This window comes from Macrotis lagotis, chromosome 3, assembly GCF_037893015.1.
Source record: "Macrotis lagotis isolate mMagLag1 chromosome 3, bilby.v1.9.chrom.fasta, whole genome shotgun sequence".
Lineage (NCBI taxonomy): Eukaryota > Metazoa > Chordata > Mammalia > Peramelemorphia > Peramelidae > Macrotis > Macrotis lagotis.
In genome coordinates this window covers 26604230-26676318 of record NC_133660.1, presented here as the reverse complement: position 1 = coordinate 26676318, position 72089 = coordinate 26604230, and positions in this window count along the sequence as shown.

Below are 72089 nucleotides of genomic sequence, written 5' to 3'. Positions count from 1 at the left end.
TCTGGAATTTTCCCAGAAGTACTCTTTATCCCAGGGCAGGGAACAGCCAGTCCACCATTTATATAAAACTTATTTGGTCTGGTGCTCCATTGTAACTGGATTCAAAATTCAATACATCTATGAAATTTGTAGGGGTAAATTCATTAAATGTTTGACCAAATATAGCAGGCTATAATGACCCTTGACTGATGTTAAAAATATCCAAATGGTTCTTAGCAGGAAAAAAGGTTCCTCTCCCCCTGCTTTATCTCATAGCACGGGGATTCCATAAAACTTGGTAGGTCTGATGTTCTGTCTTCACACAAACAACTTCCTGAACTTGGGTGCTTCCATTTTCATACAAGGTGGAAACAAAGTTATCTTTTTATTCTACTTTTACAGCATTTGAAAGATTAGAATAAAAGAGAAACAGTCACCTTAGTTGCTCCTTCAGATAACTCTAGATTTCTGAAGCTTGGTGTCACTGGGAACTGAAGAACACCTGAGTTCCAATCTTGGCCATGACACAACCTGGTCATGATCTGTTAAATGTTTAATCATTAGTTCTCCAAGGGAAAAAGTTACATGGGACAGATTTTTAAGTTAAATTTAAATTAATGACAATATTTTCTCCATCACTTTTTTGGCTTTAGAGAATCAACAGAACAACAAAACTAGCCATGCTTGGTATCTTTTGCTGATTTCCAAGGTATAGCTCAAAAGTTTAACCAACAGTTATCTTAAGCCAGAGCTCTCAATAGCTTTCCTTGAAGCCCTCTTCATCACACTCCTATGTGTGATCCTGGACAACTCACCCGACTTCTCACTACTCTTAGACAACTCTATAATTATGAATTTCACGAAATACTAAACTCCATTGGTAAAGAGTTTCCTCAAATTAAAACTCCCTTAACCAGAGATTTTCACAATTCCTTTCTCTGTTGTTGTCTTTCATAGCTAGTACCAAGTTGGTTATATATTTTCAGTATATTCTTAGTCCATTTCTGTGACAATCAAAAAGAGTCATATTTGCAAACATGGAAATGTATGTGAGCGAAGGAGAGGGAGAGGAGAGGGAGGGGAAGAGGGAGAGGGAGAAGAGAGGAAAAGAGGAGAGGGAGAGAAGGAAGGAGAGGGGGAGGGAGAAGGAGAGGGGGAGGGGGAGGAGAGGGGAGGGAGGGGACATCTGTTTGGAAAATTCTAACTCCAACTCAACAACTCTGAAATTAAAATATTAACTCTTTTAATCCCAGGTCATGTTCTCCTCATTTTTAAAGGATGTTAAAACCCAGAATTCTTACCTCAGTCTATGTCTCTGTAAATGGGCAAAAGTCAAAATAGTAAGATTCAAAGTACCAAAAAAATGAATGTATCAAAGAGAAATTACTAGAAAAGTGGAGAGCAGGAGATTTTGTGTTTCTTCTTATATAAGATAAGACTCCCACAGAAGCTTGATTTTTTTTGGTTAAAATAAAATGAACAGAGATGTGTGTGTGTGTGTGTGTGTGTGTGTGTGTGTGTGTGTGTGTGTGAAATCCCATCATTTTTTTTTTGTCCTTCATTTTCAAAGAAGACCACAACATCAGGGAGGTGATGCTATGACAAATGCATGAATTGGATTTGGGGGAGGAAGGGGCTGTCCTAAATCACCAGTCTCACTTTCTCCTACTAAGCATCTTGGTCCAGTGGCCAGATATGAATCAGGATGACTAGAAACCACCCTGTATGCAAGGCAATCCGGTTTGAGTAACTTGCCCAAGGTCACACAACTAGTAAGTGGCAAGTAGCTGAGGCCAGATTCCAACTCCCATCCTCCTGAATCCAAGGTCAGTGCTCTATCTACAGTACCACCTAGCCAGGAGAGGCAATGTGTTCCAATGAAAAGATTTCTGGGGGGAGAATCAGAGAACCAGGTTTCCAATCCCAGCTCTAGCATTTATTAAGCTTTCTGGGCTTCAGTTTACTCTTCTATTAAATGGAGGGTTGGATAAAATGATCTCTGGAGGACCTCTAGATCTATGAGCCAGTGATCCATATTTTTAAAATAATGAACTTGACTTTGTCAAAAAAAATTAGTTAAATTGCGATAAAAATACTATTGTGAATAATGTAGACAAAAGTGTAACTGATCCACTTAATGAGGTGAAAGAATGAAATCTTGGTTGAAAATATGGATAGTGCAATGTTGGTGGGGTTGTAAACTGATCCAACCATCCTGGAGAGCAATTTGGAACTACATTCAGAGGGCTATTAAATTGTGCATACATACTCTTTGATCCAATACTACCACTACTAGATCTGTATCCCAAAGAGAACATTAACAAAGGGACAGATCCATATTACAAAAATATTTATAGCAGTCATTTTTATGGTGGCAAAGAATTGGACATTGAGGGAATGTCCATCAATTGGGGAATGGCTGAAAAAAGTTTTAATATGTGATGAATAGTATTGTGCTATAAAAATTGATGAACGGGTGGATTTCAGAAAAACCTGAAAAGACTTATATGAACTGATAATGAATTCAGTGAGTGAAAACAGGAGAAGAGTGGATACAGTGCCAATAGTATTGTTTGATGATTAACTATGATAAACAATTCCTAACAAAACAGAGATCACAGACAATTCTAAAAGACTTGTAATGGCAAATGCCATCCTTTTTCAGCAAAAGAATGATAAAGTCTGAATGCAGATTAAAACATACTATTTTCATTTAATTTTATTGCTTCTTTTCTCAAAGTTTTCCCCTTTTATTCTGATTCTTTTTATAACATCACTAATATGGCAATATGTTTAGAATTATTGAATGATTACATATAATTGGAAAAAATAAAATACTATTAAGATAAAAAATGATATGGATTGTATTTCTCTTTGGCAACTATGTATGGACCCAATGAGAACAAACTAAGATAAATGAGAGCAGACATGTGCTTGATGGGTAATTCAGAGATGAATTGACTTCATCAGACTATCATAAAATCTGATCTGTACAGGTCTTTAAAATGGGAAATGTGTGTCAAGACTACTCTTGGTGAGACCAAGAAATAAGAACAGATACCTAAGGCAAGAATTTGGTTTCTGGGGGACAGAGGGAGAAGGAGGCTGGCTGAACCTCAGTTTGAATACTGCCTCTGCTACTTCCTTTGTGTGATCCATAGTGAGCTCCTGGGTCTCATTTTCCTCATCTGCAAAATGAAGGAAAGGTTTAACCTAGACAGCCCATGAGACCCTTTCTTCTCTAACAGAGATGACAACAACTGAGGCCCATCAGTTCCAGAGATGTCAGTGACAGAAGACTAAGGCAAATGACTGAAGTAATGTGCATATATGAAACACTTTCTAGATGCCAAATATTGGAGATAGAAATAGAAAAAGTGAGACAGTCCTTGCTTTCAAAGACCTCACACTCCAATTTGGGGGCAACTTGGTGATGCTGCTGTGGAGACTGCCTGGTCTAGAATCAGGAAAATTCATTTGCCTGAGTACAGATTTGTCTTCAGATAATTATTAGCTGTATGACGTCTTGGGAAAGTCATTTAACCCTGTCTGCCTCAATTTCCTCATCTGTAAAATAAGATGGAAGAGGAAATGAAAAAACTCACTCCACTGTCTCTACTAAGAAAACCTCAAATGGAGTCACATAGAGTTGAATGCTATTGAAGCAATGGAACAATCAGGATAGCATTTCATCAATCATCAAAATGCATCAATTCCTTAAGAACTGAGATTGTTCTAGATGGTCCTCTTTGTATCCCCAATGCCTCATGGGAAGTTTTGATCATAAGTGGTTGCTTATTAGTGCTCCTTCTATTACCACTACTACCACTACTACCACTACTACTATTACAACTACCACTATTACTACTTCTGCTGCTGAAACTACCACTGCTACTACTATTACTGGTTATCATTATTACTACTGCTGCTGCTACTAGTACTACTACTACTATTACTACTGCTGCTGATGATGATTCTGCTACTACTACTACTGCTACTATTATTTCTACTTACTTCTATGATTGCTACTAGTGCTATTGCTTCTATTGCTGTTACTGAGACTGCTGCTACTACCACTGCCACTACTCTTATTGTTTATTACTACTGCTGCTGCTATTGCAGCACTGCTACTGCTACTGTGGATATTGCTACTACTACTATACCTGGTGCTGCTTCTACTACTTCTGCTCCTACTATTATTACTGCTGCTATTATTATTACTATTATTATTATTATTATTATTACTGCTACTGCTACTACTACTGATATTGCTGCTTCTAATACTATTACTACTACTACTACAATTGCTGATACTGCTACTGTTGCTACTGCTATTACAATTAATACTTATTACTATTGTTTCTGTTACTGCTATTGCTACTGCTACTACTACTACTACTTCTACTACTTCTACTGTTTCTGCTGTTCCTACTACTACTGTTACTACTACTACTACAACACTTCCACTACTACTGCTGCTACTACTACTGCTACTATTACTACTACTACTACAATTGCTAATACTGCTACTGTTGCTACTGCTACTACAATTAATACTTATTAATATTGTTTCTGTTATTGCTATTGCTACTGCTACTACTACTACTTCTACTGTTTCTGCTGTTCCTACTACTACTGCTACTACTACTACTACTACTATTACTACTGCTGCTACTACTACTGCTACTATTACTACTACTACTACTACTACTATTACTACTGCTGCTACTACTGCTGCTACTGCTACTAATACTACTTATTACTATTGCTACTGCCACTACTGCTGCTGCTATTGTTGCTGCTGCTACTTCTACTGCTACTATTGCTACTGCTTGCTACTACTACTACTACTACTACCACTGCTACTGCTGCTACTACTGCTGCTGCTATTGCTGCTACTGCCACTGCTAGTAAGGATGTTGCTCCTACTGCTGCTGCTGCTGCTATTTTTGCTACTACTATTGCTACTACTGCTACTGCTTGCTACTACCTACTGCTTACTACTGCCACTTAATTACTATTGCTACTGCTACTACTACTCTTACTACTACTATTACTACTGTTTCCACGACTACTACTGCTTCTACTGCTGCTGCTGCTCCTGCTACAATCAATAATATGATAATACTACTTACATAAAACTTTACAAATATTATCTCATTTTATCAGTACAATCCATAAAAAAAGTCAGAGCTATCACCATTTTACAGGTGAAGAAAGTGTGTCATATAGAGGTTAGAAGACTTGCCCAGGGTCACAGAAATACTAAGTGTCTGAGACTGGATTTGAAGTAGAGTCTTTTAAAGTTCAGGTCAAGTTTTCGATATACTGGGTCACCTAGCTGCTAATAAATGTTAATTAAATTAAGTATTTGTGATTTTCCTTTTCTGCCCAATTAGTCAAACTGATAGGTGTGAGGTAGTATCTCCGAATTGTTCAAATTTGTTTCTCTGAACAGTGGTCATTTTGAGCATTGTTTTTGTGTTTGGGGGCTTTTTTCCAGGGCAATGGAGTTAAGTGACTTGCCCAAGGTCACACAGTTGTCTGAATCTGAATTTGAACTCAGGTCCTCCTGATTCCAGGTTTAATGTTCTAGTCACTGTGCCATCTAGCTGCTCCACAAGTATTTTTTTCATGTAACTTTTGATATTTTTGATTTTATCTTCTGAAAGCTTCCTCTGTATATCCTTTGATCATTTGTCAGCTGGAGAATGACTTATTTTCATAAATTTGGTTCAGTTCCTTACATATTTGAGAACTAGGCATTTATCAGAGAAATTTATTGCAATTTCTTCCTTTGTTTCCTGTTTTCCTTCTAATTTTGACTGCATTAGTTTTGTTTATACAAAATTTCTTATTAATTTCTTATTATCAAAATGATTTATTTTGTTTTCCATAATCTCCTCCACATCTTGTTTTTCATAAACTCTTCCCTAGTCCATAGATCTGACAGGTTCATTTTTCAATGCTCTCCTAATTTGCTTATATCACCCTTCTGTCTAAATCATTTATGAATTTTGATTTTTTTCTTGATATACAATGTGAGAAGTGTTGATCTATATGCTTAGTTTCTGCAAACTGCTTTCCAGTTTTTCTAGCAACTTTTCTTAAATGTGGAATTCTTAAATGTGGAATCCAAAAGGTTGAATCTTTGATTTTATCAAATGCTAAATTCCTGTGATCATTTAGTGACATATATTGTGTATTCTATTCTGCTGGGCCATCATGATATTTCTTAGCCAGTACCAAAATATTTTGATGTTTACTGATATGTAGAAAAGTGTGAAATCTGCAACTGCTGACTACTTTTGTTCACATTTTGTATTCATTAATTCCCTTGATATTCTTGATCTTTTGTGTTTTATTATTTTTCTGGCTCTATAAAATAATTTTTCAATAGCTTGAATAGTTATGGATAAGTTGGTTAATTAACTGAATAAGTAAAATAATTTAGATAAAATTGTCACTTTATTATATTGAGGATTTATTTTCATGCTGCAACTATGCTGAAGTTTCTAATCATTTCAAATAGGTTTTTAGTTGATTCTCAATGGTTCTCTCATCTGCAAAGAATAACAGTTTTGTTTCTTTGTTGGTTATTTTTATTTCTTCAGTTTCTATTTCTTCTCTTATGACTATAGCTAGGCTTTCGAGTATAATATTGGATAATAATGGTGATAATTGGTGTTCTTGGTTCATTCATGATCTTGTGGGAAAGACATCAAGTTTTTCCTCAGTGCATTTAATGCTTGATCTTGGTTTTAAATGGATAATATTTACTATTTTAAGAAAGGTCCCTCTGATTTATATGCTTTTTAATGGTTTTTAAAGGAATGGGTGTCATATTTTGCAAAAAGTTTCATATCTACTGAAATAATCATATGATTTTTGTCATTGTCTTTTTTTAAATTTGGTCAGTTCTGATGAACCAGCCCTGTTTTCTGGGTATTTATCCTACCTAGTTACAATGTAAGATCTTTGCAATAGCTTGTAGTAATTTTCTTGCAAGTATTTTATTTCATATTTTTATTTTACATCAATATTCAATAAGGAAATTAATCTACATATTTCTTTCCCTGTTTTTGCTCTTCCCTGGTTTTGTTATGGTTTTGATAGGTCTTAGAGCTTTTTCTTTACCTATTTTTGAAAAAAATGTTTAGCATTGTGATTAATTGCTCCTTAAATATTGGGCAAAATATATTTGTGAATCCATCTGGTGCTGGGGAATTTTTCCTTAGGGAGCTAACATAGCTTGCAATTTTTTTCTAAAGTAGGGTTATTTAAGGATTATTTTTCTTCTTGTGTTTATCTGAGCAAATTATTTTTTATAAATATCTGTGTATTTTACATAGATGGTTAGATTTAGTGACATTTAATTGGAAAAAATAGCTACTAATAATTGTTTTAATAAATCTTTATTGATGATGAATTCATCCTTTGATGTTGGTAATTTGATTTTCTTCTTTCTTTTTTAATTCAAATTAACCAATGATAAATCAATTTTATTGTTTTTCTAATGAAATTAGTTCCTAGTTTTATCTGCTAGTTCAATATTATTTTTTTACTTTTAATTTTATTAATCATTCCCTTGATTTTAAAGATTTCCTTTTCGGTGTATAATTGAGGATTTCTAATGTGTTCTTTTTCTAGCTTTTTTTTAGTTACATGCTAATCCATCAATCAATTCTTTCTCTTTTAAGATGTATGTATAGAGAAATATACATTATCTTGTAAGTGTTGCTTTAGTGGAATCTAACAAATTTTGGAATGTTCTCTCATTGTCATTATTCTCTTTAATGAAATTATTTATAGTTTCTATGACTTGTTTTTCAACCCACTCATTCGTTAAAATTAGATTGTTCAGTTGTTTCCAATTAACTTTTAATCTAGGCTTTCAGAATTTTTTAGTGTTATTTTTATTACATTATTGTCTGAAAAGTGCATTTAATATATCTGCTTTTCTGAATTTGAGGTAATTTTTATGTCCTAATGTATAGAAAAATTTCTGTCCCTATTCTATACCCATTCAATTTTCTCCAGAGGTCTATCATAGCTAACTTTTCTAAGTTTCCATTCATCAGGGCAGCTAAATGTGCAGTGTTCTATCCAACCCTGGAGTCAAGAATACCTGAGTTCAAATCTGGTCTCAGATACTTACTAATTATGTACCTGTGTGACCTTGGGCAAGTTGCTTAACCCCACTGCCTTAAATAAATAACATTTTTTTAAAAAATCTATTCATCTCCTTATTTATTTCCTTTTTTTTTAAGATTTTTGCAAGGCAAATGGGGCTAAGTGGCTTGCCCAAGACCACACAGCTAGGTAATTATTAAGTGTCTGAGACTGGATTTGAACCCAGGTACTCCTTACTCCAGGATCAGTGCTTTATCCGGTGTTTTATCCACTGCACCACCTAGCCACCCCTATTTTTTATTTATTTTATGCTTAGAATTATCTAGCTCTGAGACAAGAAAGATGTGAACCCCCACCAGTATAATTTTACTATTTCCTTCTATAATTCATTTAATTTCTTCTTTAAGAATTTGAATGTGGGGTGGCTAGGTGGTACAGTGGATTGAGCACCAAGCCTGGAGTCAGAAGTCCCTGAGTTCAAATCCAGCCCCAGACACTTAATAATTACCTAGCTGTGTGGCTTTGGGGAAACCACTTAACCTCATTGCCTTACAAAATAAAATAAAATAAAAGAATTGGATGCTATGCCATTTGGTATATATATATATATGTATATATATATATATATATATATATATATATGTATATATATGTATATATATGTATATATATATATATATTTGGTATATATATATATGTATATATATGTGTATATATATATATATGTTTAGTATTCATATTATTTTTTTGTCTATGGTACCTTTGCAAGATGTAGCTTTTCTGCTTATCCTTGTTGATTGTGTCTATTTTTGTTTTTACAATGTCTGAGATCATAACTGCTGTTACTGTTCAGTAATTCAATTCATGTCTAATTCTTTGTGATCTCATTTGGTGTTTTCTGGTAAAACTACTAGAGTGGTCTGCCTTTTCCTTCTCTACAATCTCCATGATTTCTATCCCTACCTTTTTTGCTTCCAGTTGAAGCATAATAGATTTTCCTTCAACCCTTTATTTTAATTCTGTGTGTGTGTGTGTGTGTAACTTTCTTTCAAGTATTTTTTTCTTGTAAATAACTTCTAATGTGTTCTGCTGTTTGTTTCTGTTTTATGGGTGAGTTCATTCCATCCATGTTCATACTTGAAATTTCTAATTGTGCATTCCTCTCCAGTTGATTTTCTTCGGTTTATTTTTCTTTCCTTCTTTTTTTATTCTGTCTCTCCACTATATTTCTATCCTTTTATCACTCCCCCTTTTCTCTTATCCCTTTCCCCTCCTATTTCCCTGTTAGAAAAGATAGATTTATATTGTCAATTGAGTATATAATTATATTTACCCCTTTGGACCAATTTAGATGTGGGTGAGGTTCAAATGCTTCCAGCTTCTCTCCCCCCACACCCATTACCCACTTAACCATAAAAGTTCTTTCATCTGTGTCTCTTGTATGTAATATAATTTTCTCCTTCTTCTCCCCTTCTCCTTCTCTTAGGGCATCTCACTTTGCTCCCTATCCACTATTTTTTACATCATTCCAACATAATTGATGCACTCCCATACCCTCTTTCTATGAATTCTTCTTTTGTTATTCAAGTCATTTTTCAATCATATCTGACTTTTCTTGACCTCAGTTGGGATTTTCTCGACAATCACACTGAAGTAGTTAACCATTTCCTTCTTCAATTTGTTTTACAGATAAAGACAATAACTGAGTCAAACAGGGATATGTGGTTACACAGCTAGTAAACATCTAAGGCCAGATTTCAACTCAGAAAAATGAGTCTACATGGTTCTAAACCCAGTGCTCTATCCACTGTGGCACCTTGCTGCCTTGGCGTTGGTAGAACCTGAGTTGAAATGTGACCTCAGACACTTATCAGTTGCATGACCCTGGGCAAGTCACAAAACCCTTTTGGTCTCAGTTTCCTCATTTGTAAAATAAGTTGGAGAGGGAAATGGCAAACCATCCTAGTATCTATACCAAATACACACACACACACACACACACACACACACACACAGCATCTCTAAGAGTCAAACTAATGCAATAATCAAGAAATTTAATTTATCTTGTATCCAGCTTGCTTTGTATATATTTCTTTGTGTCTGGTCTCCTTCATTAGATTATAAACTCCTTATAGTAAAGGACTATCTTTTGTTTCTTTTTGTATTGCCAGTGCTTAGCCTGCCTGGAACTTAGTAAGAGCATAAAAAGTGTTAATTAACTGATTATCTCTTATATAAATAGCATCTGTAGAATGAGATAATAATTAACAACTACAACAGCAATTATCATTCATGTAGACTTCAAGTCCTACAAAGTCTTTACATAAATTATCTCATAGGAATCAAACAGCAGATCTGGGAAGAAACTCTCAGAGACATTTAATGACTTACAGAATCAGAGACAGGAGGCAAACCCAGGTCCTCCTGATTCCAAATCCAAAGTACTCTTTGCACCGTGTTATTATGGTAGATTGTTCTAGAAACACTCCAATTTGACTTCTCTGTGTATTTGTTAAAATGTAGTAACCAGGATTAAACAACATTCACCAGATATAGCCTCTCCAAGATAGACAATGAAACCCCTTCCTTCCTTATTCTAATAGTTACCCAATGTCACCTTCCCTTTTCTGTAGTCACATCACAATTTCACTTATCGTTTTACAATCAATCTCATTTTACCTTGCCACTGCTCTCTTTCTGTCCCCATGATAAGAGTGATGGCATGGGAAGTTCAAGGCTTTATCATTTTAATATAATGCAGCAATAAAGATACTACCACATCTGGCATGTCTGTAAGGGGATGGTAGATGGTGAGTGGACTGAGTCTAGGGCGGTCACTCTTTCTTGGCTACCTTCTACCAAGTTAGCACAATCTAGGATGTTCCCCTTCCAATCTCCCCTCAACTAGAGATTTCTTTCTAGTTGATAACTGGATTCTACCTTTGGGAGGTCCGTCTCTGTTCAAACTCATTAAAGGAAGACATTGGGAAGTCAAAATGCTTGAAAGCCAAGGCATTTGGGCAGAAACTAAGTTTAGATTAGCATCATGAACTTTATCCCATAATAAACTCAAAATGGATAAATGATCTAAATATAAAAGATATCAGCATTTTTAATAAAAGAAAAAAAAAAGACAGGTACCAGGATATGACTGGAGAAAAGGGAGTTCTTATTTTTTCTCAATTGAAAATATCAAATTTATTTTCATAAGTGAGTGAAATCCTTGAAAGAATGAGGAAATAACTCATAAATCCTTCCCTTCTTAATTACATACTAATGCCTATGTTATGTTCTATTTATTTTAACTTGCAGTTGGACAGTTGGCTCCCTATTCTACCTTGGTCATTTGTTTTGTAAAGTTTACAAAGTTGAAATACCTATGTCATGGGCAATATAGAAAACAAAAGTCATTTAATTTGAATGAGAACTGTATCCTATTTATTTTGTTAGAAGAAGGAAGTTTTAAGCATTAATAAAGCAAAACTGTATTCATTAAATCATCTTTTCTCCTTCTGTATCTCTCTTCCTATCCCTTTCCTTATCTTTCTTTGATAGAATTAACTTGGATAAATTTTCCTGTATCTTAAGAATGTTTTAGCAATAATCCTTTTTTTATAGCTATCATTCAGAAGGCAGAGAAGTGAAGAGTTTTAACCAACACTATACTTAAGAGCTTAGAAAAGATCATATAATTTTAAGTATATGAAATTGAAAACATTTTACAAGAATAAAAGCAGGAGAACGAGTGCCTACAATAAGAAGAGAAACTATCAATGGTAGGGAGGGGAATTTTTAAACTAAACATGTCTAAGGACCTGATATCCAAGATATGCAGGAATGTAACACAAAAAAAGAGAGTGTAAGAGGCATAACTCAACAGATAATTGTCAAAGAATGAATAAACTGTCCTAAAAAGAATATCAAACTATTAACAAGCAATTACAAGAATAATTGTTCCAAATTTCTAATAATAAGAGAAATGCACATTGAAAGAACTTTGTGGCTTTGCCTCATTCTCAGCAAACTATCAGCAATGTCAAAAAGTGGAAATTTGCATTGTTAGAGTGACTGCTGGAGGACAAGATTACTTATTAGAGGAGTTTTAAATTGGGCCAACCATTCTAGAAAGCAATTTGGAATTAAACATACTAAAATGTCCATACTCCTTTGAAACAGGGATTTCTTTGGTAAGCATATTCCCCAAAGAAGTTAATGACACAAAGAAATGTCTCATGGTTACCAAACTATTCATAGCAGGATTTTTTTGTAGCAAAAACTTGGAAACATTAGGCGGCAAAAGATTGGTGAATAGCTAAAGAAAATATGACACAAAAATGTATTTATATTATTATTTTGCTATAAATGATGAATAAGAAAAAAATCTAAAAAAATCATGGGAAACTATGGATAATGAATGAACCAGAGCCAGGAAAATAACAGACATAATGACTACAATATTGTAATTATAAAGAACAATAGAATAGAATTAAACACTGCTTAAAATATGATGACCAAGCCTGGTTCCAACTGGGAGTAGAGCAAATGTACTTCTCTCCCACTTTAAGGAGGAGAACTATGGCTCTAAAATATTGTAAATACCACTAAAGTTGATTTATTGTTTGTTTTTTACTGAATGACTTTTCATTCTCTTTTTAAATGTTTCTTATACAAGATAATTGTAACTGGAAATCGAGGGAATGACTGACTGAAAAAGTTGTGATATAAGTTGATTCTATAAGAAATGACAAGCAGAGGTGCCTAGGTGGTACAGTGAATAGAGCACCAGCCCTGGAGTCAGGAGGAACTGAGTTCGAATTCGGCCTCAGACACTTAATAATTACCTACCTGTGTGGCCTTGGGCAAAACCTAAAAAAAAAAAAAAAAGAAATGACAAGCAGGATGATTTCAGAAAAATCTGGACTTACATGAACCAATGCAAAGTGAAATGAGCAGAACTAGCAGAATTTTGTACACAATAACAACAATAATATTTGATGATCAATGATGAATGACAGCTTTTCTCAGCAGTACAAAGATTCAAGACAATTCCAGTGAGCCCATGTGAAAAATGTTTTCCACTTCCAGAGAAAAACTGATGATGGAGTCTGAATTCAGATCAAAGCATAGTATTTTTCTTTTTTTCATAATGTTTGGGTTGTTGGATTTTAGGGGGGTTTTTTGGTTCAATTACAATAGGACTGGAAATTGGTTTTGCATAATTGTGTGTGTATAACCTATATCAAATTACCTGCCATCTGGGGGGGGGGGGAAGGGAGGAAGGGAGGAAATTTGAAACTCAAATTTTAAAAAATAAATTTTAAAATTGCTTTTACATGGATCTAGGAAAAAATAAAATATTATTTAAAATAAGAGATAGTTTTCTGGGAGAAAAGAGGAATATATTTGCAAGTGAAGGTCATGTAACAATAACCACTGAGATTTTTCAATCAAGACAAAGAAAACATAAATAAAAAGAAATCTAATTATCTTATTATACTTACTAATTTTCCTTGCTATTAATATCCACATAGTCCCTTTTAATTCCTAAATATTACTTTCTCTATCTCCATTGGGAGAAGGGAGGGGAAAATAAGGTCTTACTTGATTTGACATAAAGAAAAGACAAAAAAGGATAGATAATATCCACTCATTAAATTTAACCAAATTCAAACAATTTCCAGATAATTCCCCCTTCTTTCATACAAACTTGAATAGATGTTTTGGATGCTGGTGCAACATTATTTTTGTAAAATGAGGCACCAAGATCCCCCAAAATGAAACAACTTGACCAAAGTTACATAGGTGACAAAAAAAAGTTTCAAAATTCAAGTTTGAATTTCTCCTCTTACTCCAAACCATACCTTAATTCTCCTGTTCTAGGCTGCCATCTACTATCAAAAAATATAATCTCTAAATAAACATTTGATTCATTATGCACTACATTTTCCCAAACAAAAGCATTCAAACAAGCAAAATGTACTTTGTTACTAGATACAACTAATTTCTCCACAATAAAGTCCACAGACAATCCTCAGGTCAAGGAAACTCATGTCCTAGCAGTGCTTTCTTGGAAAATATTTTAGTGTCTTTCCAAAGAATTACATAACAGATCAAACACTACCCCCTAAGCACATACTCTCATGTCCTCCACCCCATCCCACCCCCCAAAAAAAGAAAAAAAAACAAGAAACAAATGGATTTCTTTAAAGGATATTTTTTATACTAGAGATTGAGTTCCTAATCACATCCCAGACATAAGGCTTTTAAAAATATATTGATGTTCCCTTTTTCTGTCTGTCCCTGTCTCATTGTCTATCTTCATTTCTCTGTCTCTCTTTCCCCTCAGTCTATGTGTGCATGTCTATCTCCCTATCTTCTTCTATATGTGTGTGTGTCTGTCTGTGTCTCCACCTGTCCCTATCTCTCTCTTTCTCATTCTCTGTCTTCTCTATCTGTCTCTGTCTCTGTCTCTCTCTGTCTGTTTCTCTGTCTCTCTGTTTCTCTGTTTCTTTCTCTGTCTGTCTGTCTCAGTTTCTCTCTGCCTCTCTGTCTCTGTCTCTCTGTTTTTCTCTCATACACAAATATACACACTGTGCCCTTTGCTTATTATTTATCAACAAATTCATATCTCCCATTTACTCCATCATTTTACACACATAATAATATAGTTATGGATCCAGTCAAAGAAAATCAACTTCAAGCATCATTTTCAAAGGCCAGTACAAAAGGTTGAGGTTTGGACAGTTTCTAGATACTGTCTTACATTCCTTTACAAATTGCTATACTAAATTGCTATACAAAAACCCCAAAATATACTTTTTTTCATGTGCACATGGGGCAAGAAGGATAAATCTCTACTTTTTTCACACAATTTTGGTATAAAGTAGAGGAAATTATTTTTTAAATGCAGGATCTACTAGGGACATTGGCAGTGGAATTGTGGGAATTGTAGACTTAGCTTTGCCCAGAATTGGTGTTGTTAATGATGATGATGTCTGGTCTTCATTTTTGAAGAACATCACAATATAAGGGAGATGATGCCATGGCAAGTACATGAATTAGATTGGGGGGGGGGGGGGAGCTGTGCTAAGTCACCAGCCTCAGTTTCTCTTCCATAGCCATCTGGATCCAGTGACCAGATATGAACCAGGAAGTCTGGAGATGGCCCTGAATGCCATGTAGTCAGAGTTAAGTGACTTGCTCAAGGTCATACAGGTAGTAAATATTCAGTGTATCTGAGACCAGATTCAAATTCCTGCCCTCCTGTAGTCATCCTGACTCCAAGACCAGTGATCTAACCACTTAGTTACCCTATTAGTATTATAAACATGGGAAAATCAAACTCTCTGAGTCTGAGTTTATCCCCTATAAAATGAGAGGATTATATTAGATTCAGTCAATTTCATAATAGAAACAAAGAAATTCAAATCTAAAACAAATTCTGGTCCCTTCCCTCAAAGAATTTAAATTTTATTTGAAGAAAATAATAAGCACACAAGAAAGTAGTACAAGATATATGCAAAATAAATACAAACTAATTTGGGGGGTTGAACAGAAGGTACTAACAATCAGGAAGAATAAGTTAGGTTTCCTGTAGGATGTGACCCTTTGAGTTGAGCTTTGAAAGAAATTAAGATTGAATCAATCAACAAATCTTAATTAAGCCTTTATATTTACCAGCCAAGAATTGTTGACGAAAATATTGATGAACTATTATATAGTTCCTATTTTCAAGGATCTTGTATTCTAGTGAGGCAGATCAAAGGAGTTCATTCCAGAAATGAGGACTAGAGTCTGGAAAAGCACGGTGTTAGGAGATGGACGATCAAAGATAGGGAATGGCCAAGAACCTAGTTTGTCTGAAATATATTGGACCTGGAGTAGAAGACAATGCAATAAACCTGGAAGGTTAGTCAAGAGGTGGATAGTGAAAGTCTTCATTTTATTTAAGAGGAAATAGAAACTAAGCTTTTTGAACAAGGGAATGGGTCACTTAGGCTACAGCCTGGAAGATGAACTGGAGATAAGAGAGGCTAGAAATAAGAAAAACAATTAGGAATACCTCTTGACAATAATCCTGACAATAATCTTTTCAAGAAGGAATGAGGGCCCTAAATTAGTTATGGAGAAAGAAATGAGACAACTTGCCATCTGACTAAATATAAGTAAGAGCAAAAATTCAAGTGTGATTTCAAATATGTGAACCTGATGCACTCGATTGGTGGTCCCCTTGACAGAAATGGAGAAGCGAAGTTAGTTTGGAAGAATGGGGAGGAAGTTAATAAACCAAGTTATAGATACACTGAGCTTAAGATGCCTATAGATATACAACTGGAGATTCCAGTGGGGAATCAATGGTGTAAACCTGGATTTCAGGAGAGAGAGAGAGAGAGAGAGAGAGAGAGAGAGAGAATAGGGCAAGACATGGAGGATGTCCCAAATCTTAGTCTAATTTTATATTTAGAACCTTCCAGAGTTTTCCAGTGGTTTTAGTGCAGTTTTAGGCTCGAATAGTTCTGATATTAGTCCTAATCTCTTCTACCTTAAAAATGCACTAATATTTTTGGATACACTAAACAGTTACGGCAGCTATTTGAGTAGAAATGATAGTTAAACTCATTGGATGGCCTAGAACTAATTATTTCCAAAAAATTTCTCAGAGTTCTAATAATATATGGCTTTGATATTAAGGGTACAAATATAACATTCTTAGATGTTGAATTTAGATAATAATACAAAGACTATTCAGAAATTACTTTTCTCTAAAAAAGCAATAAATTTGCCCACAGGATCTGATTTGACCCATGTACTCCTTGATACAACTTGTTGGTCACATAAGACATTAAAAAAAGTCTCACTCATATGGCACTATGACCTCCCTGACTTGACAAATGTATGTACAGCACACAAAATATTATAATCTGTCCTACTTAGACAAGTTTCCATAAGGAGATGAGGAGGGTAGTTTATATAAATGCTAAGGAACTCTATATTCTTCTTTTATATACTTGTTATGCTAAGGTTAAATAAACTTCTTTTGGTCAAAAACTATTCAGTGGCTTAGGAGTTCCTCCTTTATCCTCAAATCAAAGCTTAATTAATAGGGAGCAGCCAGCATCAGTTCCTCCCCAAGCCCTTGAGCTCTTCACACCTGATATGCACAGATAGGTATCAATTAATTAATCAGTCAATAAATATTTATTGAGTTGCTAGGAGCTGGACACTGTCCTAGGTGCTAGGGATATGAATGAAATAAGAATGAAATAATCCTACTTAAAAAGCACTCGTATTCTAATGACAAAGACAGAATATACATATAAAGCATATAAAACATAAACAGAATGGTAATAAATGCTAATCTATACAAATTAGTTAAATACAAGCTATTTGGAAGAAGGGAACTAGCAACTGGGAGATAAAGAAACATTGTTAATATTTTGGAATCTAGAGATAACTCACTGGTTTTCTTTTAGATCAATGAGCCCAAAACCATAATAACGATATGATGACCAAAGCTTTAGAGAGGATCAATAGCACCATCCAGGATGCACTTCTTCCCTCACCAATGGTCATACCTTTGGCTCTCTACTTTATGCTCTAGCACTGACCACTCTTACTAAGATAGAAATTTTGTGGGGCTCTGACCATGCTTCCTGCCCTATGGTGATCACTCCATTGTTGAGCCTAATTACTGTGTCTCACTCCAACTTTCTCTTGAAGCAAAAATTCCCGAGTATAATTCTCAATCAGAAATCCCATTTTTATATTGTAAAATAATATTTCTCATCCCCATCTATGACACTGTTATCTTTATTTCAGATATTCTAAAACAATTTGAAACTCATTCCCACTTCTGCCAACAATCTGCTCAGAATGTTATCCATTCATGCCTCATGGTCTGCTATGGGAGAACTGACAGTTTTCTCTAGTTTTTTGCTTCACACAAATCAGTTCATGTGTTTCACATTTGAAAGAGTTGGACTCAATCATTCATCTAATCTCTCTGAAGTTCTACTATGTTCTAGGTCAAATGCCAATAATGACCATAAAACAGGTTGATTTCAAGCTAAATTGCCTTGGAAAATGACATTTTCATTGGCACTTTCAAGTGAAAATATTCCTTCACAGTTTCTGAATATTTCACACTGACATGCCGAGAAGTATTCTTTTCATAATTATTATAATAAAAAGTTGTTTAAGGTTTCAGGCTCATTGCTTTACTCTGTCATCTTTGGGGATTTTTTTTCCCTTTAACATTTCAAACAAATAGTGGAAACTGCTGATTGTCGCCTGTCCAGTTCTTTCCTCACTACTTCTAATAGTTTTTATCGATGCTGTAGAGACGACCCATAATCAAAACCATCCACACCACTGCCATCTGTCTCTTCTGCTCCTGCATGAAAATTGGCAGAAAATTCTCATTTAGAACTGCAGCAAAAACCCACAGAAATCAGGCATAAATCCTTCATGCTGGATTTACCCAAAACAGGATATTTTCCTGCTTCTGAGAACTCAATACCATTTTGCTTCCAAAAGTGGAGAAAAGCAGGTGGTGTGTAGAAACCCAAATTAAAATTCAATCGAAGAAACATTCCCAAAGCACCTACTATGGGCAAAGATCTGGGTTAGTACAAGGGAATAGACATTCCCTATATCTAGGAAGCTTACATTCCACTGGGACATGAGTCTTCTTCATTGTGACAATGCACAATGACACAAGATAATTTTGAAGAAATACAAACTCCTTTACCTCCATCCCAAACCACTCTGAATCTGTCATGAGAGACTATTCATGTGGAATTCTGATTTTTCCCCTCAAGAAAAGAAGACTGAAATTATTCCAGTAACAGGAAATTTCTTCTTCCTCTATGTTTTGTTTCATTTGTAATAACGGAATTAATGAGTGAAATATTGTTAGAATATGCTAATTCCTCTTTGACACTCTCCATTTACAAGAAATTTTAAGTCCAACTTCCAATCCAAAAAAAGATGGGCATGATATCACTGGGTACTTACCCACTTATTCCTGTAATTCTTACTTTGCTTCAATTAGTTTCTGAAAAGTTCTAATCTTGACTTCAGCTTTTCCAAGATATAACTGTAAGCAATTTGTGGGTTCATTTTCTTCTCATATTATCTGAAAAATGGCCCTACAGGGGAGGGATCAATTAATTATATAAGAGATCTAAATTGGAGAAAGGTGAATGTTAAAAACCATTGACTAAAGAGAGTTCTCAATAAAGATCTAGAAAATTTAGAATAGTTTATTTCAAATTCTAGTATTGAATAAGGAGTGCTACAATTTCATTTTTTAGATAACAGCTTGCTTTTATAAGTTTCTTGAGAGTAGGAATTGTTTCACTTTTTAAAAAATGTTTCATTCTTTGCATTTGAATCCCTAAAGCCTAATACACTACCTAGCACATAATATTGTTGTTCAGGCATTTCAATTGTGATCTTTGTTTCATGATCCTTTTGTTTTCTTGGCAAAGATCCTAGAATGTTTTGCCATTTCCTCCTCCAACCAAGTACATAGTTCAATATACTGCTGATTGAACTTGATGACCAAGATGGTGTCATTGAGCCACTTCAAAATGTTAAGCAAGATTCGGATGTATTTCAATATGATGTTCAGAGAAGAAATAGAGCAATAGGAAGATAATTCAAATAAATTAAGAAATTGCAGTCCAGAGAGAAAATGAGATGCTGAAAATCACACACCTATTAAGTGGAAGAGTGGTAATTAATTAGAAGGCTTTAACTTCCAGTTTCCTTTCCAAAGTTTAATTTGAAGAACTGTCAAGATAAACAAAAAGAATTAAGTGGTTTCATATGACTCATATGAGAAAGAGGTTATAATCACAGAGGTGAGATAAGAGTTGAAACCTGGAGAATGGGCACATGCTCTACAGAAAAAAGAAGCAAAAATTAGCAGAGGGGGACTTCTTGGTAAGATGGCAACTGAAAAGATCATAAAGAAGCACAGCTCTCCCATATAAATCTTAGCAAACATTGCAGTGGGCCTCAGACAGATCAATGAAAAAAAATTTGAGGAATAAATATAGGTAAGATAAATGTGTTCATATCAGAAGAGCACAAAGAAATAACCAGAAGGCAGTGGTGATAGGTAAAGGAATCACATCAAAGAGGTAAACACAGAAGCCAGAAGAGCCAGAAATGGGCATCACAACAGAAAATCAAGAGAAAGATCCTGTAAATTTGGAAGCCATCAGAGGTTAGAAAACAGGTCAGACAAAAGAAGTTAAAACAACCTTAGGTAAATAGTCCAGAAGTCTTTGGAGGCAAAGGGAGACATGGTGCTAAAAAAGCAATATCAGTTCCCATAAATGAACCTAAAGTCAGTCCATTATTTGAAGAATGGTATAGTAAGCTACTGGAGTGTTCATCATTTGAAAACTGAATCTAGATCTAGACCTTGACTTGTCTGACAGGGCAGAAGCAGCTTCCATAGGTCACTGCACTAGTGAACCATGAAAGGAGCAGGGGTCAACTCAGCACATAGGTGCCAGCACCAGAGGAATGGAAGTCTGAGACTTAAGGACCATAGCAGGAAATACAAACAATGTCAAAAAGAGAATCATAGTGGGGTGGCTAGGTGGCACAGTGGATAGAGCACCGGCCCTGGAATCAGGAGCACCAGAGTTCAAATCCAGTCTCAGACATTTAATAATTACCTAATGGTATGGCCTTGGGCGAGCCACTTAACCCCATTGCCTTGCAAAAAAAAAAAAAAAGAGGGGAGAGAGAGAGAGAGAATCATAGAAAGAGAAAAAAACAAACACTAGCCAAAGTTAGAGCCTACAATGAATCACCAAAAGAAAAATGAAGAAATTAGAAATTAAGTTAGAATGATGGAGTCTTTTTTTTCTGTCTGGGTTTTCTTCCCAACATAACTAGTATAGAAATAATTTTGTGTGGCTGTACATATATAATCTACATCAAATTTACTTCTCAATGAGGAAGGAGAGAGAGGGAATTTAGAATTCAAAATTTTAAAAGATGTTAAGAATTTTACACATAATCAGAAAAATAAAATATTAAAAAATTTAAGTTGGAAGTTGTGACTTGATATGAGCCACCTCATTTATATTTTCAATAGTAGGGATACACATCTACAGGAAAGAGAAGATAGGAAAAAAATATCATGTCCAAGAGTATCAAAGAGAACTGGCCTGAACATAAAATGATAATCTAAAAAATGAGTAAACAGAAGAAAACAATACACACAATAACGAAACACTATAAGTTAAAAGGAAACCATGTAGTAATTTGTGAAGAAAATAATAATACACAACAACTATAATCAGAGGCCTAGAAGAAAGAAAGGAATGGATGCAAAGATGACAAGGAGATTAGGAGAAATAAAAAGAAAATGAGTAGGAGCAGCTGGGTGGTGCAGTGGATAGAGTACTGGCCCTGGAGTCAGGAGGACCTGAGTTCAAATTTGACCTCAAATACTTAACCTAGCTGCTTGACCTTGGGCAAGTCACTTAGCCCATTGCCTTGCAAAAAAAAAAAACTAAAGAAAAAAAGAGATAGTGAGTAAAAGTTAATTAGAGCATGGGAAGAAAAGTGCAGAGCAACAAACAGAAAGTGAAAAAATCTTATCCTGTGAACTCCCTGAAAAAAAAAATAGAATTTAATTAAAGATAAAAATAGAAAAAAATGATCATTTTTGATACCTTGAAATAGAAAGGAATAGTTTTATTTCTTCCAGGTGAATAGTGTTTTTGCAAAAATTTACTATTTGTTTAAGTATAAAAATCTTCATAAAATTGCCAAAAAAAGAAATATTAAATGTATCTTTTATAGACTAAATAATTTAACCTTAAAGAATTTTTAAGCCACAGAAGAAATCATATAAATAGCAGATAATTTCATTAAGAAAAGTGACAACAATGAAAACAAATACTAACACCTATGGATTTGGCCAAAATAATCTTTAAGAGGAAATTTATATCTCTAAGCACTTTCACAAAAGAGACAAAAATGAATCAATAAACTACGGGTGCAAATTAGAATAAAGACTAGCAACAAATCCCATAATCTAACCAAACACACACAAAAATAGAAATTCTGAAATTCAAAAGGAAATAAATAAGATTCTAAAAAAAATAAGCAAATACAACTTGGCAAAGAATATTTTTAAAAACTAGTAAAATAATAAAACATTAGCAAAACATAAAAAAGAGGAAAATCAGTCAATATAAAAAAGATAATTTACATCAGATGGTAAAGTAAATATAATTACTTAAAATTATTTTATTTCACTAAGTTAATAAAATTGATAATTTAAAGTGGATAATATAAAATGATCAGATCTTTAAAAAATCAAGAAAAATCATATTTAATTGAGTCTCTAAAAAGGAATTAAATTATAAAGTAACTCCCAAAGAAAAAATTAAAATCCATGACCAATATAGATATGTGAGCGAATTCTAACATTCAAAGAATAATTGATTCCAATATTTCATAAGATCTCAAATATGGGGAAATAGATCTTAATCAGCACTTTATATGAGAGAAATATAGCTCCAATACCTAAACCATAGCAAATAAAAACCTAAAAATCAATATCTCTTTTTAATATTGATACAAGGAACAAGAGGGGAGAAGCTTGAAGATGAGAGGAAGTTTATTAATTATGGATCTGGTATACTAGAGGACAGAGATGGAGAAGCAGGCAGAGCTGCAGTAGAACACTGGGTGGTAGGATTAGTGTGGGTGAAAATGAGGGATTAGATAGCTGGAGTTTGGGGTAGAACATTGATCTTTTGATATCACCAGGATGGAAGATCAGAAATGAATGGGAGCAGGCTACTCATTTGGGTAATGAATTCAAACAAAATATCTGCAAATCAAGGGAGGTGCATTGAAAGAGAAAGGGGTTTCGAAGTTCTAAAGTTCTTCCTTAAAGTTCTAATCTCATATAAGTGGTATTATTATATCCTGTAAGATTGTAGGAAACCTACCTCATGGTGGCCTTGAGTAATAGGAGGTATGTTTCCTTGTTCCCAATTCTGTCCTCTATAACCTAGCAAAATTCCTTTGCTATATATCTAAAATATATATATCTTTGCTATTCCTTTGCTATATATCTAAAAAAAAATTATAGCATCTCTCCTCTGTCTTCTTTTATCCAAAATAAATTTACCCCATTCCCTTTGCCAATGTTGATATGATAGTTGTCTATATCCTTCAAAATCCTGGACATCTTCCTCTGAACTCTTTAGATTTTGTTCTTCCTAAAACATGGTGCTAAGAAATGAATGGAGTATTACAACTAAGGTCTGAAAAAAGTTCAGTACAGTGAGATTATCACCTTCTAATATGTCTGTCTACTAAAGCAATCTACAACTGCATTAGTTTTTGTTTTCCCACTGCCAAATCAAACTCTCAATCTATTTTGAACCCATGGTGAACTAAAATCTCCATATTTTTTCTGACATACTGCCTTCTAATTACCCTCCTCTTCTTATAGTTGTGATGATTTTTTCCAATCCAAGGGTAAAACTTTTATATTTTTTTGCTATTTAATTTCATGGTGTTAAACTTGGCATAATTATCTACTGTGCTGAAAACTTTCTGGACACAAATTCTGTAATCCAAGATTTTGACAATCTATTCCAGTTTCCACATACTGGACAAGCAGGCTAGCTAGCTATACCTTCATACAAGTCATTGAAAATGATGTTAAATGGTACAAAGCCATAAATAGAACTACCTTAGTGCAAATTAAGTTCTAATACATGGACTGTCAGAAAAACTATGGAGCACAGAACATAATAAAGCAAGCCATGCTTTCAATACTTACAACATGAGGAGCAGTCAGGGAGAATGATGGGAACACATTAACTCCACTAAAGCCCTACATTGAATTGGTTTCCCCCAAAGGATTAAAATATCTCTCCCAACTAAATAGAGATTTTATAATAACCTTTTCTCCATCTAGAAGTATCGGGCACTGGGGAAAGGGAGCAATAAGCCTGATCTGGGGGCTGGTGATTTCTAGTAGAAGGAGGAGAAAAGACTCTCAGGAAATTGATAGGTAGTACGTCTTCAAACTCCCAAGTGGCAAGAAAGAGACTCCGGGTTCTTACAGTTAATCTCATTCTGACTGAATGACTCAGAGGTTTTGAGCTTTTCAGGGGCTTCTTCAGTTATGGGAGTAAGTTATCAGTTAAGTCAATACAAACATCATGGCCCTTCCACTAGAGACAACCTTCCAATGTGGAATCAAGCCATTTGACCATTTCCAAACCAATGCCCTTGTATGTTGCCGATATCCTTCTTCCTTTCCTATCGGGAATAAATAAAGATACTCTGACAAAATTAGCTTAAATTTAGGTAAAATACTGATCAAATGCCTATCATCCATCAGTTTTACTAATCATTATAAAAAAAATGTTAATCTGGAATGACACATTCAATAGAAAGTCAAGCTGTCCTGTGCTATCATGAACCATCTTTTTCTAGATGTTCGATAGCCATCTCTTGGATAATACATTCTGACTTTTTCATCAAAGTCAAGATCACTAACCAATAGGGTGCTATGGCCATTCTCTTCTCATTTTTGAAAATTGGGAGTTTATTTCCAATTGCATGACATCTCTCCCATTTTCCAGTTGACATCATTGGTAGTGGCTAGAGGCTCAGATATGCCAGATCTTTCAGTATCTGAGGATGGACATATCTAGATCTTTGAATTTGAACTCAACAACCTCCTTCAGGACAATAGAGGCAGAAACTCTTTGGGGTCCCTTGAGGCAGGGACTCTCTTGCTTTTGTCATGGTATTTCCATCTTCTAAAACAAAGGCCTGAACAAGAGATTCAATATCCCCTATTATTACCTCCATACAACTTGTCTTTAATCATTTTTCTTCTTTCTTCTAGTACAAAGATCATTCTTCTTATTAGAAAAATATAAGAAGTGACTGAATCTTTTGCTCTCTGAAATTTCTCATCTTCATCACATCCAATCACAGGGGTCTCATCCCTTCTTTGAACTCTTTCTTACAATAGAGTAAGTAAATTTACTTTGTTTTTAGGATGAAAGTCACATGTACACTCCAACTTGCTATATTTATGAGTTATTGATATCAGTTAATCGACATACATTTATTAAGTACTGCATTAAACATAGGGTGGGATGAAGAAAAAGGAAAAGATAGTCTCTGCTCTCAGAGACCTCCAGGATAATGGGAAAAACAAACTATCCACAACTTACTCTCAGCTAATAAGATTAAAGAAGTCTGAGAAAGACTTCTTGGGGAAGATGGGAATTTAACTGAGACATGAAGAAAAACCAAGAGGTAGAGATAAGGAGGGAAAGAGTTCCAAGAATAAAGGAGAACTAGTATACTCAGGAGTAAAGAATAACAAAGAGGTAACTATCCGTCGATCAGAATACATAGAAAGAAATAAGGGTTAAGAAGACTTGAAAGATAGCAAGATGGGGGCAGCTAGGTAGCACAGAGGATAAAGCACCAGCCCTGGAGTCAGGAGGACCGGAGTTCAAATCCGGCCTTAGATACTTAACAATTACCTAGCTGTGTGGCCTTGGGCAAGTCACTTAACCTCATTGCCTTGCAAAAAAAAACAAAACCTTAACAAAAAAAAAAAAAGATAGCAAGATGTTAGATTATGAAGGGCATTAAAGTAAAATATAGCTTTTTATCTTTCATCCTGGAGGTAATAGGAAGCCAATGAGGTGATTGAATAAGAAGTTGACATTGCCAGTTCTTAAGGAAGATCAAATTCACAACTAAGTGGAAGATGGACTAGAGCTGGAGGGAGGAAGGGGATACTTGAGATGGGTTGACTAACAAGCAGACTATTGTAATATCTAATCTTTAGAGAACACTAAAATATTTGTTTTTCTATAGTTTTCTATTTCTGTGCCATCCTCTTTTACTATAAGCTCTAAACAGATCAATTCTTCTTAGTCACTTAATTATTATAACTAATATTTCTGTAAACTCTTAAAGATTGCAAAACACTTTACAAATATTCACTCAACTGATCCTTACAATAATCTTGCAAAACAGATACTATTATTATTCATATTTTGGAGATGAAGAAACTGAGGCAGGCAGAGTTCAAGTGACTTGTCCAGGATTTTAGAACTAGTGTCTTAGTAAGATTTGAACTCAGGTCTAGTCACATGATGCATTACACCTTAGATATGTAGAAACATAATAAATACCATTTATTATTAATTCAAGTCAAACCTTCTTGAGTGACCTGGTCATAACCGAGCATACTTCATGGGTGAGGGGGCAAGTAATTCAATGGATGAAGCAACTGAAAATCCACAAAGAAAAGAAAATATGGTTGGTGATTTTTTAAATCAATGTCACTTTCCATGATCAAGTTATTTGTTGAAATAATATGCACTAGCAAAGATATACTAAACTTAACAGTCACCTAAAAATCCCTCCAGTGAGAAATGCATTTGAGAAGAATGTAAAAGGACTTGATCTACTGTGGTCTTAGTTAATGCTACATCCAGAATGCTGAAATAGTGTTTCATAATCTCCAGGATTGGAAACCAGGGTGGGGGGGTCCACCTTTCAATTTCATAAAAGTATTTCCTTTTCATCAAACATTCAAACTGTGCTCTCATTTCTAGGTTAAAATGGCAAAAACCAGAACTAGTCACAAATTTCCAAACCACTATTCACTAGAGATTAGTATGATTTGTTCCATTAAAAATAATCCTGAGCAAAAGAACTCTCCCCCTGCCTCAAACTTTCAAAATATTTTTATGATGTTTCTCATCTTCTCCATTTAGTGACAATACAATTTTTTAAAATAAGGAGGTTGGAAACAAACTAAAACCATTTGAATCAAAGAAGGGGAAAAAAGTGAATGAAATTTGATTGATGTCACCAATCTTGCCCTATTTTAACCACAAAACATAGGCTAGGATTACTAGGCTTCCCAATCACAGACCCAGACAGAGAGATGGACACACACACACACACACACACACACACACACACACACACACACACACACACACCACAAATTGTCATTCACCACCCTATAAACTTTTGCTAACTGATAATCCCTCTCTTCCTTCTCCAATCTTTTGGCAAACAGAAAGTCTACCAATTATTTTCTTGATCCTCAATTCTGGTTACTTCATCAACATACTAGTCATTTTGCTTTTTCTTTTGTTTTACTGATTTTTCAGGAGGCTCAAGTATGAGAATCACAAGCTAAATTTGTACATGTTGATGAAGTGATCAGAATTGGGGGATCATTAATCGCTGTATCATTATTTCTGTTCCTACAACAAATAATCAAATCTCCCTCAGTTCTCTCCAAACTTGGTTCTACTCACCTCCCTAAAGCAATATCCATTATAGCAATTGTTGCTTCTTTCCCATTTCAACAATTTGCATCTTTCTCAGTTACACTGACCTCCCAACATATTTGTTGATATAGGGTATGGGGACTTTATTCAATTCCTCTTCCCAAAATTGTCCTCTTCTCACTCTACTTTATTGGAAGAGAATGTGGATGGATCCATCAGGCATTTTACCAGGAATTCTTCATTTTTTGTGTGTTTTTTTATGGTATAGAGAAGTGAATGGAGTCCTTCCCCAGAAAAGTGATCTTAAATGCATAAAATAAAATACATACAATTACAAAGGAAACTGATAATATTGACATAGTTATTCAAATATTATATACAATCCCAGATTACTAATCCCTAATATCTAACCTAGACTTTCTTTTTCTGTTTTGCTTTATTTATTTAATGACTAAAATTATTTTTCCTAGGTATATGCAAAGATAGTTTTTCAACATTTATCCTTTTGCAAGCTTTTGAGTTCTACATTTTTCTGTCACCCTTCCTTCCCACCCTTCTCTCCCATGGCAGCAAACAATCTGATATATAATCTATACTTTATTAACCTGGAATTCACTCCTAATCCCCTTCATGTAAGTAAATTTAGGAAGAGAAGACAGCTTCCCAGCTCAGAGAGGAAATGCCAATAGCATTTTGAGGTTAGGTTTTGCATCCCCAGAAGATTCCTGCTGCTCCTCCCCCTACCTTGGGCCAATGCATTGAAATAAAAAGGGATCAAAAACCATGTCTGGTCATTTAAAACCATTTTTAATGTGGCTAACTTAATGCATTTGTTTGTCCTAAATGTCCGAATCAACTCTGAGATCCAAAACAGATTTGTCAAGTCCTCCAAATTATTTAAAAATAGTCATTCTTTTTAAAAAAATCTGACTACAGTCAATCTTTTGTTTAATTAGACTTTTTGGTCTACATGATGTGCCCATATGCCATCCAAATGTCATATTTTTAACACCAATAATCTCTTAAAGTTGCATTGTTACTATAAATCATAGAATAAAAGGGTCTCCTGAGAATCAAATTTTCAGCTATCAAAAATGGATTGGAGAGATTCAGGCTGAGACATATCGTCATCTGTAATGACATAGAGGAAAAGGCATCAAAAACATGCCTAACCAAAACTAGGAAGTAAATTGGCCTAAGAGTAAAAATATGGGATAAGAAATACTGCAAGTACCAACAGAAGGCAGTTTTCATGTTGAGTATAGATCCCCTGGAGAAAATTTATAGAAGTTCGGATAGGATGAGGCAGACCTAATGAGATAAAATCTATACTGCATGTTCATGAGAATTAGGATATGTAGAAATATAAAAGAATCTGGGTATGTGATAACCAGAGGATTAACTATCACTTTAATTATAACAGCTAGCATTTTTATGGTGCTTTCTTAGTGCCACACATTATGCTAAATACTTCAAAATTATTATTTCATTTGATCCTAACCACCCTGAGACATAAGTTATTAATAGTCAGTATTTCCTATTATTTGGTAAATAGGACTTGTGATTTCTCCAGTTTCATGCAGATAGAACCCAGGTCTTCCTACTGGTTCTTGACCCCCTATACTGCCTAGCTGCCCCATAATAGGTTAGGAAAAGGTGGGGAGGAGAGACGAAAGGTTCCACAAAGCCACATTGAGATTCATGAGTTTCCAGACTTCAATTTAACTCTCTGAAAAGTCAAAGTATTTTTGTATCAGATTAAGAGTCACTAGGGTCCCTGCCCCAAAAGTTGGTCTAGCTTTTTCCCTAAAGCCCTAATTTCAGGCGACTTAGATTAATTTTGTATTGGAAATAGTCCTTGAGACTTAATTGACTCAGTTGGCTAAGGTGATACAGCCCAAAGTCAAAAATCAGTCCAGGAAGAATTAGGAGTTATTCCATTAGGTTTGACATACTTCTGATCCATCCCCAGATATGAGCAATGCTAGGGAAAAGAAATTGCCCTTAACTTGAATCAAAGATGATCCCGACTATATTATTTTGTCCATATTATGATTAAATAAACTCCTTTTTTGCTAATTGTATGAATCTATTAGAAAGTAAACAAAATAAGTTACTGTAAAATTAGCAAATTGCTTTTGGAATTATGTTCAAAGGGCAGTAAAACTGTGCATATCCATTGACCCAGCAATGCCACTACTAGGTCTGCATCCCAAAGAGAACACAAAAAAATGGGTAAAAATCCCGCATGTACAAAAATATTTATAGGAGCTCTTTGAGGGGATGTCCATCAATGAGGAATGGGTGAACAAATTGTATTATATGAATGGGATGGAACTATAAGAAATCATGAAGGTAGGGACTTCACAATAGCCTGGAAAGACTAGTGTGAACTGATGCAGAGTGAAGCGAACAGAACCAGAAGAATGTTATACACACTAACAGCAACATTGAGTGATAATCAATTATGAGGGACTTATACATTTCAGCAGCATAATAATCAAAAACAATTCTAAAAGTCTTGTGATAGAAAATCCCACCCATATCAAGAGAAGGAACTGTGGTGTTTAAAGGTAGGCCAAAGCTTACATACTTCACTTTTTAAAGTTATCTTAGGTATTATTTCTTTTTATCTCTCTAATCTTTTTTTTCCATTTAGATTTGGTTCTTCTTTCACAACATGATTAAAATGGGTTTATGTTTAGCATGGTTATACATGTATAGCTTAGATTGCTTTCTGTCAGGGATGAGCAGGAAGGAAAAGGAGAGAGGGAGAAAAATGTAAAACTCAAAACCTTGCAAAAAAACTAATTGCTTGGGGCGGCTAGGTGGTGTAGTGGATAAAGCACCAGCCTTGGAGTCAGGAGTACCTGGGTTCAAAACCAGTCTCAGACACTTAATAATTACCTAGCTTTGTGGCCTTGGGCAAGCCACTTAACCCTGTTTGCCTTGCAAAAACCTAAAAACAAATAAATAAATAACTGATTGCTGAAAACTAGCATTGTATATAGTTGGGAAAATAAATTAATGTTTTAATGAAAAATATTGGGGCAGTTGGGTGGTGCAATAGATAGAGCACTGACTCTGGAGTCTGGAGGACTTGAGCTGTGTAACCTTGGGTAAGTCACTTAACCCCATTGCCTTGCCAAAAAAAATAAAATAAAATAAGAGATTGCTGGAGAAAATAGAGCTGAAATACTTAGGAAGATAAATAGAACTGGAAAAGGAAATATATTATTTATCAACACCAAATGAAACTTTTCTAAAAACTGAAATTGTATTATGGCACAGAGATATTGGAAGTAAATGCTTAAAAGGCAGCAATAATAAACACATCCTTTACTGACCATAATGAAATAAAATAATAATCAGTTCAGGAACATTAAAAAAAGACAGAGACTCAAATGAAGATTTAACCATGAAATCCTAAATGATAAATGATTCAAAGAACAAAACATGGAAACAATATTAGGAAGGAAATTATATCCCTAAAAATTGAATATTATGAAAATGAAAAAGTGATTAAAATCTGAGTATGAATTTTTTAAATTAGAAAACCTAAAAGTTAAAACAAAAAATCATAAAAGAGCATACATCAAATATTAAAAAAGAAATTGATAAACTGAAACCCAAAACATAAAATATAGAGATTATCAATAAAATTGAATTATCCAATGGGCAGTTGATGATATTGGATGAAAGTGTCCAATGACTAATTATTAAAGTTGGATAGATGGATCTATGCAACATCTATGCAACTACAGCTAAATTAATGGAATCAGATGAAATCTGTAAGAGAGAAAAGAAAAAAGCTACATGAAACAGAGTCTTCAAGAAGACCTGCAAAGGGGAGAAGGAGCCATATATGGATGATGAGGTAATAAAAAAGACTTAAGGAGCAACCAGTCAGGAGAAAATAGTCATGAAAACACAAAGAGGAGAGAATATTCAAGAGGAGAAAGTGGTATAAAATATCAAATGCAATAAATAGGTTTTAAAAAAGAGGGCTGAGAAAATAGCATCATATGAGTTAATTAAAAGATTGTTCATAACTTCAAAGAAAATAATTTCAATGATGTAATGAGGTCACAAATCAGATATCAATGAGTTAAGGAGTAAGTAAAGGAAGTAGAAGTGAAGGCAAAAAATGTAGAGAGCTTTTCTAGGAATCTGACTGGGAAAGGGAGGAGTTACAAAGAATGTTGGGTCTAGTGAACATTTCTTAAGAATAAGGGAAGCAGGGGGTGGGGGCAGCTAGGTGGTACAGTGGATAGAGCACCGGCCCTGGAGTCAGGAGTCCCTGAGTTCAAATTTGGCCTCAGACACTTAATAATTCCCTAGCTGTGTGGCCTTGGGCAAGCCACCTAACCCCATTGCCTTGCAAAAGCCTAATAAATAAATAAATAGATAGATAAATAAATGAATGAATGAATAAATAAATAGGGGAAGCAGGACCTTTAGAGGGAATGGGGAAGGGATTATTAGAGAGGGAATAGTTCAAGATTAAAAGAGAGATGATATAGGGGAAAATTTGCTTGTATACAGGATGGCTTTGGCAAGAAGAATGACTTCCTCATTGTCAGAGACTGGAAGGGAAGAAAGAAGGAGTAGGACATTATGCTATGAGAAGAACTGAGTAGAATGAGCTTCCCTCTAAATGGAGACAAGATCTAATGTCTCTCTATTTCTAGCTCTCTCTCCTTATTTAATGACAACTCGATCACCAGGATGGAGAGATCTCAAGGCCACATATTTCCTAAAGTAGCATATTAGCTACATTTTTGTACAAAGGTAAAATTAGTCCTCAGAGTGTTGCTATTGAGTCATTTTTCAATCATGTCTGATTCTTCATGACCCCATTTAGGGTTTTCTTGGCAAAGATACTGAAGTCATTTGCCATTTCCTTCTCCAGCTCCAGAGGAAACTAAAACAAATAGGTTAAGTGATTTGCCCAGGGTCACACAGCTGATATGAGTCTGAAACTTGATTTTGATTCAGGAAGAGTAGCCTTCCTGACTCCAGACCCAGCACTCTAACCACTGCATCATCTAGCATCCTCAGATAAATTCCTGTCTTTGTAACAGGATGGGACAAAATCAAAAGGGTGATGTAATGGATAGAGATTGGACCTGGGAGTCGAGAAGACCTGTTTTCAAGTCCTATCTCTGATTCAGTCTGGCTGCATGATTATAAGCAAGTCTTTTCATTTCTTATTGACTTCACTCCCATCTCACAAAGACTATAAATTATAGATGAATTGAAGATATGCATTGATGGAAGAAATTTTCACACCCAGAGTTCCCTACCTACAAAAGGAATCACAGGCCCAGATCATATTTCCACACACCAAAAAACCTTTATAAGACAACTAGCTTGAGAGTAAAAGGCATAGAATGAAAGGATTCTCCATATAGTCATAGGCAAACTTTGTGTTCATAGCTTACCATTTGTGAATCTCCCCCCCCATCAAGTATAAGTGTGTTCATATGCTAAATGACCTCACTCTGCCCTACATTAACATTTTAATGCCTTCCTCCTTTTACTAAATAAATCAGGATTATTTGGGGAATTTGTAAAAAAGTAATTGAAAAGGAAAGTTGATAAAATTCTGTTTGTCTTCTAAAAGAATGACTTTGAGTTTTAAACTTAGGTCTTCTCAACTTCTGACTGAGGAAACAAAGGGGTATAGCTACCATTTGTGGAACATTGACTGAAGGTCACTAAGTCAAAATCGCCTAAGCCTAAAGATAGGGCAATGCTGAGATCTGGGAAAGACCTACATTTAAAAGACCAAGGTTTCCCATTGTATCCAGGCAATCACCAATCATCTTGTTCCTACTACATCAGGTCACTGAGTTCAGATGATTCTGGAAGAGATAGTGAGAATGGTGTCTTTGCAAAACACCCCTTCATTTTAATCTAAATTATGTGCAATCATGACATCACTTCTTTGATGTCCTGGTCTTTTTCAGAATCAAAGGACAGCTCATTATTATCCACTCCACCGCCCAGCTACTCCAATAAACTTACTACATTACAAAATATTGCTTAAAATGATGCTTAAAGGCCTAAATGTTTAAATTACATTCAGGACAAAGTTCAAGCAAATCTGAAGTATGTGTATATCCAGAGTATGCTAACAAATCTTCATAAATAGTTGATAATTTTTAATCTTAGTTAACTAAAGCTAATGTCAAAAGACCTAGAAAAACAAGCATACATATAATCATTAGCAAAGATTAGCTATTATAAAGGAATATTTACTTCACAGGTATAGTAAGGAAAAAATATATGTTTACCCAATATCTTGGGAGCATAATCCTTTGTACCATCTTGGACTCAATGAGAGTGGAAGTGGCAAGGGTTCTAGACTCACAATTGAACTAGGCCTTGTGATGCTTGAATTCCAGACAGTCACTCCAACAATTGCCAATGCATCGGTGATTGCAACACCACATCCCAGTTTCTAAAATCCTAAATCCCCAAGGCTTGTGTTCCTAATCCAGATGAGGACTTCCCCTCTCTATATGCAGAATGAAAAAAAGAGAATGAAAAGAAAGGAAAATATCTATTTCTCAGGAGGTCATATGTCCTCAGAGAGTAGAAACAAGGCTACAAAGGCCTTTCCCCTTATATGCTGATTCTCTCATTGTAAATTATTCATAATGGAGTCAACTTACTCCTTCAGATGTAAATACAGTAAAACCCCATGATTTATTTACTCAAACCCTTTTGAAGATAACAGCATTTCTGGCTATGAACTCAATTATGTTTTATGTGAATGATGCCATCATATCTAACTAGGAGGGTATGGACATGTTTCAGATTTCCATTATACTCAATTTTTAAAAATTCTGCTCAAAGCTAGAACTTATTTATGTTTTTGAGGGATTTTATCTTTCTTTATAATTGATTTGTTTAAGTCTGATAGGGACACACATAGAGAACCCCAACTATTAAAGTTTTACCTTCTATTTTTATGTCATGAACTTTGGCAATCTCACTTATAGGTAAAAACTTACAGACTTTTTCTCAGAATATTATTTTAAAATCATAAAATGAAATATTTTACTTTACAAAGGAAGCCAATTAAATTATAATTTTCAAAATATTTTTTTAAAAACACAAGTTCATAGACCGTTAATCTAATTCAATTATCTTCTTCTTTAAGTAGTTAGATGCTATATCATTCAATGCAAGTGTTGGAACTATTTTATTATCTGCAATTAAAATTAGAATGTGGGCTTCTTGCTTAATTTTTAATCACAATTTTTCTATTATCTAAGATCATGATTGCTACCCCTGATTTTTTTTAACTCAGCTGAAACGTAATAAATTCTTCTCCAACCCTTCATTTTAATTCTGTGTGAATCCTTGTAAAGTATATCTCTCCTAAAAAAAGGATTGGATTTTGCCTTCTAATTTATTCTAATATCTTTCTCTGTTTCATGAGTAAGTTAATCTGGACCATATCCATGATTATGATGATTAATTTTCTATTTATCTCCATCTTATATTTTTCCATCTCTTTTCCAACATATTTGTCTTTGCAAAGCAAATGCTGGTAAAGTGAAAGAATCTGAATCACACTAAAAATATAAAATTATGTTTGCCTTTACTCTTCTTCCCCCCTCTTCAATTAATGCAGGTTCTTTTTTCTTCTTCTTATACATGTTTGCCCTTTTTAAAATTTAAAATAATGTAAATAATATTTTATTTTTTAAATTACAGGTAAAGACAGTTATCACATTCATTTTTATAAGACTTTGAGTTCCAAATTTTTATCTATTTCTTATTCCCCTCTTTAAGATTGTGAGCAATCTGATATAGGTTATATATGTGCAATCATGTTAAACATATTAAACATAATATATTTAGTCATGTTATCAAAGGAGAAACAGAAAAAGGGGAAACCCATGAAAAAAATTAAAATAGTATGCCACAATCTGCATTTAGACTCCATGGTTATTCTTTGGATGTGGATAGCATTTTCCATCATAAGAATTTTGGAATTGTCTTGGATCATTGTACTGCAAATAAAAATTAAATCTACCATGGTTGAACATCATTGTGCAACACTGCTGTTACTATATACAGTGTTCTCCTCTTCTGTTCTATTCACTTGACTCAGCATAAGTTCATATAAGTCTTTCAAAGCTTTTCTGAAATTCAACTAATAATCATTTCTTATAGCACAACAGTATTCCATTACATTCACATACCACAACTTGTTAAGCCACTCCCCAATTAATGGGCATCCCCTCAATTTCCAATTCTTTTCCACAACAAAAAGATCTTCTATAAATGTTTTTGAACATGTGAGACTTTTCCCATTTCTTTTTATCTCTTTGGCATTTAGACCTACTAGTGGTATTGATAGATCAGAAAGCATGCACAGTTTGATTGCCTTTTGGGCAAAGTTAAAATTGCTCCGCAGAATGGTAGAATCATTTCACAGCTCCAACACTGCATAAGAGTCCCAATTTTCCCAATATTCTTTCCAACATTTATCACTTTTTTTCCTTTTCTGTCAAATTAGCCAATCTGATAGACCTGAGATGTTGTCTCAGGGCTTTTAAATTTACATGTCTCTAATCAATAGAGATTTAGAGAAATTTTTCATATGATTATAGATAGCTTTAATTTCTTTATTTGTTTTGATCATTTATCAATTGGAATATAACTTGTATTCTTATAACTCTGACGAAGATTTTTATCAAAAACACTTGCTGTTAAAGCTGTTTCCAGCTTTTTGCTCTCCCTCTAATCTTTTTTTTCTCTTTTTTTAAAGTTTCTCTCTATATTACATCCTCTCTTTCTCCCTTTAGGATTAGACTCATTTAACAGGTAACTTAGTTTCTATTGCCTTTTATAATTTTATATTCCAAAATTTCCTCTTCTTTGTGCAAATTACTACTAAGTCTTGTATGATCCTGACTATTATTCTCTGTCCTTTGCAAAGGATACAAGTTGGGGTCCCATTTTATGATGGAAGCTTGAGTCAAACTGATGGGATGACATAAAAAAATTATAAGATGGACAAGCATCATTAGAGTCTATGTCAATATTGATGTGATCACAGTCTGGTGGACTATGTGTCAGGCAAGACAATTATTGCTATATCTATTATTACTTGCAGCTGTTCCAAAAACCTCATGAAAAGAAAGATTTGATTTCTTCCTCAAATCCTAAAACTTCCATTTCTGTCTATTTTTATCCGGGGTATATAGTGTTAGTCATTCATTTGCTAAACCCTCCATTTTGTCCACCCATTAATAGAACAGCACATGACCTTAAAAATGTCCTTAAAGAGTTTACATCTTGCATCCTATGACATCTGCACAGAGAAGCATATACAATATAATTTGATGTGGGAGAGAATACTAGGAAAGAAACAAAATCTGGAAATGATAATCTGTATAAAAGTAGGGAAGACAGAATTGTTCTAGATGATATTAATTAATGAAGTAAGTAGGGCAGAAGTGGAAGTTACACAATGCCAAATTTGGTCTAGTTGTCAGGGAAACCTTCATAGTAATTAGAACTTTCCAAAAGGCAGTGAGCACCCTTGAGAGATGGTTGCTCACTTCTCCTTAGATGATTTCAATTAGAAGCTGTATGACCACTTGTTGAACTACATGGGAGTTCAAATTCAGTCTCAGACATTTATAAGCTATGTCACCCTGAGCAAGTTGCTTCAGAATTTATGCTTCAGTATCCCCAACTGCAAAATGGGAATATAATAACTACTACCTCCCAGGATCAAAATAATAAAATACTTAGCAAATAGTAAGCATTTAAATATTTATTGTTTTTTCCTTCCTTCAAATCCTTGTAATAATGGAACAGCTGGGAGGCTCAGTGGATAGAGCAAATGGCCCTGGAGTCAGGAGGACCTGAGTTCAAATCTGACCTCATACACTTAATAATTATCTAGCTGTGTGACCTTAAGCAAGCCCCTTAACCTCATTGCCTTGAAAAAACAAAAACAAGCAAAAAAAGAATGATTATCACATGGGGGCAGCTAGAACACTGGCCCTGGAGTCAGGAGGACCTGAGCTCAAATACATTCTCAGACTCTTAATAATTATCTAGCTGTGTGTTCTTAGACAATCACTTAACCCCATTCATTTACAAAGGCCAAAAAAAAAAATCCTTGTAAGAAAAAAAAATTAGACTTGTTTTCTAATATTCCATAGGCCCAGAATACCTCCTGATTTTACTTTGATATTATAGGTCATTAAAAAAGTTTTAAATTCAAAATTCTAATGAAAAATAGCAATTATTTGGTGCATTTTCATGATTTCAGTTTAGAGTCATGAGCATCCCTTCTATTTTTCTAGCTGTAGGACCTCAGATAAGTCATTTCTTTTTTTTAGGATTTTTTTTTTACAAGGCAAATGGGGTTAAGTGGCTTGCCCAAGGCCACACAGCTAGGTAATTATTAAGTGTCTGAGACTGGATTTGAACTCTGACTTCAAGGCCAGTGCTCTATCCACTACGCCACCTAGCTGCCCCAGATAAGTCATTTCTAAGTCTTTATTTCTTTGAAATTTAATCTACTCATCCAATGAAACGAGAAGCTTAAACCAAATGATCACTAAAGTCTCTTCTAGTAGTAAAATTCTACATTCTCATAATACTCAGGCTCAGGAACCCAGACAGAATTTAGGTTTTCATGTCACTTCTTTTAAGGCAAAGAGATAGGTCCTCTGAATTCTGAGAATGGTCACCTGAAGGGATGCCAATGGAGGTTTTTTTCCCCCTCATAGAAGATTCTTGGTTCTATACTACATAGAAAAGTGGGAAATATAGAAATAAATTATGGGACATTCTTTCCAGAAAACCAGTGATCTCCACTTTAAGGGATAGGGATTGGAGTTGGATTTATGATGCCTTTGATATAGGGAACTTTGTCTCTACTACTCTCAGCACCTTCTTTAATTATGATTTTAGAGAGGAAGGGGAGGAGAAAAGGAGAGAAGAAGGAAGGAAGGAAGGAAGGAAGGAAGGAAGGAAGGAAGGAAGGAAGGAAGGAAGGAAGGAAGGAAGGAAGGAAGGAAGGAAGGAAGGAAGGAAGGAAGGAGGGAGGGAGGGAGGAAAACACAGAGATAATGACAGTCAGAGAAGCAGATAGAGTTTAAGTGACTTGTCCAGGGTTATGACTCTAAGAAATATCTGAGATCAGATTTGAATTCTTGTCATCCAGACTCTAAACCCAGCACTCTGTCTATTCTACCACCTAACTGCCCCTCAGATACTTTAATGGTTTGTGGCTTGTACACAGTCACACAGTCTATTATGTGTCAGGGGTAATAATTGAACCCAATTTTCCCCTGGCCTGAAGACCAACTCTCTCCCACTTTTCCATGTTGCCCCCCTACTCTAAATATTGCTGAGTTTTGCAAAGCACTTTTCCTACCTCACATCATTTGAGTTTCACAATAATCCTTTAAGGAGAGTTGTCTAATCATCCTTATGTCCATTTTTCACTAAGAATAAGGCAAATTCTCAAAGATGAAGTGATTTGCTCAGGGTCACATAGCTATTGTCAGAGATGGAATTTAAACATCATTGTCTGTCATTTGCCATGGAGGACTTTTTCCACGACACAGTCTATGGACTAGGAACTCTTAAGCTTTTTGGTGTGTCATGGATCCTTCTGGAAGACTGAGAAAGTCTAGGGAACCATTGTGAGAATTCATTTTTTAAGTAATTGAAGGAGATGCAGAATCTCAGTTAGAGATTATTGGGAAATGAAGATGTAATTTTTCCCATCTACATTCACAAATCTGAAATCTCTCCCTGGATCTTGTGAACCCCAAGTTCAGAACTTCTGCTCTAGAGAGATCTCTCAGGCATTTCATCTCAAGCAATTTCAAGACTTATAAGAATCAAGGTAGATTGTTAGAGCTAGAAGAGACTTTATAGATACCATCTACTCCTATCTCCTCATTTCACTAATGAGGAAACTGAGACTGCAATAGAGTCAGATCTCAAGTCCAGATTTCTTGGCACCAAACTGATTATTATTTTCACTACACCTATCACTTTGTATCTTCTATCTTTTCTTCAATGGTTTGATCTTGAGGATGACCAAAAGTCAGCAAGGCTTTTTGAGAACAGCCTAGGGCCTTCAATTAACATCACTCTGTCTTTGATTCCTACCGGAATAAACCTGTAAGCAGACAGCTGTTTCTCGCCAGCTGAAATTCTAGTCTTGGGTGGGATGGAAGAAGTTTATGACTTCAGATGAGAAACAGGCAGGAACAGATTGGATTCTCATGCCAAGTTTCTTTCATTATTGCCATGGAAGCAAGAGGAGAAATGCAGGAAAGGGAAAGCTTGGCAAGGCTAGTGTCTTTGCCCAGATTTTCTACTGGGTGTCAGGAGCTTTTTCACTGTGTTGCAATCATTTTTTACAAAATGTATGCAAATATTGATTAATATATAGCTAAAGAAACCACCCCCCTCAAAAAATACTCTTTGGGACATGAATAAAGAATATTTATTTGTCTTTAAATTTAGAAATGCAACACCTATAAATTAATATTCTAGGCTAAGAATTAAAATATATTATTGATCTTCACAAATAAGCATCTGGATTGACTCAAAGTGAAAATTTTATTGTCCCAGTTAACTTGACTTTGAATCTAAATACAAACAATTCTAAGCAATCAAATACATCTCCAATTCTTGCATCTATACATCTTTGATTCTTTGCATGCAGAGTGGGAGGGAAATTTTGTTTTCTAGTCTATCTATCTATCTATCTATCTATATATATATATATATACACATATATACATATATGCATACACATAAATATTTATATAAGAAGGCATGTATGTATGTATAATCCCTCTTTATATCTCCAAAGCAAGAGAAAGCTTCAATGGTTACCATGATGATAGGGTCTTGGTGAAGTCTAGGATCATTGCTGGCTGAGTTCCATTTCGATCTCCACTCTCCTCCCACCCCTCGGCGGTTCACTCCTTTATAGAAATCACTGGCTCAGAATGCGTAAAGATCAGCTAATCTTTATCTGGAAACAAAATTCAATATAAATGCATAGACAGTAAATTCACAAGGTTTAAAGAGAGCAGGATACTCCCAAGAGCTAAGCAAAAAGTAATTCACTAGTATTGAGGCAGGAGGCCAAAAAGGAAATGAAGAGTGGATAAATTCACCAGGTCCCAATAGTAGTGGGGCAGGCACAGTCAAGGAAACAGTAAATTCTGTCCAAGCAGGTTACCCCTTTAAAGGATCAGCAGGTCAATGAGACAACAAGGCTCCAACTTCTAGTAATTATACTGAGATGAGAGAAGTAATACCCTTCACTTACTGATGGCATTTATCATCTTCTTCATAATCAGGATTTTTCTAGCTGGGAAAAAAACTATACTTCCCAACTTACCCCTTTCCAATAAGGGGCTAAAGTCATATTCATATGATACATACACATGCTTACATGTATTGATGGTTGATTTGTTATGGAAAGCACTGAAGAACTAACCTTCCATAGATAAGATACCTTTGAGTTCTTCCCTTATTTTTTCTCTTATTCAGTACTGATCCCTTACAAACTCAAGACTCCTGCTAAACAGAACTACTCAAGAGTTGGTTCATAAAATTCAGAAGTAACCATAGTTTACTCGATATTTTTTTTGGTTTTTTATTTTTGCAAGGCAATGGGGTTAAGTGACTAGCCCAAGGTCATATAAATAGGTAATTATTAAGTGTCTGAGGCTGGATTTGAATTCTGGTCCTCTTAATTCCAGGACCGGTGCTCTATCCACTGCAACACCTAGATGCCCCTACTTGACATATCTTAACAAAAAACTAACCTTATTTGAGATATATACAAATATTTACATATATGAAATGGATGTTTGTGGATATGCAAAATGTACATTTATATGCCCTTGTGTGTATATGCAATATCTGTGTGTAATCTTAAATAATATTTTGCTACAAAATTTAGTCACTTTTAGCAAGTCTTCAAAGAGTGTTGCCATTTTACGAAAGATGTCTTTTGATAGGTTCAGTCAGTCTTGGAATCAGGTGACATGAGTTTCCATTACTTTCCTGCAACAGACTGTCTAGCAGAAAGAATGTTGGAGTTTTTGTTTGTTTGTTTTAGGTTTTTTTGCAAGGCAATGGGGTTAAGTGACTTGTCCAAGGTCACACAGCTAGGTAATTATTAAGTGTCTAAGGCTGGATTTGAACTCAGGTCCTCCTGACTCCAGGGCTGGGGGGGGGGGGGCTCTATCCACTGTGCCACCTAGGTGCCCCATGGAATTGTTCAATGAAGATGAGTGAGAATCTTGCCTCTACTCTTCTCTACTTGGTATGACCCTGAACAAGTCACTTTTACTTCCATGTGTCTCTGCTTCCTCATCTGCAAAATGAAGAGATTAGAGCAGCCCACCCCTAATATCTGTTCCTACTCTATAGCTGCATCACTTGAGGCAAGTCATTACTCCTGTCTGGGCCTCAGTTTCCTCATTTATAAAATGGAAAATTTAGACTAAATTATATATAAGAAGCAGACAGTGCAATGTGGTAGAAAGAGAATTGGATGTGGAATCAGTGGATGCAGGTGTGAATCCTGTCTCTGCTCCTCACAGTCTGTGTGACCTTGAGGAAATCCCTTAACCTCTTTAAGTCTTATCATCTTAAAAATAAAGGATTAAGGAACCCTTCTAAACCCAAATCTAAATTCTTCTGACCTCTCCTGACTCTAAATCTTATGATATTACAATAAAATTTTCAAAGGTGGCTAAGTGGCTCAGTGAATAGAGCACCAGCCCTGGAATCAGGAGGACCTGAGTTCAAATCCGACCTCAGACACTTAATAATTACCTAGCTGTGTGACCTTGGGCAAGTCACTTAACCCCATTACCTTGCAAAAACAAACAAAAAAGTAAACAATAAAATTTTCAAATTATCACAAACTAAAGTTTAGCAAGCCACCTCTCTCATGATCATCAAATTAGAACTGAAAGGGCATTGGGGGTGACAGACTCCTACCATCTTGTTTTACACGTGAGGAAACCAAGGAGACTTGCCTGAGACCGATCAACTCATGGGTGGTTGAGTTAGGGTTCTGAGGCAAGCCATCTGACTTTTAAAGTTCCTCCCCCAGCCCAAGTCTTGCCATAATCACAAAGTCCAGAGCCTTAGATGAATTCCCTTGATTCTCTTTCCTTGCATTTTTTTGGAGACTCTTCATCAAATCCTTGAGAGTTCTTTCTCCTTCCATCCTCGTTGAGGTTGTGCTATGGATCAAGCCTCAGTGCAAGGGCCTGGACTCAATCAGAAACAGGCCCCTTTCCCTGAATTGAGATGCTTTTCATTTCCTTTGGCTTATGTGAATAATGAAATAGGAAAACAAACAAAGAAGATAACTCCAGTATGTTCAAAGATAATCCCCTCGCATGACGTTGTCTACAGGGCTGAGCAGCAGGGGCAGGCTGGAATCCAGTATGCAGTCAAGAAATGTATTCCCATTTGTTTAGAAGGGATTAGGCCCTGACATCCCTCCCAGCGGTGGAGAAGTGCTCCCAGTCCCCAAGGCTTCCTGCTATATTTATATGCACAATCCCATATTATTTTTCCTGGTGTTATAGCAACAAGGACTTCAGTGTTTACTGAGCTATCATGTTCTGACAGGCCAAGCTGCAGCCTTTGTTCATTTGCAGAGCCTGGGACCTGAGGAGCATGTGAGCCCATCTGTCTGTCTGAAAGAGCAGCCCTGGAGGGGAGGAAGGGAGGAAGAGGATTTCTGGGAGCCCTGGCCACTTTGACCCAAGGGACACTGTCAGTGATCCCCCCCAGAGGCAGGGATCTGGGGGCATCCTGGCCACGATTGTATCCAGGGAGAAAGAAGAACCAAAAAAACAAATAGGCAGAACTAAATTCCTCCTGGCTTGTAATCCCAAGGGTGTTTTTTTTAAAACATTTATACAGCTCTTTGGCATCTGGGATCAAGGGTAGGCAAAAACTTCCTAGGACCATAGATTTTTTTTTTGCAGAAGAGACCTTAGAGATAGTCTATCCCACCCTCTTCATTTTACAGATGAGAAAGCTAAAGGCAACAATTATGAGACACAGGAGACAGGATTTGAACTCGGACCCTAAGGAGAAACCCAGTAAACTTTCCTTGCACCATCCTGCAAAGAAAAAGTGGGGGAGAACACTACGGCTTAAAGTCACTCCCATTTTATGGACCCATTTTGTTTTGGGTTTTGTTGGAAAAAGCCCAAAACGGAGAACAACTCTAAGTACTTCCATGGGATCTCCTTGGCTCTCTAGGCTGATTAGTACCAACTCCAAGGCTAAAGATGTTACATGGGAGAATGTCACAGTAATATCTGGATCTTATGTGGAGAGTAAATTCTTTGGAGAATATACCTGTTGACTTCTGAAAACAGCTCTTCATAAATTGATCCACAAGGACCTAAAATTTTCTTTTAGGGTCTGTCTAGATAGAGTTTGGATCCAATTCCTTCCAAATTTCAAAGATGGAAACACAAACTTGACAGAAGGTGCTGCAGTGGCACCACTGGGAACCTTAACTACAGGTGAGGGGACTAGCATCTTGGATATTTGGACATTCAACCAGGGTCTATTAGCTTTAGAACTGGGCCAGGATTAAGCCCAAGCAAAATGGAATAGGGATTTTTATAAAAAGCTCTTTCTCTTCCTCTCTTTTCTGCCTTCCCCGTCTTCCTCTTTCCCTTCCTTTCTTCTTTCTTTCCATTCTCCTTTTGTTCCTTTTGTTCCTTCATCTGTTCTTCCCTTCCTCTTTTTCTTCCTTCCTTCCTCCTTTTATTCCTCCTCCATTTTTGCCTTCCTTCATTCCTCCTTTTTCCCTCCCGCCCTCCCTTCCTTCCTAAATATTGGTGCTGGTACTAGTTTGATTTATAATGTGTTGCATTTTGCCATGGAAAGAATTTTCAAATTACATGATGTATGTCAGGATTTTAAAAGAAAAAAAATTTAATTTTGCTTACACATAATAAAAGCTCCCAGGAAATAATTCTTTTTATTTGTTTAGATGAGGGCTAGAGATTTTTAATTATGAAGTGATCAATGCCAGTATTGTGTTCAGTTTTTGGTAACACAGTTTGAGAAGGCTTTTGATAAAATGGAGTGTTCAAAAGAAGGCCAAAGGATCGGGAACCCATGTAATAGAAGGAATTTTTAAAAATACTGGGCATAAGACTGGAGAAGAGATCAGACAGGAAGAGCATTATAATTCTCTTTACCCATTTAGAAGTTTTCCTTACTTAAAAGGAACTAGACTAATTCTTGTTCCCATAGACAGAGCTATGAAGAATAGATGAACAAATTTAGACTCAATAGAAGAAAATATGTCCTGACAATGAGAGTTCTTCCAAAGTGGAATGAGCCACCTTGGATGGCAGTGAGTTCCTCCTTATTGGATGATAACTACTCTTTTTTTTTTCAGCATTGGATTGCAGGACACAGTCAAGGTCTTTCCCAACTCTGAAGATCTAAAATTCTACATGCAATTGTTTGAATTCAGTTTTATTTTATTTTCAATTCAATTTCTTTCTCTTTTTCTTGCTTTCCCTGTCTCCCCACTGAGAAAACAAGTAAACCAACTCCTTTGCATAGTTGAGCAAAATGCATTTCCATATTAACCAGAAGAAAACAGTATCAATCTTCAATCAACATCCATTTGCTCTCTATCAAAGATAATAAGATTTTCATGAATTCTGTGGAATTGTGGCTGACTATTGTGTTAAACAAAAAACAAAAAAGTTGATTGTCCTTATAATATTTCTGTTATATAAATTGTTCTTCTGGTTCTTCTCATTTCATTTTGAATCAGTTACTACAAATCTCATATTTTTATGGAACCATCCTCTTCATTATTCTTTAGAGCATAATGATGCTCCATCACATTTATATATCATAATTTTTAAGCCATTTCTTAATTGATGAGCATTCCCACCCCTCCCAGTTTCCAATTCTTTTCCACCATAAAAAAAAGTTAATATAAATACTTTTATACATAGGAATCTCTGTTCTTTTCACTCTTTGAGGTGTAGACTGTGTGGTGGTAATACTTCATCAAAGGATATGCACACTTTAATACCTTTTTGGAACAAGTTCCAAATTACTTCCCAGAATGACTGGACCAGTTCACAGCACTACAAATAGTGCATTAATGTACCTATTTTCCCACATCACTCACTCCAACATTTGTCATTTCCTTTTTTGTCAACTTTGCCTCACTCCAACATTTGTCATTTCCTTTTTTGTCAACTTTGCCAATTTAATGGATGTGAAATGGTACCTCAGAATTGTTTTCATTTTCATTACTATAAATTATTAGTGATTTAGAACACTTTTTTATATGGATATTGATTGAATGGATCTCTTGCTCAGAAAACTTTCTGTTCATATCCTTTAATCATTTATCAGATGGATTCCCTACAAATTCTTATAAATTTGGCTCAATTTATTATGTATCTAAGAAATAAGATCTCTATCAGATAAAGTTCCTGCAATGATTTGTCTCCCTGTTGCTTCTCTTCTAATGTTAGCTGAATTTGTTTTCCTTGTCCATAAACTTTTTTAAATTTTATACAATCTGAGAGTAGCTAGGTGGCACAATGAATTAAGAATTGGCCCTGGAGTCAGGAGGATCTGAGTTCAGATTTGACCTCAGACACTTAATTCTTAGCTGTGTGACCTTAGACAAGTCATTTAATTCCAAAACCTTGAATAAATAAATTTTAAATTTTATATAATCCAATCTGTCCATTTTACCTCATAATTCTATCTCTTTTTCAGTCATGAACTTTTTTCTTCTACCCCTAGATCTTACAGTTAATTTCTTCTATTCCCTTCTAATTTGTCTATGATATCTTCCTTTATATCAAAATCATGCACCCATTGGGAGTTTCTCTTTCTCATCATGTGAGATATTAGTCTATATCAAGATTCTGGTAGACTTTTCCAATTTTCCCAACAGTTTTTGTCAAATAGTAACTTATTGTCCTAATAGCAAGAATCTTATACTGAATTACAATACTCATGTATTTCTATGTATTGGGTACCTAACCCATTAACCAATCTCTCTTTCTTACTCAGTACCAGATTGTTTTAATGATCATGTCTTTGTAATATAGTTTGAAATCTGGTACTGCTAGGCTCCCTTCTTTTCCACTTTTTTTCTGTCAGTTCCCTTGATACTCTTGACCTTTTATTCCTCCAGGTCATTTTTTAAATTATTTTTTTACTAGTTCTATAAAGTAGTTCTTTTGCGGTTTGTTTGGTATAACACTGATAAAAGTGAATCTATTTAGGTAATATTGTCATTTTTATTATATTGAATTATCTTATCTATGAGCAATTAATATTTTTCCAATTTCTTAGATTTGTCTTTGTATCAAAAGTATTTTGTACTTTTATTTGTATATTTACTGAGTGTCTTAGTAACCAGTCTCCCAAGTATTTAATACTAAGTTGCAATTATTTTAAATGGAATTTCTCCTTCTATCTTTTCCTGCTGACTTGTGCAGGATATATAGGAATATTTATGATTTCTATAGGATTATTTTACATCATGTAACTTTGCTAAAGCTAATTGTTTCAGCTATTTTTCTTGGTTGACTTTCTAGAGTTCTTGAAGTAAATTATCATATTATCTATAAAAGTGATAATTTTATTACTTTGTCAATACTTATTCTCTTAGTTTCTTATCTTATTGTTGTATTGCTTATTGCTCTATTTCTTTTTGTTTGTTTGTTTGCTTTTTTGCAGGGCAGTGGAGTTAAGTGATTTGCCCCAGATCACACAGCTAGGAAATTATTAAGTATCTGTGGGCAGATTTGAACTCAGATCCTCCAGACTCCAAGGCAGGTGCTCTATCCACTCCACCACCACCACTATCCACTCCACCATGGAGCCCTATTGTTCCATTTCTTACCTTATTGCAATTCTATCACTATACTGAAAAATAATGGTGATATTTGGCAGACTTACTTTATTCCTGATCTTACTGAAAAGGACTGAGGTCTATTTTTGTTATTGTTTCATCTGAAACCATGATTGTCATCCCTGTATATATTTTTACTTCAGCTGAAGCCTAATTTATTATGCTCCAGACCCTAATTTAATTGTCTCATATAAAACATAAGGTTCTAATTCATTCTATACCTTCTTCCATTTCATGAGTGAGTTTATCACATTCACATTTATGATTATGATTGTTAATTGTATGTTAGCTTCCATTCTATTTTCTCGTAATTCTTTTTTGTTTCCCACAGCCTCTTTAAAGAATTTGTTTTTCTTGTGATTAATCCTTCCCTTAAATTACCCTCCCTCTTACCTTCTCTTTCCCTTAACTCCTTCTCTTCCTATTTTCTTGATCTGTGAAATGTATTTTTCTATCAAAATCTATGTGCATGTTCTCTCCTTTGATCAGTTCAGATGAGAATAAAGGACAAATGCTGACCCCTTCCCTCCCAACCGCTTCCACCTTGTATCAGTTTCTACTTGGTTACATTTTTATGCGAAATAATTTTCCATTCTTCCACTTACTTCCCAGGGGATTCCTCTTCTTCCTTTTCATTCATTTTAAAGATCATCAAAACATAGCAGAGTTGCTATGAGAACATCTCTGTTTAATTAGACTCCTTCTGACTCCTATAATGATAGAGTTCTAAGGGAATACATGCATCATTTCCCCATATAAAAATGTAAACAGTTTATCCTTGTTTAATTTCTTATGACTGTTTGCTCTTATTACTGGAAGACTTGATACACAAGAGCAGGTGGGTCTCTCTGTATTATGCACATCTAGTCTAGGAGTCAGGAAGGTTGTGGTTTTGTCATTTTTTTTTCAATTGTGTCCAACTCTGTTCTTGGCAAAGATACCAGAGTGGCTTGTTATTTCCTTCTCCAGTTCATTTTACAGATGAGGAAACTGAGGCAAACATGGTTAAGTGACTTGCTTAGGGTCACATAACTAGTAAATTCCAGAGGTCAGATTTGAACTCATCAAGATGAGTCTTCCTGATTTCAGGTTGGGCACTCCATCCACTGTGTCACTCTATCCACTAGCTACTCAGCTAGGCAGCCACATGATACAGTCTTGGAGGACCTGAGTTCAACTCTGGTCTCAGACACTTGACACCTATTAGCTATGTGACCTTGGGCAAATCACCTAAACTTGACTGCCCCACTTCCAGGGTCATCTCCCGTTGTTCTAATTCATATCTAGGCACTGGAACCAGATGGTTCTGGAGGAGAAAGTGAAACTGATGATGTAGCACAGCATCCCCCTGACTCAAATTCAATTAATGTGCTCGTCATGTTATCACTTTCTTGATGTCATGTTCTTCTTCAAGAAGGAAGGACAAGGGGCAGTTAAGTGGTGCAGTGCATAGAGCACTGGCCCTGGAGTCAGGAGGACCTGAGTTCAAATCCAGCCTCAGTCACTTAATAATTGCCTAGCTGAGTGACCTTGGGCAAGTCACTTAATCCCATTGCCTTAAATAAATAAAATTTATTTTAAAAAAAGAATGAAGGACAAGCAACAACACAACAACAAACATGCACATCTTAAATGTGTAACCTTGTTACTGATAGAGGTCATTGTGGTCATACTTGTTGGTGAGACTACTGGCAGTGCTGTGGTTTTTCTTCTCATTTCCTAGAGCAGTAGAGTCCAAACTAGAGTTGAGAGAAGTGATGACCTGACCCCAGTGATTTGTGGAATCTACCCATGGAAGGGCAAAAGATGGATCATGTGCCACCCTCCCCATTAAAGTCAATTGTGAAACTTGTCTCCAAATCAACCACTCCTACCTCTCTCTCCTCCATCCTCCATTCCCTCTTTGTATGAGCTCCCAAACATCCTGATTTAAGCCAAGCTTTGGCTCCTCAGGGCAATTATAACCCAATCACTGCCTGGGCATGCCTCGCAGCAGGCATAAAGGCATCATTGGGCAAATTCCCCTGCCTCCCCCACCCACCCACACCTATTCCTGCCCCCACATCACCTCTTGCCAAGGGCAGAAACCCCTCAGAAGGCAAGCTCTTAGTAGCAGCCCAGAGTAAAAGCCCCTTCTTCCCTCTTATTGATTTGAGGAGAACAGAATATGACATCTTGAATGAGTCGATACTGCTTACTGAGTTGCCACAAGTGGCAGCTTTTATTACCTTATTTTTTTCTCAATGGCCTCCTCTCCAACAAACTTTCAAATTTTTGTTAATGGAGATATCATGCTTCTATTTATCTAAATTCATTATCTTGACTCCTCCATGATTTTTTTTTTGTTTGTCCTTCAGGGTTCAGTTTTTATCAACTAGCTTTGTACTCCTTCTAGGGCTGCTAAGTGGTGTGGCGTCCAGAGTATTGAGCCTGGAGTCAGTAAGACCAGCCTCAGACACTTACTGGTTATATGACCTTAGGCAAATTAATTAATCTCTGTCTTCCTCCTCTGTAAAATTGAAGTAATAATAGCATCTACTTCCCAGAGTTGTTGTGATGATTGAGATAATCTCTGCACATAGTAGGTGCTTTATAAATATTCCCTACTATAATTGTGATTCCCAGACCATCCAAAGTCAATGGGGTTGTAGCTGCTGGTATCAGATCACTCTTACTATCTGTGATTTATCATTCATCTTATTGCCTTATCACACAACAGTTTATTAATTGTCTCTCTGCTAGGGATAGGGATATGAAGCAAAGAAATGGAAACAGTCTTTGCCCTTAAGGAAATGACATTATAGGTTTGTGCTTTCACCCCACATGTTCAATAGCTTCCATCACTCTTAACCTGAACTAAAGTAATAATCTCCTAATTCTTATCCTCTCATCAAATTTATTCCCATTTCAATTCATCCTTTCTACAACTATCCAAGGAATTTTCCTAAAGCTGAGACCCAGTTATGTCACCTCTTCCCTACTCAAAAAACTCCCTATTGACTCTAGGATCAACAATTTCTTTGTTTATACATTATATAATGTATATAATATAATCCTTTATAAAATGGACTTTTGTAGAATGTCTAATTCTTTCTGAAGTTATTAGGCCTTTTACAGAGTTCATAATCCTTAGGGCAGTAATAAGGATAAGAACTAGATCTATGATTTCACTTATGGCTCTCCTCAGGAAGGTCAATGACACCTAGTCTTCCTTTTTGTATATTCTGGTCTTCTTGGGCAATCCAGTGAAGCCTGTGGATCCTTACTCAAAAATACATTTATATTCTCAAATATATAAAGAACTTTATCAAATCTACAAGAATACAAGTCATTCTCTAATTGATAAATGATCAAAGGATATAAACAATATATTTATATGTAAAGAGGCAGTGTGATGTGCAAAGAAAATTGGCCTTTGAGCTAGGAAGAGCTGCATTCATCCACCCTTCAGATATATACTGGCTGATGGACCTTTCGGAAAGTCATGTAAATGCTCTTATCTCAAGCATCTCTCCAAGATGGGGCTCCTTAATCTGCAATGTACAAAAATTTAGGGGACCTTGAATTTAGATAGGAAAACAATAGCAACTTTATTTTCACTAACCTCTAACTAAAAACTGAAAACATTTGAGATATGAGACTATTATCTATAGCCAAATCACTAACTGCCATGGGATAATGCAGCACCTTTTGTTGCTGTTGTTCAGTAATTCAGTTATGTTTCATTCTTTATGACCTCATGGACCATAGGATGTCAGGTCCTTCCATCCTCCAACAACTCTCAAAATCTGTCCAAGTTCATGTCATAATCTCCATGATACTTTCTATCTATCTCATTCTCTGCCATCCCCCTTTCCTTTTACCTTCAATCTTTCCTACATCAGAGTCTTTTCCAATCCTGCAATCTTATTAGGTACCCAAAGATTCAAACTTCAACTCCACTATTTGCTCATCCAGTGAATAGCTTGAATTAATTTCTTTAAATATTGACTGATTTGATCTCCTTGCTGTCCAAGGGACTCTCAAAAGTTTTCTCCAACACCACAACACCAGAATTTGGGGAAGATCCTATTTGTGAGATACATTCCAGCATCTTCTAGTCAATAAAGTCTAGGGATTGGATTCTTCCTCTTGTCATTTTCTATTCCAACTAAGGGACCCAACAACCCCCCCCCCAAACAACTTGAACACCCATGACAATCTCTAAGCCTGAATATGTCCATCTTATGGTTGATGTTCAAGAACCCATACTTAGGGAAGAAAGATTTTAAAAAAAGAAGGGGGACAGGTGAGACTCTGAGATATAGTTTCAGATTGATCTAGGTGGAACAAATGCTTTAGTCACCTTGTGCTCATTACAGTGTGGCAATTGGAGAGCAGAAAAAGGCAAAACTATCATACTCCTCTTCTGTGGGAAATCATAAAGTGGGTGCTGAAATATGAAAAGAAGAGATAGAAAGGGAGTCACTCTTTATAAAAAAGGTCCTTTAGGTCATCAATTCTTTTTACCTATTCATTCAACATGATCATTGCTTCAGTCCCAAAGTGTCCAAAGACTAAGTCATATAAGGTTGGAGGAACCCAGGAAAATATCATCTCTAAATTACTAAAAAAAAAATTTTAAGTGAAGTGGTACTCACACTTTCAAAAAGCCTGTATAACTGTATGATTTAATTTTAAAAATAATAAGCAATGCCTTTTATCTTTTCATCATAATCATTACTCTTCCCTGGAATTAATTTCTTTGATAATTGGCTAGGATTTTCTAAGTATACTATCATGTCATCTGCAAATAGGAATAAGTTTGTTTCCTCTGCCTATTGAAATAATCATGTGATTTTAATCTTTGTTGTTTTTATTATTAATTATGTGAATTAGTTTCCTATTGTTAAATCATCTTGGATCCTTGGTAGGAATCCAACTTGGTCATAGTAAATTATTTCTGGATATAATACTGTATTCTCATTAGGAGGATTTTATTTAAAATGTTTTCATTAACACTTATTAGGGCAGTTGCTTATGTTTCTATTTTTCTTCTTTGTTTCTCAATGTTTAGACCATATGTGTCTGAAAAAAGTATGCTTGAAGGATTGTTTTTATCTCTATTTTTGACAATAATTTTTGTAGCAGGGCAATTAATTTGCTACTTAAATGTTTGATTGGGTTTACTTTTAACTTTATCTAGCCTAAAACATTAGACACATACACATGCACACACTCACACCTACACACACACACACACACACACACACCCTTTAGCAATTATTTCACAATTTTTTTTGAGAGTACATTGAAATTTCCATTTCTTGTTGAGTTAGTTTAATGTTGATGTTTTTTATTTTGTAAATACTCATTAATTTCCATCAGGGTTTCAGTTTTTATTGTAATTGTATATAATAGCTTTTGCTCATTTTTTAAAATTTCCTCTGCCATGAATTTGTCTTGCTCATGGGGCTGGGGTAGCTTGAGTTTCTCTTTTCTTTAGCTTGATCAAGTTTTCTAATTTTTTTCAACTAAGACTGACAAAACTGATAACCATTAGATAAACTGATCAAGACAAAAAAATCTTAAATTCCAAAAAAAAAAGATACAATAGAGAGAAAATTTTAAAAATACTCTTAGGCACAATAACAATTAGCATCCCTGCTGCCAAACGCTCAGGAATTCTGAGTCTTTCCATCAATCCTGTAACTGACTTGTCCTATATATCTTGTCTCTCCCAATTAGGTGTAACCTCCTTGAGAGTAGGGACTGCCTTCCTTTTTTTTTAAAGTCTGCACTACCAACACTTAGCACTGGGTACATGGCAAGTTTGCAGCAAATGCTTTTTCATTCACTCCTTCTCAGAACCCTACATTCAATATTATACCGGGGACTTAGTTTTTCATTCACAACTAGGCATCAAGGAACCTGCCTAAGTTCTAAAGTTATAATTAGTACATCAGAGAACTGGGATATATGAATAATGAAAAGGAGGTCAATATTGTGAGAGAAAGTAATAAATAAATGAGCCTTGCAAAAGACATTAGCCAGGAAAAATAATTCAGTGGAGAACATTCTTCCTGAATTGTTCAATGCATTATGACTCAGAGGCTTTTTCAGGGGAAAAAAAAGTAGCATAGATTTTATCATTTTCCCCCCTAAAAACCCCCAAGCAAAAAAATATAGTGCAGGAAGAAAAGCACTGCATTTCCAATAAGTAAGGACTTGGGTTTGAACTCCACCTCCAATATTTGTTTGCTGGAGGACCCTAAACAAGTTATTTAATGCTTTTAATTGGAAACGGAGGAGATGCCCATTAATTGGGGGATATCTGAATAATCTATGGTATATGGATGCTAGACAGTACTATTGTTCTATAAGAAATCATGACCCATTAGAGTTTAGAAAAGCACAGAAAGATTTGCATGAACCAATGCTGAGTAAAGTGAGGCGTACCAAGAGAACACTGTTCTCATTAGTAACATTATTAGATTATCAACTATAATTGACTTAGCTCCTCTCAGAATTTGAGTAATCAAGGACAGTCCTGAGAGACCTGCTATGGAAAATGGCAATCATGACAAGAGAAAAAATTATGCAATCTGAATGCAGAGCATTCTTACTACATTCAATTTTTAAAACTTCTTTTATGTTTTTTCTTTCTTTAGCATGGTTTTCCCCTCTTACTTCTAATTCCAATTTCACAACATAAAAAATATGGAAATATGTTAAACATGCATGTATATATACAACTTTTACCAGATTGTTCACTGTCATTGGCAGGGGGAGAAGGGAAGGTGGTAAAAAAATATGGAAACATAAACTTGCAAATTCATGAATGTTGAAAATGTTGCATGTAATTGGAAAATAAAATTTAAAAAAAAATTATAAATGCTTCTGTGTCTTAATTTCCTCATCTATCAACTGGAGAAAATAACTTACAGTTTAAATTAAAATGTGTTTAGGGCGGCTAGGTGGCATAGTGGATAAAGCACTGGCCTTGGAGTGAGGAGTACCTGGGTTTAAATCTGGTCTCAGACACTTAATAATTACCTAGCCGTGTGGCCTTGGGCAAGCCACTTAACCCCATTTGCCTTGCAAAAACCTAAAAAACAAATAAAAATAAAAATAAAATGTTTTTAAAGAGTTTTTTAAATCTTAAAACAAAATCTAAATGACATCTATCATTCACATTTATTTTCATTTTATTTCGTGAGTTATTTACTTGTTGCTACCTTTTCAAAATTCTTCCTGAGCTGCCTAGAAAGAGAGTCTGGTTTGTGAGAATCAATCAAGGAGAATTTTCTAGCTTGCAAATGCAAGTCAAGTTGTGATGTTGAAGACAGTGATCATTAGCTTTCCTTGGAAGTCTCTCCTGGTGTCTTATGGTTCCCAAGTTTAGGAGTTTTGGGGGTTTTTTTTTTAGATTTTTCAAGGAAATGGGGTTAAGTGGCTTGCCCAAGGCCACACGGCTAGGTAATTATTAAGTGTCTGAGATCAGATTTGAACCCAGGTACTCCTGACTCCAAGGCCAGTGCTCTATCCACTGAGCCACCTAGCCGCCCCCCTAAATTTAGTTTGGATCATATAATTTGCCTTTTCCATTATCTGTCTCTTCCCAAGCCCAAGACAGCAAAATTCATGAAATTCTGACAATTACTTATATACTTCCTGTAAGCAGAAGAGTTGATATACATCAACATGCATTTATTAAAATCTTACTATGTACCAGCCCTTGTAATAATGGCTGGGATGGTATTGTTCCTGATCTCAAGGACCTGACATTCTAAGGAGAGGGAAAGAAAGAGTATATGCAAATAATATGTAAATTGTCCAGGTTAATTAAAGGTAATCTCAGAGAGAAGGCACAAGCACTGAGGAAAACCAGGAATGACTTCCAGAAGGTAGCATTTTAATTGACATTTGAGGGAAAGAGAGAAGGAACAACTGAGTCTAGCATTTTGTCAATTGGTAAGAATAATTAGAATAAAGAGAAAAAATTCAGGAAGCTATTAGATGACCTGCATCTTCCTCCAATACAGCCCTATCCCAGTAGAATTCTATATTAATCTTTCCTTTTTCATTTTCTTCCTGTTGAAGCAATAACCACAAGGGGTTGGCCACAGCACACCAAACTTACAGGTGCGGGTTCTGATTATTGTGTTTTTTCATTTACTTATGACTACTTCAGTCTATAGGTGTTTATCTCTAAAAGTTTTCATGTTCTTATTGTAATTGGAACCTGCTGACCTTGTCTAAGACCCCCCCCCCACCTAAAATATTCACCAGGAGAAAAAAGAAGAAATGGACCAAAGAGAATTCATTAAAAGATGGACATTTTCAAATACTCCTTAATTAGTCTCATGTGATGTTTTAAGATATTCTGTTTTTTTTCCTTTAAGAGGGTTTTCCCCACCAAAGAATCTCAGACAATTTAAAAAATAACAATTCCAAAGTCTGAATCACAAATATCTATCTTATGACTATGTTTTTGACCATCTTTCCCTTCTATTACAATCTTCCATTGCTCCTTTTAGAAAATGAAGAATGAACAATAGTCACAAGCCTATAGCTTGGAATAATCCATTGCCCTTGTGTGGTTAGTTATTTAAGTCTGATCTGCGTTCCTGAATAAGTTACACTATTCTAAGGTGGCTGTATGTTGGAAGGGATTTATAGTCTTTTAAGGCACAATACCAATTCAGTTTCCCTCGCTTGAGGCCAACTTGTTGAATCTATTGTCTGATTCCAAAGGTCTAGCGCCTTAACTAGTCCTAAATGACAAATAAACATATCCCTGATTCTTCTCCACCTCCCTCCTATTCCCCTGAAACTATTAGCCTTAATGAGAATAGCACACTTCTGTTCATGTTTATTATGTATCTAAATGTCATTGCACATGGGAGGATGAGAGTTTAAGGTTGATTACTTTTGTCTTTAGCTCTCAAGATTATGTGGGTTCGTGGATAGTTGTCATTTGTTGTTTTGAGTTCATTAAGTCAGTTTTTTAAAGGAAAGGAAATGTAAGTTTATAAAAAATACTGGCAAATAAAACAAGTAGCAAAAGAACTCAGACTAATAAAAAAAAACCTCATTATTCCAAAAACTAGGCTGATTTCTCCTAGAAGAATTCAAACTTCCTGAAGGCAGAATCTGTTTCATTCGATTTTTTTTTATTTCCAGGAACTAATATAATGCTTGTCATATGTCAAGATGATAATAAATGCATCTTTAATTTTTTTAATTTAATCTAATTATATCTTCAGAGAAGCAACATGGTATAGTGGATAGAATGCTGAACTTGGAGCTAGGGAGACCTGTATTCAAATCCTGCCTCTCTCTCCCTTTCTCTCTCTCTCTCTCTCTCTCACTAGCTTGAACAAATTACTTATCCCAAAACTCAAGACTAATAAAATTGGTAAAACATTACATGACCTGATGAAGAAAAAAATTACCAATAAAAAAGACATATTCAAAAGAAAGGACATTATTTTAAAAATTAAAAACTAGTATACATATTTATAAAAACTAGTATACATATTTATAAAAACTAGTATACATATTTATAAAAACTAGTATACATATTTAATCATAATCAGCACAACTGAGAATTTGAAGAAAATTGTAAGTATTTATAAATTAAAAATCTCAACAAATAAAACAAGAGCAATCTGAATGCATTCTCAGAAAAAGCCATCGAGAAAGGTATGATTTAACTACCAAGTGGGAGAGCAGTAGCAGGAACTGCGGGAGAGCTCTAGCCTAGAATTCTAGGCCAGATGGAGCTACAAGTGAACCCAATCATACAATTATATAGCAAATTAATACCTAGACTACAAAATTATTTTTCAAAAATAGAGACAAAAGCCAGCTCCCTTTATGAGACAAATATGGTCCTGATACCTCAAATGCTGAAAGACAAAGAGGAAAAAGAGGACTCTAGACAATTGAGCTAATGAATGTTGGTGAAAACATTTTAAATGAAATCCTTACAAGGAAAATGTAACTCTATAGACATAAATAATTCATTATGACCAAGTTGGATTCCTACCAAGGATACAAGATGGTTTAACAATAGGAAAACTATTGTTTTCCTAATTTTTTCCTAATAAAAACAACAAAGATAAAAATCACATGATTGTTTCAATAGACACAGAGGAAACAAATATTCCTATTTGCAGATGACATGATAATGTACTTAGAAAACCCCCGAGAATTATTGAGAAAGTCAGTTGAAAAGAGAGTCAAAATGTATTGCTTATATTTTGCAAAAAAAAATAAATTAAGGTATACAGAACACCTGTAATTATCACTAAAGTGCAAAAAAATAAAATAAAATTGGTTTAAAAAGTTAAGATCTGAAAATTCTGTCATTCTTCCTAATTCTCTTTCAACCTATTATATTATTAAATTGTTTTGTATAATTTATGTGACTATAATGGTCAGATTACCAGTGCCAGCAAAAAGCTCTGAAATCCTAAACATCTGAGAAGTCAGGAAGTAGAGGGACAGTTTTGACTGAGATGAACCCTTTTGTTATCTTCCTTTCTACAAAATTCTATGATCCCAGAACATAATCTCATAATCATCATCATCATTAAAAATGTTTATATAGTGCTTTAAGGGTTGCAACATACATTAAAGACATCGTCTCAGGGTGGCTAGGTGGCACAGTGGATAGAGTACCGGCCCTGGAGTCAGGAGGACCTGAGTTCAAATTTGACCTCAGACACTTAATAATTTCCTAGCTGTGTGGCCTTGGGCAAGCCATTTAACCCCGTTGCCTAGCAAAAAGAGGAAAAAAGACATTGTCTCATTTAAATTTCACAAAAATCAGTCACTCCCCAATTGATGGGCATCCCCTCAGTTATGTGCTACCACAAAAAATAAAAGAGCTAATATAAATATTTTTTATATATAGGTCCTTTTCCCTTTTGTAAATCTCTTTGGGATATCCACCTATTAGTGGTATTGCTGGGTCAAAAATATGAATAATTTTATAGACTTTAATGCATACCTCCAAATTGTTCTCCAAAATTGGACTACTTCATAATTTTATCATCAATGCATCAATATCCCAACTTTTCCAAATGCTCCCCAGCATTTGTCATTCTTTTTCCTTTTCTGTAATGTTAGCCAGTCTGACAGGGGTGCAGTGATATCTCAGAGTAGTTTAAATTTATATTTCTCTAATCACTACTTATTTAGAACAATTTTTTCAGGTGCATATTGATAGCTTTGATTTCTTCTGAAAATTTAGGTATTATGATAATTTTTCAACTGGGGAATGTTTTTTAAATTTTTTATAAATTTTTTAAATTTTTTGATAAATTATACTCAATTTTATAAATTTTTTATAAATTTTACTCAGTTCCCATATATGTAAGAAATGATGTCTTCAGCAAAGAAACTGGTTGCAAAAATTTTCCCATAGTCCAGTTTTCCTTCTAATTTTGACTTCATTAGTTTTTTTTGTGCAAAACCTTTTTACTTTAATGTAATCAAAATTATCCATTTTATATCAAATTATGTTCTCTATCTCTTGTTTGATTATCCATATCCCTTATCCATAGATATGACAGGTATATTTTTTCCATGCTCCCCTAATTTATTTATGATATCACCCTTTAATGGTAAAATCATTTACCCATTTTAACCTTATCTTGGTATAATATGTAAGTTATTGATCCATACCTAACTTCTGCCAAACTACTTTCCATTTTTTTCCTAGCAATTTTTTTCAAATACTGGATTTCTAGATCTATAAAATATTTTTAGTAGTTTGTGGCATTGAATAAGTAATTACTTTAGATAGAATGTCATTTTTGTTATATCAACTTGGTCTATCCATGGGCTGTTAATATTTTCCAGTTGTCTATATCTGGTTTTATTTGTGTGAAACATGTTTTGCATTTGTGTTCACATAATCCCTAGTTTCTCTTGATAGGTAGACATCCAAGGATTTTATATTGCTTACAGTTATGTTCAATGGAACTCTCTTTCTCTTGCTGCTAGATTTTGTGGTAGGATGCAGAAATACTATTTCTCTTTGCTATTCTCTGAAATTCTGCATTCATTTGGATATTTTTCCCCTTCCTCCTTTATCTTCCACTTTCTTTCCTTGGCTATCTGTAAAACCTATCAGATAGTCATTCTGCTTTATTTCTCTGCTTTTTTTTTTGGAATGTTTTTGGTTGCTGCCTCTGTTGTGAACTTCTACCCATGTTTCTTCAGGTACTCTATCTACCAGATGGAATCCCTTAAATCTATTCATCACTCCCCCTTCTTGTTCTTATGAGCTGTTCTTTAGGTCATACCTGAACAGTCTAATGATGTTCCGTACTTTCTTCCATTTAAGTGAATTTTTCAATAAGAAACTCATGATCTGAGCCACAATCAGGTTCAGATCTTGTTTTAACTGACTCTATGGAGCTTCTCCACCTTTGGTTGGAAAGTATTTTGTTTTACTGGATCCTGGTTTCTCTAATGACAAGTTGGTGATGTCCATTGTAGAGATACTTTGTGCATTGTTTGATAAAGAACATTTGCTATGGCCAGTGGGATATCTTAGCAAAATTCTATTGGCCTCTGCCCTGCTTCATTTTTACACCAAGGTCAAATTTACCTGTTTTTCCAATATCTTTTGATTTCCTTTATTAACATTTTAATCCTCTAAGAAGAATGTGACATCTATTTTGATGTTATTTCTCTAAGATGTTATAGATCTTCATAGAACTGTCCAACTTTGACTTCATCAGTGGTTGGAGAGTAGACTTGCATTACTGTGATGTTGAGCAGTTGGCCTTAGAGTCAAATAGATATGATTCAGTTATTTTTTGAAATTATGCCATTTACTTCTTTTCTCATTCTTTTATTGACTATGAGGGCTAGTCCATTTCTTCTAAGGAATTGTTACACACAGTTCTATATGTAAGAATCACTTTGAATTAAACTCATCTATTCCCATTCAGCTAAGTTCTGTGTTGCCCAAGATGTTGTTGTTTAATCTTTCCATCTACTGTTTGATCATATTCAGCTTGTCTTGGTTCATAGATCTTATATCCCAGGTTCCTTTGCAATATTGATCTTAACATCACACTTTTCCTTTGTCACCAGCCGAGCTTCATTTTGGTTTAGGACTAGCAATTCTACTCTTTCTGGGGCCACTTATAATTGTCTTCCACTCTTCCCCAACCTCCCAACCTGAGGAGTTTATCTTCTGGCATTATGTCTTTTAACATTTTAATACTATCCATGGAGCTTTCTTGGCAAAGGTACTGGATAGTTTACCATTTTCTTCTCCAGTGGCTCTTGTGTTGAAAGAAAACTATACTCAAACTCAGGAAGGTCCAAGTTCAATTTCCATGTCTGATATATACTGATCAGGTGAGTCTAGGCAAGTCACTTCCCTCTCTCAGCATCATAGATAACTCTCAAAGAACATAAATTGTAGGGGCAGTTAGGTGGCACAGTGGATAGAGCACTGGCCCTGGAGGCAGGAGGAACTGAGTTCAAATTTGACCTCAGACACTTAATAATAACCTAGCTGTATGGCCTTGGGCAAGCTACTTAACCCCATTACCTTGCAAAAAAAAAAAACCTTTAAAAAATGATAAATTGTAGAGAAAATGTCTATCTGCCTTAGAACAGGGAATTTCCTCAACCATGAGTTTCCTCTGTCAATAGCATTATAAATGTGATGCTAGCAAAGTGTAGCTTCTTGAGAAAATGAACTGCTTTTAGCTTTGTATCCTCAGCAGAGCGGATACTAACCTATTCTGATGGTGGGAATGTCCTTAACAAAGAACTCCCTGACCTTGGAACATATCTTCAATCCCTATTTCCAGCACCTAGAATGCAATAAGTATCAAATGGACATTCAATGAATGAATGAATGAAACCACAATTCCAAGAAAGAATCTCACCCTGTATCTTCCCTGACCAAGTAAGTCCAAGGACAGATATGCATAGAGAGTGATCTCTGCCTCTAAGTGTCTCAGATATATATATATATATGTATGTATATGTATATGTATATATATATATATTAATATGATTAAACAACCAACAGATGCTCTCATCTATCACAATATTCAGTCTTCCAATTACTCCATCTCTCTGCCCCAAGTTTTTTTACTGATGATCCTCCAAGTCTGGAATGTTCTCCCTCCTCATCTCCACCTCTTGGGTTCCCTAGTTTCCTTCAAGACCCAATTTAAATCCCAGATTCTACAGAAAGTCTTTTTCAGACCTTCTTAATTTCTTCTCTTAATTACTTTCTATTATCCTGTATATGGTTTGTTTATAAAAATCTTTTTTTGCTTTTACCCCTATTAGTTTGTGAGCTTCAAAAGCAAAAAGATTATCTTTTGCCTCTTTGTGAATCTCCATTTGCTTAGCAGAGTGATTAGTGCATAATAATTGTTTATTGATTGAAAGGAGTATCAAGATAGGGAGGATATCAATTCATTCTTTATCCTCAAAACAAGACAAAGGAGGCAGCCAGGTGGTACAGTGGATAGAGTACCGGCCCTGAAGTCAGGAGGACCTGAGTTCAAATCCTGCCTCAAACATTTAATAATTACCTAGCCATGTGACCTTGGGCAAGTCACTTAACCCCATTGCCTTAAATAAATAAAAATTAAAAAATAATAAGGCAAATTGCAATATCCAGCCTCAGAAACTATACTTATTAGCTGTATGACCTTGGGTAAATCACTTAATCCTGATTGCCACAAATCCAGGATTATTTCTAGTCATCCTGATTCCTATCTGACCACTGGACTCAGAAGGCTCTGGAGAAGAAAGTGAGGCTAGTGACTTGGCACAGTCACCTTCACTCAAATGCAATTCATGTGTTTGTCATAGCATCACCTCCCTGATGTCATGGCCTTCTTTGAAATCAAAGGACAAAAAAAAATCAATCTTTAAAAAACCTTCACTAAAGTTTGCCCCACCTCCTCAAGCTATGGTGCTATATCTCTCCTCCCCTTCTTAGCTAAACTCTTTGAGAAATCAACCTAAGCTCACTGCCTCCACATTCTTTCCTCACTCCTTATCTCTTTGCAGTCTGACCTCTGACTTCATCATTCAAATAAAACTACTCTCTATTCAATATTATCAATTATCTCAGTTGCCTTATCTAGTGACCTTTTTTTGATCTTCAGGCTTTTTGACATATCTACTTCAATTAACACTATTGATCTCACTCCTCTGAATATTATCTCCTCTCTGGGTTTTCTTGAAACTACTATTTCCTGATTCTCCTCCCATCTGACCTCTCCTCAGTCTCCATTTTTGATTCATCATCCATAATATATCCTTTAATTGTAAGAATTCTCCAAAACTATCCAGGTCATCCTTATTTTTTTCTCTATACTCTATTGGTGACCTCATCAGTTCCCATGGGTCTAATCTTCTTCTGCATATTCAGTCTCACATCACTGATTGCCTACAGGTCATTTTAAACTAGATTTTTCAAAGACATCCCAAACTCAGTCAGAACAGAACTCATTATCTTTCTCCCAAACCTACTATCCTTCTTTCAAAGTTGCCCTACTGTCACGGCACCATTTTTTCTCCAACTTCTCCTGGCATTTATCCTTACTCCTGATTCTTCCTCACCCCATTTATCAAATTAGTTGCCAAATCTTATCATTTTTATCTCCACAACATATTTTCCATCTGACTCTAATTTTTATTATTAAATTATTAATAATTAATTATTAAATGAAACAACTACTTTCCTTTTGATGATTTTTGTCCTTTTTTCCTGCTAACCCATGGAACATGTAAGGAGAGCAATATTCTTACACCCACTCACTCCAAGAGAATGTCTTCCCCTAACATCTGACTTGGGCAAAATGAAGGTCACTGGAGGTTATATCAGTCTTGGATGTGGAAAGAAAGCTTTTGGAGAATTGGGAGAATAAATTGTTTTGGGGGATTGAGATGATCCACCAACTCTCCTAATCAAGTTGATATAATTAAAGAAATTAATAGGTAGATTTTTGGTTGTTTGTTTTGCAAGGCAGTGGGGTTAAGTGACTCACCCAAGGTCACACAGCTAGGTAATTATTAAGTGTCTAAGGCCAGATTTGAACTCAGGTCCTCTTGACTCCAGGACCGATGCTCTATCTACTACACCACTTCTCTGCCCACAATTGGTAGGTTACAAAAGAAATGAGTCTCATGTGAGCAGTATGGATGTGACATCCTTAGAATAGAGATGCCAAGTGATGCAGAGTAGCTAGGTGGCACAGTGGATACTTTGAACAAACCCTAGACTGCTTGCCTTATTGGGACAAAAGTTGAGACAGCTTGTCTGAGATCCTTATGGTCTGCAGATCCATAATAAGCTCTGGCTATTGACTTCAAAGTCCTGAATAAACAATCCCAAGAGTTTGAGAAGCTCTACATCTCTTTGAGTTTTTTTCTGAGTTTGAAATTTAAAAGTTACCAAGTAATCAAAAAGTGCCAAAGAATCTGTAGAATATTTGCAAAAGCTATCGGGCCTAAGCTTGGCTCTGCAATGGTCCTACTGTTCCGAGGCTACTGAAGAGTTCATTTGGCCCTCACCTGGCCTACTCTTCCTAGTAAAGAATTAGTTTGCACCTCCATTTAGACTGAAGTGGTCTATCTGTTTTGCAAGCAATTAATGGGGAAAGGTGAGGTGTCCAATGTGTTTCAGGGACTCATGGGAAATCTTTGTCCTGACATCTAGTGGTTGCCCTATATGTTTCAGGAATCCATGGAAATTTGGGGGAATCATGGAGTTTCTGGAATACAGAGGAATTTTTTCCCCACATAGTTTCTCTATCTCTTTTGAGACCAGACTGTCTCTCTCAGTTAGGATTGGAGGGGTAAGGAAAAGGGAGCAAGGAGAGATAGCTTAAGTTTTTTTCTTTCTCTTTATTTTTTTTTCCAGTTGGTTCATGGCTTCATGAGTCTCAAGAAAATGGTAGCCTATAAAAATTTTGCAAATGACAACATTAAATTTTAGAAACACGAGCTTGGAAATAAGTGTAATTCCATCCCCATACCACTAGCCATGATAGGCTTGGAATATCATGGAAAACTGAATTTCCAGATAGTTGGATTTGGCTTGAACTCTTTAGTACAAGGCTCTCAAAAGACTGAGTCTCCTCAAGTCCCTAGCAATCAATGTAGAATTAGGATTCCTAACAAACACATTGAGAGAAAACTTGATTTTCTGGGGGAAAAAAAACAAAATTTTAATTTAGGAGAGAGAGAAAAAATGACAAAAATTGATATAATTGAAGAAAATAGGGGTAATATAACAGAGGTCCTGAAGTGCTGAGATGTTAAACAAAGTGCAAAATGGTGTCTATGTCCTGCTATCTTTTTCTAAAGTATGAAGAAGTTCCTCTGATGAAACTGAAAGGACATCTGGTCATTGCCTGGCTAAAAATTAGTTATGCCCTCTGAGACCTTTATAAAGCTAATGTTGGCAGCCCTGGAAACAGTTTATGAAGTCCAGAAAGGAAGCAATTGAATGGTGACCCCTGCACCCCTACCAGAGAGCATTGGGAGACAAGGGGAAAAGGACCTCTTTCTTCCCCTTTTTGCATCAGTGGGAGAGAGAGAGAGAGAGAGACAAAGACAGAACAGAGACAGAGATAGAGACAGAGACAGGAACATAACTCTTGGCAGCTGAAGAGTCAACCATGGATTCAAGAGTGATAGTGGTAGTGATAACCAGACATTAAACTTTGGAAGTCCCAGAAAGAACCAGGTGAACAACTTGCTCAATCAAGATTCAGTACCCTTCAGCATGAGGGTACTATGAAAAGGAAAACGATTTCAAGGTCCTGCAGTACCAGAGGTATGTGTTTTCCTAATCATGTTGGCCCATGTATATGTATCTCACTATCACAGTACTCAAAACCATGTTCTTCCTCAGTGATGTTGCATGAATTTTGGGAGAATGAGCCCCCAGAATGATAAGGAAAATGCTTTGTATCTACTGGTCTTGTTATGCTATCCCAGTAAAATTGATGTAGTTGATCTGGTTGTGTCTATTGGCTAAGAAAGGTAAATTCTCCAATGCAGACTTAGGCACTACAGTCATAGAATAAGCACAGTGTGCCTTGGAATCCAAGGTAAGAACCACCACCTAAGAGATTCAACCCATGAATGAGTGCTGAGTTAAAAGGGCCCAGAAAAGAGGTAGTTCCAGAACTGTTAACCATTACAGATAAGAAAATTAAAACTAGGAAACTAAGAAAATTCAATATTTAATATCCTGTTATTCAGTGACTTAATAAGACCTGAATGCCCATTTCTTTTTTTTTTTGGAAGAAACCTGGACATAAGACAAATGCTGACATTCCCTATGAAAACAATGATTGGAGATATGAGCCAAGAAAATTACTTAGAAAGCCCAACATTTAAACCCAGTCAATGTGAGTCCAGATTTGGAGCTATTTCTAAAGCAAACAAAATCCCTTTTCCTACTGACCTGTTGAAATTTAGGTAGATAGCCAGTGATTTAAACCCTGACCCTGACCTTATGTCAACATCTATAATGTCATTAATTGAAATGCTAATCTATTGGATTTTTTTGAGTCTCTGGCTTCCTGGGGTACCATCATGGTGACATTGACAGGAATTTTTCTCATATTTCATTCAGGATGATTTATGGCCAAATTTACCAAATCACAAAGGGTAGAGATGATTTACTGATGAGGAAATCAATGATCTAAGAGTAGAAAACAAATGCCTATGGTCATGAAGTTGGAAAGGAGCAGAGTCAGGATTCATATACATATATATATATATATATATATATATATATGATTCTAAATTTCTAACTTCTAACAACTAGAGCTGCCCCTCAAAAGAAAAACAGACAAATGAAAGTGCATCTTCCTCCATTCTTTGAGGAAGTGAGTGTTTATGTCATCTTTGGAGGATAAAACATTTTAGACATTCTTTTATTTTTTTATTTCAGTAGCACTTACCAAATCAATATTTCATGGTTGAAAGAAAATATTTACAGATGAATTGGTTGCCCCCAGAGAAAATGGAAAACCACTTCTTGGAGATTTTCAAGAAGAAGCTAGATAATCACTTGTTAGATATGTTGTAATGGGGATAATTCATAAACAATCAGAAATATCTTGGAGACAACTGATACTAACTCCAGGCATCTACTTGTTAAATTTTCTGTGGGAGCATTTACACTTTGGAAATTGGCAAATACTATAAGTCAAGGCTTTATTTGTTGCTTTGATTGTTGCTTTCTAGACTTAAGAAAATGATGAAGAAAATGTTATTAATATAGTGTACTTTTTTCATAGAGTCAGTTATTAAACATTTACCTGCACATTTCTGCAAGGAAACCTCTCTTCCAATGAATCATAATTTCTCCAGATTTCCGAATTTGAAATACATTTTAATCCTTCCTTACTAAAGGCTTGAGGTTGCAGGAAAGTCTAGCAAACATCCCTTCTGAAGAGGGAATCCCATCTCGGAATTCCCCTATCACTTCCTGACTGAACTTGATGCTTACCATCTGCAACCTTGTGGATAGATGTGAAAGACAGAGAAAGAGAGAGAGAGAAAGAGAGAGAGAGAGAGACAGAGAGACAGAGAGAGAGAGAGAGAGAGAGAGAGAGAGAGAGAGACAGAGACAGAGACAGAGACAGAGACAGAGACAGACAGAGACAGAGACAGAGACAGAAAGAGACAGACAGAGGATAGGTAGAATGATGGATAAAGACTATTTATGATTAAGATCTCCTCAAAAAACATAGACACTTAATAGGGTATAGAAATCTTTCTTACCCTAGAGAAAACAAGAAGAAAGGGATGGAATAAAGGGGAATGGGGGAGGGAAGGAGGGAATAGGTGATAGAAGAGAGGGAAGATTGAGGGAGAGGGTACTCAGATTCAACACACTTTTGGACAGGGCCAAAATGAAAGGAGAGAGAGAATAGAATAAATGAGAGTGGGGAGGAATAGAGTGGAGGTACAGCTAGTAATAGCAACTGTGGGAAAAATAGTGAAGCAACTTCTCTGATGGACTTATGATAAAGAAGGCAACTCGCCCCAGAGACAGAGCCATTGGAATCTGGACACAGACTGAGGTACAATTTTTTTTCTCTCTCTCACTATTCTTGAGGTTTCTCATCTTCTTGGGGGGGGGGGGGGGGGTAACAAGATCGTTGTAATAATATAAAATAAAAAATTTTTAAATGATTTGTTAAAAAAAAGATCTCTCCTCAAAGAGCTTACATTATAATGGGGTAAAATTATATTTAAAGATGTCCTGTAAGTGGTGGGGTTTATTTATAATGAGGAGACTGTGGAAGGCATTGTGGAGGTCTATGTCCTGGAAATACAAGACAAAAAACTCATCTTTCAAAATTGGTACAATTCCAAAATAAGATTAAGGAAAGAAGACTATGGGTAGAAGTGTAGAGACCTGAGATCTATCAAGATCAAGGAGAAAGCTCACCTATCAGTGAGGGGAGCTGAGGATGGAATGCAAGATCTGTATGCTTAGTTGACTTTTTCTATGAATAAGTTCTATCCCCTCAACTAGATTATAACTTCCTTGAGAGAAAACTATTCATCCAATTACCTAACACTGATGACACCTAACACCTAACACTGATGACACCTAACACCTAACAAATGCAAAACCTTGCCTATAGAAAACATTCTTAGACGATTTGTTAATTCACTCATTAGTTTAACTTTGTAACATCATTCAAATTTGGAAAACTCATCGAGGATACTGCTTAGAGTATCTCTAGATCCTCTAGTCTGGAATACTGTTAAACACATAGGTTTTTATTTCTTTCTTTTTCCTATGATGGTGTCACACTTTTAGCGTTTGGGTGGGTGGGAGAAGGAATCCATGGGAGGAAATGCAATTCATGAGATAGGCTCAAGCTTATTGTAAAGAAATTTTATCTTTTAGTGATTTGCTAGTATATTCCAGAACATAGCTATCAGATTTGATTGAATCCAGAGGTCCAGAGGCTGCCATATGCAGGAGGGCAAATGAAAGACATGTGGGAAGGAGAGGAGGCTAATCACAGGTTAACTGGAGCACCATCTGGTGGTCAGTCAATATACCAGGGCCAGTGCCCCTCAAATGATTACCGACTGACAGATCTTGTGACAATTTGTTTTCTTTCTGGAGTGTGATCTCTGTCAAGCGACCTGCCTGGATCTCCTTTATAAACTACATGATTGAACTAGAGACACACTTGTCTCACTTTCTACTGAGATCCCTCCCAGACTTATATCTATGATCCTATGATCTTAGAAGCTATCTCACTGTCCTTATGATCTCATGACCTAGGTTCAAATGCTATCTTGGATACCTACTAGCTCCATGACAATGGACAAGGAGTGCAACCTCTATGAATCTCAGATTCTTCATCTGTAAAATGGGACTAATGGCAAGAAGACTTCTAGTATTCATCTCATAGTGGTGTTTCAAGATTCAAGTAAGATAATGAACGTTAAAGGACTTTGCCAAAGATAAAGGACTAGGTATTGTTTGTTGTTGTTGAGTGATGTCTGATTCTTCATGACTCCATGGACCATAGCATTCTCCCCTATCTCTCAAAGTCTTCCCAAACTCGAAGTTTCCATAACAATATCAATCTCATCTTCTGCCATCTCCTCTTCCTTTTGTCTTCAATCTTTCCCAATACCAAAGTCTTCTCCATTGAATCTCATCTTCTCATTATGTGTTCCCTTTGTGACTTTGAATAACCTGAATTATTATTTCTTTATTTTATATTGGTATATTTAGTAAAATTCTAAAAATTGGTATTTTATATTAGTTCAACTCTTTGAGACCCCTTATGAGGTTTTCTTGGCAAAGATACTGGAGTGATTTGCCATTTCCTACTCCAGTTCATTTTACAGATATGAAAACAGAGGCAAACAAGGTTAAGTGACTTGCCCAGGATCACACAGCTATTAACTGCCTGAGGCCAGAGAGCAGGTGGTCTTTCCACTGCACCACCTAGTTATCCTAAAAAACACAAAATAAGTATCAATTGGTTATTTTCTTCATAAGCTGTTTTCCAGAAGTCCAAGAACACAAAATCTACTCAGCTGGTAAGCAGACCAGCCTGACCAGAACAGTGAATTTCTTTGGATCAGTAACTGGAGATAAGACTGGAAAGTCTTAAATGCCAACCTACAGAGGCCAAGAAAATCTCTGAAGCCAGACTGAGGAGGATAGACTTTCCCTTCCAAAGTAACAGAACCATTAGAAGTTATTTTCAAAAGAGGAATAACATGAGAGAAAGAATATTCTAGGAAGACCAGTCTAATAATAGGGGAGGACAAGAAGAACCTAGAAGAAAGGAGATCTCAAGTGTGAGTGACTAGGAGTTTGTGGGTACTTCTTATAGAAATGGGAAAGTCTAGAGGAATAAGAATAATGGGGAGTTGGGTTTGGGCTGGTTTAGTTTGAAGTGATGAGGATCTCTCCAGGGGAAATGCCCAGCAGGAAACTAAAAACCATGGAAATAGAAAAAAATTGAAAATTGAAAAGGAATTTAGAAATTATCAGGTCCTGGATCTAAGTTGTAAGTGATCTAAAAGATATCCTAGTCCAACCTCCTGTTTTACAGAGGAACAAACTGAGACTCATAGAGAGGGAGTGTCCAAAGTCATGAGATAGTCAAAGGAAGAATTTGAACCCCAGTCCTTTGACTTTAGAGCCAAAGTTCTTTCCTGTACTCAATATTTTTTTTTAGTTTTTGCAAGACAGTGAGGTTAAGTGACTTGCCCAAGGTCACACAGCTAAGCATCTGAGATTGGATTTGAACTCAAGTCCTCCTCATCCCAGTGTCAGTGCTCTATCCACTGTACTACCCAGTTGTCCCCTATTCCAGACCATTTCTATTCTAATCCATTGTGATATAGACGGGGCAGGGGAATAAGAAAAATCTTATAAGGCACTTCCAGATTCGCAAAATGCTTTACACCTTCTCATTGGAATCTCACAAAAATCTTATGCGATTATTGTCATTTTATAAATAAGGAAACTGAGGCATGTACTCCTACAATTACTGGCTCTATGACTATGGGTAAGTCATTCTGCTGTCTCTGTGCCTCTGTTTCCCAACATGGAAACCACAGGGGCTAGACTAAGAGCCCTGCCAACTCTGTGATGCCATTACAAAGATGGAAAAAGTGAGCCTGGAGCAGTTGGGGAACTTCTTGAGAAGACAGTGGGGCTCCCCATCCCTTTGTCCCCATCTGCATCCATTGTGTCCTTGCCAAGGAGAGGGCATGGTGTCCTCTGATGAGGGCTGCCCTTGCTTCTGGGGGCAGCGATGCCCAGCCTGCCAGAGGCTGCCTGCCAAGGGCATGCCCGCAGACCTCCCCACCCCCAACCCCAGCAGGCCTGGGAAAGTCGTCGCTATGCAGCCAGAGCCAACCGCCCTCAGAGTCACCTGACTTCCTCCCTCCAACACTGAAGAGTCATCCAACTTAATTTCCCCTTTGTGCAATAAAGCTCTGAGAGGAAGCAGTAATGGGCTGCATTATGTAATGGTCCGATTAAAAATAGCAGGCCTGCCGCAGAGCACTTCCTTCCTCGGGCCTGGTAACCCCTGCTCGGAGGACACACCGGTTACCCCAGCAACCCCCAGAAATGACACTGGGGGAGAAGGCCAACAAAAGCCCTTTTCTGGCTCCTTGAAGGAAGGGCTGCTTGCCAGCCAGTGAGCCCGTCAAGGCAGAATGGGCAGCCCCTTAGCCATTCTGCTCAGGTGCCCGTGACCTTGCCGAGCCGGCCCAGCAGGCTTTCAGAGGCCTGCTTCCTTTTTTCCCTTGTTCCTTTGAAAGACAGACAGAAAGAAAAGGGGGGAAAAAAGGCCCTTCAACTGGTCATTTTAACAATTAAACAACAAAGTGGAATGCTTGATCGAAGATGCTTTGTAGCAATCTTTCCCCGAAAAGTGGTTTTGTTCCTTTTTTTCTTCCTCTTCTCCATCTCCACTCTTGAAAAATGGACACTTGGCTTCAAGAATTATCTTTCTGTTCTCCCAGCTTGTTATAACTCAGGACGTGGCTGTGCAGTGAATGGTTGATTGAAAGAGCAGAACCTTCCCAAAGGAGAGAATCTCAGCCTGAGATTTCAAAAGAGAATTCTCCGATGAGGCCTGGCCTGGGAGCCAGAATCAAGCAAGGAGGCTCCTGGACCAAAGAGCAAGGGCCACTCTCCTTTCTGCCTGGGGGTCCTCGTGGTCAACATTGTTGGTGTGAACACATCCTTATAAACCATTGCACTGAGATCTCAGAAATCTGGAGAGAACCAAACATTCCTACATGGCTGACACAATCCTAAAAGCTCAAATTCAAATAGGAATGATGCATATTCTCCAGGAGTCACCACTACATACTATTTCAGTTGTACTATCTCTGGATAATGCTAACTAAAGGACATAAGATGGGGTATGGGAAGAGTCAAAGGACTTAAGTTTGAATCAACCAGTCCATAAGTCAATAAGTTTATTAAATCACTTCTATATATGCCAGTCACTATACTAAGTAATGTAGTCCCAAAAAGAGGCAAAAGACAGTCTCCTCCCTCAAGAAACTCAAAGTTTAATGAGGAGACAACATGTAAACAACTACGGATAAACAAGATATAGACAGAAAAAATTGTT